This window comes from Chlorocebus sabaeus, chromosome 9 (genome assembly GCF_047675955.1).
Source record: "Chlorocebus sabaeus isolate Y175 chromosome 9, mChlSab1.0.hap1, whole genome shotgun sequence".
Classification (NCBI taxonomy): domain Eukaryota; kingdom Metazoa; phylum Chordata; class Mammalia; order Primates; family Cercopithecidae; genus Chlorocebus; species Chlorocebus sabaeus.
The window spans coordinates 134,246,796-134,318,538 of record NC_132912.1 but is presented as its reverse complement, the minus strand read 5'-3'; positions in this window follow the sequence as shown (position 1 = coordinate 134,318,538).

The following is a 71,743-nucleotide window of genomic DNA, read 5'->3' as shown; positions in this document are numbered from 1 at the left end:
AACCCCCTGGCTCCAGGCAGGCGGTGACGAGGAGCCGCTGCAGAAGGGGTCAGCTCTGACCTCCTGGGCTGAAACGGTAGTTAGCAGGACCAGCTATGGAGTTGGCACAGCTCGGTGCAATACGAAAATGTGAGGCCCCTTTGTTTCCGGACCAAACCAAAGGTCGGGCTGCTATTTCTCGCAGCCCAATAACAAGATGCAGATGAACTGAGGAGGAAAAGAATGTTTATTTCTGCAACCGGTTATAGGGAGAAGGCCTGGAAATTATCGCCAGACCGACTCAAAATTATAAAGTTTTCCAGAGCTTATATCCCTTCTACGCTATATGTCTACATGTAAGTGTACATGCGTCTAAAGACAGAAGTGATTAACTTCTAATCTGTAACTGGGGTCTGAGTCCTGAAGACCTTCTTCTGGACTCAGTAAGTTTACTTCATCTAGATGGCTCCAGGTGCTGGGGTGATCTCCCTGGTCTTGTCTCCTGTGAAATCACAGAGGTTTGGGGATTTCCTTCAGCTCCCCATAAACTTATTTGTGGAGGTCTAAGGAGTTTCTTCAGACCCACAGTACAACTTATTGAATCCTAAATAGGTCCTGTTACAAATTTCTTTGTTATTTTGTCATGCTTTAAAGCCCAGGAAAGGCCTAGGCACAACTCTTGGTGGGCTTTTGTTACATCCCAGCCTTTGTCTAAGGGCACTGGCTTTTAATATTTGACTTAGCCACTCAGTCAGTTCTCACACAGGTGTTAGTGAGACCTGGCCTGCCACACCTTATGAAACACATACACACACAGAGAAAACAAAATAAAAAACAAAAACAAAACAAACAAAACCAAAAAAACCATTGAGACTTTGCAGACAGCAATGACGGAAGCTAAGACCAGGCCTTGCCTTCCTAGTGCCAGGCCCCTTGCATGGATCCAGCCCTGGGGGCTAATGACAACGTCCCTCCTGGAGTTCTGGTGAGATTCCTATGCTGGTGTACGAATTCTTCTCCGTCCCCTGAGAAAGAGGCAGTATGATTACCTATGTGGTGATTAACTTCAAACATACTTATGCATAAAAATTGCAATGTCTGTGTATGTTAACCGTAATCTACGTCTTAGGAGCTGCTTGAAATATTCTATCATGGATCCACACTGTGCAGGTGGTTACTTAGCACTTTCAATGTCATTATCGAAATCTATACCAGAGGGTTTAATTCTAGTGTAGACACCAGATGTTAGAAATTGTTTTTCACTGGTGAACTGAGGATTATTCAATATAAGCAGATGATTAGAAAGATTGTTCAGGCCCGGCCAGTCCCTGGATGCAGCTGGAGTTCCAAGAGCCCAGCACCCTGATACCTTCAGTGCGTTCCTTGGGGCCTAGAACCCGTGAGTCCTGCCCACCTCTGCCCTGCGCTGCAGGCAAGATTCTGAGACTTGACTCGTGCGTGTTTGGTGCTTGCAGCCAGAGCATCACTGCAGCAACCTCAGAGTCAAGTTTTCAGGCAAAGTGCTTTTCAGAATTCCTGAGGGCTGACAGCAGGGCTACCCCTGGCCACAAGAACAGGATTTGGTGCATACTTGAAAACATTTAGTAAAATCTGGTCTAAGACTTATTTCATTGTGCCATTCCCCTTGTTACTGATAAGAAGGGGACTACAGCTCTCACCTATCTCAACCACTGGGAGCTTCAGATGAAGAGCCTGACTAGCCAAACTGGCCTGGTGTGTGGATTGAGCATTGAATTTAAAAAAGTATCGAAAGTTCTGTAGGGGTCAGGGAAAGGTGCTGTGCTGATAATCCACTTGTATCTAGCATTTGTATTGTATTATATAATTGTAAAAGTATTTCATCTATTTGGTGTTCATGTAAAACAAATTAGCATGCATGCTTGTAAGAAGTTGACACTGACTACAGAACTATTTTGCATTAAGTAAAATACGATTCACAAATCTCAATGTGTGAGCAAGTTAAGGAGAATTGAGAAGCAGTTTTTTGAATTTTGCTTTGACTTCGAAACACTCAATTTTCAATTTGCATCTGAAGCTATGGGAGAGATGACACCAGGTCAGTGGGTTCTGAGGCATCCTTGGCTGCATCTTTGGCGGGGAGGAAGGAGCACTTCCCAAGGCCAGTGGCCCAGTGTGGCCACTCGTGGGGCCTCCTCACTGCTCTGTCTGGTCCACAACACAGCTGCTCTAACATCCTCGAGCCCGTAAGTATCACATCGTCACCTGAGGTCACGGAGGTTCATGAATAATCTTTTAAAAAGCCCAAAATTATAAACGCAAATGTAAAATAAATTCGTGCCAAAGATTTTCATTTTACTCATTGGTTAACAAGGAACCAGTAATATAAAAACCAGTTTCAACAAGACCCCGAGAAAGATACTGTATATGCAATCAGGAATGTGGAAATGAATTTGCTGCTAGATACAAAACTGTATTTTGTAGAACAACAATGTAATGCCTGCAAACACCTTTCTGTAAGGCAGGAATCAACGGTATCTCTATGGTCTACATTTCAGGTGCATCTCCATGCAAGAATCCCTTGTGGCACCATCATCAGCCTTCTCCAAGCAAATGTCTATTTTTACTGAGGTGCAAAACAGCCCAAAGACAACCTGGAAATGTTCAACACCCTTTCCGACCACACCAAAGCTTTTCCTGATGTGAGTTGTGTGTAAAAACTGTTGGTTATGGTCATAAGCTATGTATAAAGCCAAGAAAAAGACCAGAAATGAAACAGAAGACAGACAGACAAACAGTAGAGAGACAGATAGCCCCGGAGCCAGACTGAAAAAATCAAGGAAACACAGAGAGACCTGGAAAACGACCCCCAGGACCGGTCCCCTTTGCCTGGTCACTCCTCCTCGGAGGAAGCAGAGAGTTCTCTGTGGAGCCCCGTTCCACATCACGTTTTCTCCTTGGGCTTCTAAGATGAGAAATCTTTCATGGGTCTTGATTGTTTTCGGCAAAGGTCAGCAAACTTTTTCTTCAAATTCCTGAGAATAAATACCGGAGGCTTTGCAGGCCACTTGGTCTCTGCTGTGGCAGCTCCACTCCGCCTGCAGCCTGAAAGCTGCTCTGTCAGTGGAAAACCCGTCGACTGTGGCCCTGCTCTCGGGAAAGCTGACTCACACCCCTGAAATTTAACTTCCACGTGTCATGAAATAGTTTTCTTTTGATTTTTTCCCACTATCTAACGTGTAAAAACCATTCCTAGCTGTGAGTCATGAAAACAGGGGGCAGGTGGGGCCCAGGTAAGCTGCAGACTCCCCGAACAGACGTTCAAGCTCTTGTCCACTGCAGTGAGCGGGAGAAACCCACCAAAGTGGGCTTCTGGGGTGACTCCTCTGTGGCTCCCCCACATGTGCTCCCACCTCCACCCCAGCCCCACTGCTCCCCACGGCCTCTGAGGGTGCCAGCCCAAAGTGCCCTACCCTGAGGCCCCATAACCCTGAGCTTCGAGAGCCCGCTGACCAGCACCCGGGCACTCGTATCCTGTGTTCTGAGCTCCTGTCTGTCACCTGGACCTGGAGTGTCAGGTAGGGGAGTGCGGCCGCAGATGCTCCATGTTCCCCGCTCAGTGCCTGAGCTCCTACCTGCTTCCTTTGCTTCTTGGTATGGAGGGCGGGGCCTCCTGCAGGTCCCCCAGGCCCGTAGATGTGGTGATTCCAGCTCCGATGGTCCCTGCTATGGGATTTGCACCATTGGTGGAAACCAGGGAGGCCTCGCTGCCCAGGGTCAGCTCCCTAGCAAGCAGGGCACGTGTGACCACAGCCCCGCTGTCTGCAACTGAAAACCCAGGGCCCCGTGGGGCTGGGTTGGTTCCAGAGGTCAGAAGTGGAGGCTCTGGGAGGATTCTCCTGCTCTGTGCGACTCCTTTGTCTTTTCTGTCATGTTGGGGTCACGCTGTGTGTCTGAACAGCTTGGGGCACCCAGGGTAAGTGAATGTGGGGAGAGAAGGGCATGGTCGGGGAGGGCCGGAGGGAGAGCAGCCTCCTGGAGGGGGACAGGCTGACATCAAAGGCAGTAGGGGCTCACCCCAGCCCCTGGAATCCTGCATAGGGCAGCCAGTCTGGAGCCAGGAGGCCAGAGGTCGGGGGGGGAGAGGGCGGAAAGGTGCTCCACGGGCAGCCCTGGTCCCTAGGCCCCAGCGGGGGATTGAGGAAGGTCAGAGGCTGTGCGTGTGGCAATGGCTAGGGAGTGGACAGAAACCCTGGAATTTCCTGAGGATTGTAGAATCATTTCATAAACCTTAACATACTGGATGATGCTGTGTTTCCTGTTTCCTGTACTTTACTGAATACGTATTTGGAAAGAAATTGATGGGCCTGCAGTGCCTTGCTCCTGAACTGTTTCTGCTTCACTGACAGATGGAGAAGCTTTGTAGAAGGAGAGCAGGCAGGCCTCGGGAAGAGGCTGCAGCCGGGTCCCGGGGGGTTAGCCCACCTCAGCTTTCCATCCTGAGGCTCCGGGGACAGGGAGGAGGCCACGGCCGAGCAGGCTAGAGGGGGCGGCGGCAGCTGCGTCAGGATGGCGCAGGTTGGTTGGGACTCTTGGCTACAGGTGCTAGAAACCAAACTAGCTAAAGCAAAAGAAGCCATTTATTATAAGGACACTTTATTTATTATAAGAGAGGCCTCAAGAATGTAGGATAGAAATGAAGCTGACCTCAAGACCGTGGGATCCGCAACCTAGATGTTCCCTTTCCATCCTCTTGACCCTCTAATCCGGAACCGAGAGGTCCTCTCTCCTTCTTCTTGACCGGGCTCCTCTGTGGCTGCACGGCAGGGGCTGAGTGCTGCAGCCGGGCACAGAGCCAGCCTCGGGGCCCCAGACTTCCTGGACACAGGCTCTGACCCACCAGCTGTCTGCTTCTGGCCCAGTGTGCTGAGGGGACGCTGCACTGACAGGCAGATTCTGCCACCACCTTGGTGGTCCCTACCGTAGGAGGGTCGGTGTCCCTTGTGCGTGCCCCTGCCCAGGAGGGGCACTTGCTGCGCGATTGCAGGGCTGCTCCCTCCCCAGTGAAGCGGGATGAGCGATCCTCTGGGGTCTCTGCTCAATTTCTTTCCACACAAGGTCAAACCACAGCTTCGACAGGGATTTCTTTGGTAGCACCAGAATTCCTCACTGGACAGAGTCACCCTGCACAGGCACCCAGCGGGCAGGTGGGGCAGCCTAGGTGCAGGCCGTGGGAGGCACGCCGTCTGCAGGGAGGCCCCCCAGCAATGACCCAGCTGGCTGCAAGGCAGCCACCATGTGCAGGTGACTCTCAGCACGCGGTTGCCCTCCTCTCCCACCCTGCGTTGTGCCTCAGCTCCAGGCTAGGGGACCTTTGGGAGGTCTATATCTATATCTATATATCTGTATATCTCTATATCTATATCTATATCTATATCTATATCTATATTTTTGAGACAGAGTCTCGCTCTGCTGCCCAGGCTGGAGTGCAGTGGCGCAATCTCGGCTCACTGCAAACTCTGCCTCCCAGGTTCACGCCATTCTCCTGCCTCAGCCTCCCGAGTAACTGGGACTACAGATACCCGCCACCATGCCCGGCTAATTTTTTGTATTTTTTTTTTTTAGTACAGACAGAGTTTCACCACGTTAGCAAGGATGGTCTCGATCTCCTGACCTTACGATCTGCCCGCCTTGGTTTCCCAAAGTGCTGGGATTACAGGCACCAGCCACCGCGCCTGGCAGGTATTTATATATTTTTTGAGGAGATGATGACCAGACTGAATAAGTCAAAGAAAGTCGTGTGCGCTTCTTACAGAATCTGGTGTGTGTGTGTTAGAGGGATGGGAGAGAGAGGAGCTGAGGGGAAAAGGCCGGATGTCCACTTTCAAGGAGGGTGGCCGGAGCTCTGAGTTACAAAGTGGCTCCCCAGTATAATGCCATTATGTACCCAGGCCCTTGGAGTCCCATCCCGGCTTCCCCAGGGCCCTGTGAGCGGCAGTGCCAGGCCGTGAATGCGAGACCAGGCCCACAGCCAGGCCAGGTGCCACTCTGGAACCCAGGGCCCTGCTGGAAAGGCTGGTGAGCGGCCCATCCTCAGGAGTGGATGCCCAGCTGTGGGGAGGTGGTAGCAGGTGCTGAAGTGGTGGTCCCTCTGCCTCAGGAAGCCACTTCCTCTCGGCAGGGACATTCTCCTCCAACACGCAGGCAGGGTTTGTGTGCGCCGAGCAGGCTGCTCTGATTGCTCCGATAAGGAGGGGATATAGAGCACAAGCCCAACGCGAAGGCCGCCTGATGTGCCCCCATGCCGGCCCCTCCCCAGCGGGCGCCCACCTCCTCCCCGGGCCTGGCACAGACGAGCTGGTCTTCGGCCCCCAAATACCCCTCTGCCCTCTCCTGAGGGCACCCCTCCAAGTCCCTGAGCCCGGTGGACTTGCATCTGGGTGGGCAGAGTCTAACAGGAGTGACAGGGGCTGGTGCACTACGGCCCATTCGCGATGCTGACGCGGAGCCGGGGGCACGTTCACCTACAGGCAGGGCTGTGTTACCCACGGCTGCTCCCGGAGGAGGAAGCCCAGGGGACTTGTGACACTCTGAGTGCTTTCCCTGTGGGTCGATGGCCAGGCCACCCGGAGCCAGAGGCCCTTCCTCCTTGGTGGCTGTCTCTGTTTCCTTCTCTTGCTCTCCCTGGGTCCAGGTGATGGCCCGTGGAGCTGTGGGACACTCTTGTGCTAACACTGCTCTGCATACTGCTCTGCATGCCCTCCGAAGCCTGGAGGTGTAGATGATACCCCTCCCCCAAAACTCACTGAGGCTGGGAGGGGGAAGGGGAGGCACAGAGCCCCGCCCGCCCTTGCCTTGGTGACACAAAAGGGGTGCTGGGCTCCCGGTGAAGCCTTGGCCCTGGGTCCGGGTGAAGGTCGGCTCTGACCCAGTCTCCCCCCTGCCTCAGCGGCCGCCCGGGCCAGCTCCCTCACAGCTGACCTGCCGCCCGATTGAGGGGGTCAGCGTCCTGTATTCCCGTGGCAGGTTCCACCCACGGGTGTCAGACAGGTCCCTTCCTGATCCTGCATAAGCCCCGTCCCACGGAGCGGCCTCCTGCTCTGCGGGTGCCGTGTCAGCCTGTGCCTCCCTGTCCTTTGGCGAGGACGCGACGGGCTCTGCTTGAAGCAGGTGGAGTGACTTGGCCGGGCCGCCTGCCCTTGGGAGCTCCGCGGAGCTGTGGCTGTGTTGGCGGAGAAGGGGCCAGCCTGGAATGCGGGGTGTGTGTCCAGTGTGTGTGTGCACATATGTGTTAGGTATGTTTGTGTCCCTGTGTGTCTGTGTTGTGTGTGCCTCTCGTGTGTTACATGTGTTGTGTGCATGTGTTGTATGTTATGTGTGTCTTGTGTTATATGTTGCGTGTGTGTGTCTCTGTGTTGTGTGTACCTGTTGTGTGTGTTATATGTGTGTGCCTGTTGTGTGTGTGTTATATGGGTGTGTGTTGTGTGCATGTGTTGTGTGTTATGTGTGTGTTTCTGTGTTGTATGTTGCACACGTGTGTGTGTGTGTGTGCATGTTTGTGTAGCTCTTTATGCTGCCTGCATCTGGGAGGCACCAGCTGAGCCTGGCATCGCCCGCATGAGGAGCAGTGTTTTCTTCTGCAGAGACTCAGGTCCTCTGCATGTCTCGTGACGGCAGAGGCTGTGCCACTGGCCCTGTGGCTCATGACGGCGGTGGCTGTGCCGCTGATTGGCCCCCATGGCTGCCGTGCTGGACCCTGTGCTAAGTATCACCCACCATGTTGCCCACTGTTTTTGCCCTGGGTTACCCAGTGCCAGCTGCAGCACTCCCTGAGTACCTGGCATGTCTGCACCAGGCCTTCTGCGGAGCTGGGGTCAGCAGTGGGCCAGGCAGCCACAGCCCTGTCCTCCACATCAGCCTCCAGTGGGGAGGCAGGAGCTGGTAAGGCCCGTGTGGTCTCTGGCCCAGCAGGGAAGTGCCGGTGCTCCAGGCAGGCTCGCAGGGAGGCCTCTGAGGGAGCAGCCTCTCTCTGAGCTAAGGTGGGAGGGGTGCAGTGCGGAGCTGGAAGCCGGGGAAGGGGAGCGTGTTTCAGAAATGACAGGCAGTTGAAGGGGCTAAAGCTGTAGGCCAGGGCCTGTGTGCACGGAGGCCTGGGAAGGAAAGGTCAGGTGCTTGCCCATGTGGCCCCATCAGAGCCCCGCCCTACCGTCCCACTGGACTCCACATCTGGACATCTGCTGTAGCCCAGATCCTGGCTTTGTCCAGAGAACCCACAGGGCACCTGGTTCAGCATCCCCACCCTGGGGCCTGACTGTGGGGCTCCAATCCCCGCTCAGCACCTGTCCCACTGTGTGAGCTGGAGAAAGCGAATCCACCATCCAAGGCCATGAGCTTGTCATCCTCATCCCGGCTTCACAGACTAGCAAACGGAGGCACAGAGTCCACCATAGGCGCCCCATTAGATGTCAGTTGCCTTCATGGTTTAGACTTTCCTGAGTTGAGTTTATCATTTCTTAGCAAGTTATTAGCCGCCCCGTCTGTACATGGCTGAGCCGCTCCTCACTGGTGGCTCTGACTGCCACGTCGGCCTTCATTTCACCCCATGGTGGTCTTGTGTGTGGCGGGGTCAGGAGGCGCGTCCCCTGGCTGGCCACTCACACACTTTCCCAGCGGGATCTTCCCTCCCTCTCCAGCCTGTGGATTGCATTTCTCTTTGATGGGACCTTCAGCCTCAGCTGGGGACCGTGTTGAACACTGGAGGGTGCCGCTGAGGGCGGTGGGTGTGGTGGCTGGGCCTGGAGGCCATCGGGGAAGATACCCTGAAAGCCCCTGGCAGCCAGCTCCTCCTGTCCTGGTGGAGGAGGCAGTGCTGATGGGCGACGGTTGCCCATCCCTTAAGAAAGATGGGAAGGTTCCTCAGAAGCTTCATTAATATTAGAGAGCTGTAAAAGAGGATATCTTACCCTGCTCCATCCCTAGGAAGTGTGTGGGTATCAGGGGCCCTTTCTGTTCTGTGGGCTGTGCCCACTCATTGCAGTTCCAGGCCCTCAGTGACTTCGGTAACAGCAGTGGCTGGGGATGACCAGGCACCTGGTCAGCTTGGTCACAGCATGCAGGAGCAGGAGGAGCAGGAGGAGAAGCAGGAGGAGCAGGAGGAGGAGCAGGAGGAGCAGGAGCAGGAGGAGCGGGAGGAAGAGCAGGAGGACGAGCAGGAGGAGCAGGAGGAGGAGGAGCAGGAAGATGAGCAGGAGGAGGTACAAGAGGAGCAGGAGGAGGAGCAGGAGGAGGAGGAGCAGGAGGAGGTACAGGAGGAGGAGCAGCCCTGTCCCCTCCCAGAAGCTCTGTCTCCAGTCGTGGGCACATGGTCCCATCCCTCCCCAAGCCCTGTCCCCAGCATTGGGCACACGGCCCCTTCCCTTCCCCCAGATCTGTCTCCCACGGTGGGCACATGGCCCCATCCCCTCCCGGAAGTTCTGTCCCCAACAGCGAGCACGTGGCCCCTTCCCCTCCCCCCAGCTCTGTTCCTTGCAGTGGGCATGCGGCCCCTTCCCCTCCCTGCAGCGCTGTCCTCTACTTCTTCCTCACTGCTCTTTGAGGAGGGCCGGGAAAGAGCTGTGGCTCCCATGAGCTCCTCTGCCAGGGCTGCGTCCCAGTGGGGGTTCCAGGGACGGGTTCTTCACCCACGAGTGAACATCCCGGGCAACCTTGCTGCAGCCCCCGTGGGAAGTCAGGGCTGAGCGGGCCTGTGGGGTGAAGCCGGCAGCCCCTCTTTGGCCTCCGGGGTGGGGGGCGAAATACGAAGCTGAACATTCCTGAGGATCAGTTCTGGACACCTGCAGAAAGCCCTGGAATCCCAACCCATGGCCACACATCCTTCAGGAGCCGTCCCGCCGCACCGGGGGGCTGGAGAGACCCTGTGTCCACCGCTCCCCCTGCCACAGGGCACACAGACCCTGCCGCACCGGGTGGCTGGAGAATGAGACCCTGTGTCCGCAGCCTGAGGCTGCCCCCACCGCAGGGCACACAGACCCGTGATCTGGGCCAGCCCATCCTGTCGGAGTCACCTCCGTATGTATCCATATGTGTGTGTACTAGTTATGTGTGCTGTGTGTGTGTTATAAGTGTGTGTCTGTATGTGTTGTGTTGTCTGTGTATATGTTGTGTGTTGCGTGTGTGTGTGTGTGTTGTGTGTTGCGCGCGCGCGCGCGTGTGTGTGTGTGTGTAGGTCTTTACACTGCCTGCATCTTGAAGGCCCCTCTTGACTGCTGGCCTGCCTGGGCTGGGATCTGCTGATGTCGCTGACTCTTTTCTGGGCTGGGCCTTCTTTTCTGTCAGGGCTGTCAGTGGTAGCTTCTTCCAGGCAGTCCTCTGTGGTGCCCCGGCGGGGTCAGGAACCCCTCCTTCAAGCCTCCTGGTACCTCACCTCTGTCCACCGTGGCCCTGCAGAGGAGCCGCACCCTGCCCTGCCGGCGCTGCCGCCTCTGCCTGCCTCTCGCCCTGAGCGAGCACCCTCCGCCTTAGCACCTGCTCAGGGCGCGCGGATGAAAGACGAGCGATGGGCGAATACGTGCAGGAAACGCACTCCCGTCACCGCGGAGGCATCTTCCTGCAGGCTGGTGAAGCTGCTTCTCTGTCTTGCAATTTGTAAACTGCTGTTCACTGACATTTGTCTGTCCTTTAAGATCGATTTAAAAGTTTCATCTAAATTCACGTTCATACTTCATGCCTCAGAATAGGGACGTCTTTTTGTTTCTGACTGTTAGGAACCAAAATGGTATTGGGAAAGGCATGAGCTCTGGTCACGTTCCCTATGCTTAATTCTTACTGGTTTTAATGTGTCTCTCAAACATCTGGTCCCATGTCCTGGGTTTTAAGTTAAGGGAATAACAAAATCACTGCAGGCAGCCTCCTGTGCTCCCGTCCTCCCACACTCCCATCCTCCCGTGCTTCCGTGCTTCTGTCCTGCAGTGCTCCCATCCTCATGTGCTCCCATTCCCCCATGCTCCCATCCTCCCATGCTCCCTGTGTTCCTATCCTCCTGTCTTCCTGTGCTCCTATCCTCTCATGCTCCTGTCCTCCCATTTAGCATCCTCCCATGCCCCCTGTGTTCCTGTCCTCCCAGGCTCCTGTCTTCCCAAACTCCCGTCCTCCTGTGCTCCCATCCTCCTGTCCTCCCATGCTCCCATCCTCCCATGCTCCCATCATCCCATCCCCCTGTGCTCCTGTCCTCCTGGGCTCCTGTCCTCCCATGCTCCCACCCTCCCATGCTCCCGTCCTCACATGCCCCCTGTGCTCCCATCCCCCTGGGCTCCTGTCCTCCCATGCTCCCATCCTCCTGTGCCACCTGTGCTCCCGTCCTCCAGTACTCCCATCCCCCCGGGCTCCTGTCCTCCTGTGCTCCCATCCTCCCGTGCTCCCATCCTCCTGTGCTCCCATCCTCCTGTGCTCCCATCCTCCCATGCTCCTGTCCTCCCGTGCTCCCTGTGCTCCCATCCCCCTGGGCTTCTGTCCTCCTGTGCTCCCATCCTCCTGTGCTCCCATCCTCCTGTGCTCCCATCCTCCTATGCTCCCGTCCTCACGTGCCCCTGTGCTCCCATCCTCCTGGGCTCCTGTCTTCCTGTGTTCCCATCCTCCTGTGCTCCCATCCTCCCATGCTCCCATCCTCCCATGCTCCCATCCTCTTGCGCTCCCATCCTCCTGTGCTCCCATCCTCCTATGCTCCCGTGCTCCCTGTGCTCCCATCCCCCTGGGCTTCTGTCCTCTGTGCTCCCATCCTCCTGTGCGCCCATCCTCCTGTGCTCCCATCCTCCCATACTCCCATCCTCATGTGCCCCTGTGCTCCCATCCCCCTGGACTCCTGTCTTCCTGTGTTCCCATCCTCCTGTGCTCCCATCCTCCCATGCTTCCATCCTCCTGTGCTCCCATCCTCCCATGCTCCCATCCTCCTGTGCTCCCATCCTCCCATGCTCCCATCCTCCTGTGCTCCCATCCTCTCATGCTCCCATCCTCTTGTGCTCCCATCCTCCTGTGCTCCCATCCTCCTGTGCTCCCATCCTCCCATGTTCCTGTCCTCCCGTACTCCCTATGCTCCCATCCCCCTGGGCTTCTGTCCTCCTGTGCTCCCATCTTCCTGTGCACCTGTCCTCCTGTGCGCCCATCCTCTCATGCTCCCATCCTCCCGTGCTCCTGTCCTCACGTGCCCCTGTGCTCCCATCCCTCTGGGCTTCTGTCCTCCTGTGCTCCCATCTTCCTGTGCGCCTGTCCTCCTGTGCTCCCATTCTCCCATGCTCCCATCCTCTCGTGCTCCCATCCTGTGCTCCCATCCTCCTATGCTCTTGTCCTCCCATGCTCCCTGTGCTCCCATCCCCCTGGGCTTCTGTCCTCCAGTGTTCGCATCCTCCTGTGTGCCCGTCCTCCTGTGCTCCCATCCTCCTGTGCTCCCATCCTCCCATGCTCCCGTCCTCACATGCCCCTGTGCTCCCATCCCCCTGGGCTCCTGTCTTCCTGTGTTCCCATCCTCCTGTGCTCCCATCCTCCCATGTTCCCATCCTCCAGTGCTCCCATCCTTCTGTGCTCCCATCCTCCTGTGCTCCTGTCCTCTCATGCTCCCTGTGCTCCCATCCCCCTGGGCTTCTGTCCTCATGTGCTCCCATCCTCCTGTTCGCTCGTCCTCCCATGCTCCCATCCTTCTGTGCTCCCATCCTCCCATGCTCCCGTCCTCCTGTGCCCCCTGTGCTCCTGTCCTCCTGTTCCCCCTGTACTCCCATCCTCCCATGCTCCTGTCCTCCCGTGCCTCCCATCCTGCTATTACCCCAAAAATGGGTCTTCCAGGGAGACGGAAGGTGAAGTGTGTGTTGCGAGGCTTGATGAGTTAAATACAGATGTTTACTTCAAATTTTAATGAAAGGGTGGTGGTCTGAGGAGTGGTCTCCACAGGGAAAAGCATTCCTGCTCTGCATTTGGGCAGGCTGGTGCCGAGCCTGAGGTTTCCCACCTGTCTCTTTTCAGCGGGGGAGGCCGCTGGGACGGACCCCAGGCCTCCGCATGAGCTTGGCTATGACGGCGTCCTCTCTGGACCGTGCAGAGTCTGTGAGGCCGTGCAGAAGAGGGCCCAGCACAGATCTGGCACCGAAGGGGTGAGAACTGAGAAGCACCTATGTGGGTTGGCCCGGGGGTTCACCAGCTTATGACTCTAGCACCCGAGTGGGTGTGTCATGAGAGTTCACAGGCTCATGACTCCAGCATCTTTAAAATGTGACGATGGTAGCAGGAAATTGAGAGTAGCATAACCCTGTGTCCAGTTGCTTTGAGATAAAAGCACTGGTTTAAGGAATGTAGACACATTATTAAAAGAAAAAACAAAACCTGGCCTAGCTGGTGTCCAGAGCATTGTTCAAACGGAAGAAGAAAGAGAAAGTGGGCAGGGTGCAAGACGGAATGTGCAGGTGACTTTCCTTTCAGGCCGGGCAGGGCCGCCAGGGTCAGGCTGTGTCTGGCTGCTGAGCCAGTGTTCTGCCCAGGATGGCAGCAAGTTGGCCAGGGAGCCTCAGCCGCCCTGGCTCCTGTACGACCAGCCTCTTCTCAGGAACTGCAGCTGGAGAAGCAATGGGGGCCCCTGCATGTCGCATCTTCAGGGGGTTTTCCGTGGTGTCCTTTCCCTGGGTATTTCCCAAGCACTTCCTTGGTGGAAAGCAGACACGGGGTCCGCAGCCCTCGGTGTAGGAGCTTTTGGACAAGGTCTCCGGGCAGCAGCAAGAGCCAAGCAAGCCCATGCTGGGCTCACTGTGCAGGGCTGTCCAGGAGATGCCAGCCTGTCTTACGTGCCCTCCACCAGGGACCTCCCGGCCTGGAGGGCTGCAGATTCCACCCTGCCCCATGGTGACTTTCAGAAAAGGGGAGCAGTGAGGTGGCCTTGACTGCACTGAGATGGGCCCTGAACCCTCCAGTGAGTGACCTCTGCCAGCATGGGCGGCCTGGGGCACCCACACTCCGGTGTCCCTTCCCCATGTGAGTCTGAGCAGGGGGTGTCTGACTGCAGGGACAGGAAGCAGCTGTGGCCCCTCTCTTTCCCTCCCTCTCTGTGTCTCCCACACCCATATGCGCTTTGGAGGAAGGCGGCCCCGTTGCTGACTTGGGAGGGCTGGTCCTGCATCCTTGTACAGCAGTGGCGAGCATCTCCCTGTGGGGCAGGGCTGTGGCTTTCCACGGTTCCCCTGGGGGTGGGTAGCAGGGGAAACCCAGTGCCTTCTTTATTTAGCTCTGTTTTTGGCTTGAGTTTCCATGGAAACCACGGGTAGCTGAAAGTTTCCGAGCTATTGTTATTTTTAAGAATATGGCTCCTCTTTCTTGCCCACATTCAGATAGCAGTTTCCATGGGAACAGAATAGGAACTGCCAGGATGAGAGGGAGCCCATTTTGGCCATGTCCCTGGCTGTCTGCAGAGAGGAGGCTGGGGAGGAAGGGAGTGCAAGGGCGGGACCGTGGTTGCGGAGCCCAGCACCCTCTGGCTCCTTCCTGGACACGGTTCTGCCACTTCGGCAGGAAGGGGCTCCAGGACGAGCCCCGATCACTGGTGATTCGCCTTCACTGTGGTGGCTTTCAGTCTTTGGGGAGGGACCATGATGCCAGAAAGGGGCGAGAAAAGTTTCAAAGAAGGTTTATCCCAAAGTGCACTGAGTGCTGGTCCCCAGACCCTCCCATAAGGACCTGCCAGGCCCAGAGGGGCCCCAGAGGTGCCACCACCCAGAGGCGGTGTCCTCACAGGGAAAGCCAGGTGCGGGGAGCACAGTGTTCCTCTGGGAGCAGCTATCATCAACCCAGCTTGGAGGAGACGTCCTGAGGCCCTGGGGGTTAAGCCGCCCATCCGGGTCTCAGTCTCACAGCTGCGAAGTATCCCTCGGCCTCCGGTCCCCAGTGCCCAGGATTACTGTGCCTGTGCGATGCTGCAGGTGGGAGGTCCTGGGGTCCAGGACCCGGGAGAGAGGCTTCCTCATGGGCGCCTGAGGCTTTTCCAGGCACTGGGGGTAGAGCCATGAGAGGCAGCCTGGCGAGCTCAGGGGTGGGGCCTCATGCTTCCCAGATCCCCACACCCGCACACTCCTGGGTGTTTGTGCATTTAGCTCTCGCATGCCCTCCCTGCTGACTTGAATCGTGCCCGGCAGCCACCCCCTGCCCCGCAAGATATGCCCACCTGGTACCTGGGAATGTGACCTTATTTGGAATAAAGGCCTTAGTAGATGTAAGTAAGTTAAGGATCTTGAGGGAATATTCTCAGGACAGACCATGTCTTTAGCCATAAAACAAAACTCAATATATTTTATTTATTTATTTATTTATTTATTTATTTATTTATTTGAGATGGAGTCTCACTATATCACCCAAGTTGGAGTGCAGTGGTACGGTTTTGACTCATTGCAACCTCCGCCTCACCAGCTCATGCGATTCTCCCGCCTCAGCCTCCCAAGTAGCTGGGATTACAGGTGTGCGTCACCATGCCTGGCTAATGTTTTTTGTATTTTAGTAGATGTGGGTTTCACCATGTTGCCCAGGGTGGTTTCTGCCTGCCTTGGCCTCCCAAAGTGCTGGTATTACAGGTGTGATCCACCGCGCCAGGCCTCAGTACATTTTAAAGACTGCTGTTATGCAAGGTATCTTCTGACCAACACAGGATAGAATTAGAAATCAGCAAAAGAAGGAAATTTGGGAAATTCACAAATACGTACAAATTAAACAGCACATTCCTCAATAACCAGGTGTCAAATGAGTCACAAGGGAATCAGAAAATGCTTTGAGATGAATGAAAATGAAAACAAAACATACAAAAGCTTATTGGATGCAGCTAAAACAGAGCTTTGAGGGAAGTTTGTAGTAGCAAACACTTATATTAAAAAAGAAAAAAGATCTCAAATCAATAACCTAATCTTTACCTCAAGAAACTAAAAGAAGGGAAAGCAAAATGAATCCAAAGCAGACAGGTTTGAGGAAATAATAATGATTAGAACGAAAAGAAATAAAATATAGAGTATAAAACAATAGAGGAAATCAACAAAACCAAAATTCGGTTATTTGAAAAGATCAATGAAACTGACAAGCCTTTAACTAGATGGGCAAAACATAAAGAAGGAGAAGGCTCAAATTAATAAAATCAGATGAAAGAGATAACATGAAAACCAATCTTATACCATGCTGGCTAAAAAATACAAAAAATTAGCCGGTGTAGTGGCAGGCGCCTGTAGTCCCAGCCACTTGGGAGGCTGAGACAGGAGAATGGCATGAACCCAGGAGGCGGAGCTTGCAGTGAGCCAAGATTGCGCCACTGCACTCCAGCACTTCAGCCTACATGACAGAGTGAGACTCTGTCTCAAAAATAAATGAATGAATAAATAAATAAATAAATAAATAAATAAATAAATAAAAAATATAAAAAAGAAAACCAACCTTATAGATATAAAAAGGATTATCCAGTAATCGCAGCACTTCGGGTGACCAAGGTGCGTGATCACCTGAAGTCAGGAGTTCAAGACCAGCCTGGCCAACGTGGTGAAACCCTGCTTTTACAAAAATACAATAATTAAACAGACATGGTGGCATACACCTGTAATCCCAGCTACTTGGGGGGCTGAAGCAGGAGAATCACTTGAACCAGGAGGCAGAGGTTGCAGTGAGCTGAGACTGTGCCACTGTACTCCAGCCGGCAAAATAGAGTGAGACTCTGTCTCAAAATAAAATAAAATAAAATAAAATAATAAGGATTATCAGAGCGTATTATGAACAATTGCATGTCACTACATTTCATAACTAGATGATATGGGAAAATTTCTAGGAAGACATAAACTATGAAAACTGATTCAAGAAGACATAGAAAATTGGCATAGGTTTATAACAAGTAAAGAGAGAGATTAATTTTTAAAACTCAACGATGCAGATGTGTAATACAGAGCATGTATAAAGATCCCGCAGCACATATCATACTCAACGGTATGGATGTGTGATAGAGAGCACGTATGAAGATCCCACAACATGGTACAGATGTGTGATAGAGAGCATGTATGAAGATCCCACAGCATGGTACGGATGCGTGATAGAGAGCATGTATGAAGAACCCACAGCATAGTACAGATGTGTGATAGAGAGCATGTATGAAGATCCCACAGCATGCATCATACTCGATGGTACAGATTTGTGATAGAGAACACATATGAAGATCCCACAGTACATGTCATACTCAACTGTACAGATGCGTGATAGAGAGCATGTATGAAGATCCCGTAGCACATGTCATAATGGTACAGATGCATGATAGAGAGCGTGTATGAAGATCCCACAGCATGCATCACACTCAATGGTACAGATGTGTGATTGAGAGCGTGTATGAAGATCCCACAGCATGCATCATACTCAATGGTACAGATGTGTGATAGAGAGCATGTATGAAGATCCCGTAGCACATGTCATAATGGTACAGATGCGTGATAGAGAGTGTGTATGAAGATCCCACAGCATGCATCACACTCAATGGTACAGATGTGTGATTGAGAGCGTGTATGAAGATCCCACAGCATGCATCATACTCAATGGTACAGATGTGTGATTGAGAGCGTGTATGAAGATCCCAAAGCATGCATCACACTCAATGGTACAGATGTGTGATTGAGAGCATGTATGAAGATCCCACAGCATGCATCACACTCAATGGTACAGATGTGTGATTGAGAGCATGTATGAAGATCCCACAGCATGCATCACACTCAATGGTACAGATGTGTGATTGAGAGCATGTATGAAGATCCCACAGCATGCATCACACTCAATGGTACAGATGTGTGATTGAGAGCATGTATGAAGATCCCACAGCATGCATCACACTCAATGGTACAGATGTGTGATTGAGAGCATGTATGAAGATCCCACAGCATGCATCACACTCAATGGTACAGATGTGTGATTGAGAGCATGTATGAAGATCCCACAGCATGCATCACACTCAATGGTACAGATGTGTGATTGAGAGCATGTATGAAGATCCCACAGCATGCATCACACTCAATGGTACAGATGCATGATAGAGAGCATGTATGAAGATCCCACAGCATGCATCACACTCAATGGTACAGATGTGTGATTGAGAGCGTGTATGAAGACCCCAGAGCATGTGTCACACTTGATGGTACAGATGCATGATGGAGAGCACGTATGAAGATCTCACAGCACACGTCATAATGGTACAGATGCATGATAGAGAGGATGTATGATGATCTGGCCGCATGCATCACACTTGATGGTACAGATGCGTGATAGCATGTATGAAGATCCTGTAGCACGTGTCATACTCGGAGGGGGAGACTGAGTATTGGGGGAGACCCCCAAGGTCCGGAGTGAGACGTGGGTGGCACTGCGAATATAAAATGTCCAGTACAGGCCAATCCCTAGGCAAAGCAGATCAGCGGTTGCCGCGTGGGGACTGAAGAAGGAAATGGGAAGTGACTGTCGCCGCGTGGGGACTGAGGAAGGGAACAGAGAGTGACTGTCCCCGCATGGGGGCTGAGGAAGGGAACGGGGAGTGACTGAGGAGGGTATTTTGTATCTTTTGGGGGTGATGAAGATGTTCTAAAATTAGGCAGTGGTGATTTCACAACTCCATGATTATACTCAAAACCACTGAACTGTACACGTTTAAAAAGTGAATTTTATGGTATGTGAATTATGTCTCAATAAAGCTGAAAAAATAAAAACAAAAAAAGGTCAGATGCTGATGCAAGAAATCAAGGAGGTGTTTACCTGGTGGGGTGGGAGTGGGGCAGGAGAGTGGGCTTTTGGAGGTGGGCAGGGGCATGGGTTTTGTGCGGGTGCCTGGTTAGGTTCTGTCTCTTGGTGTAGGCGCTGGTTACATGATGGTTTGGTTCGTGAAATCCAGTGAGCTGCTACTTATGACAAATCCACATTCTATTCCAGTAGAAAGTTTTAAAAGGAAGTAACAGTAAACGAGCATGGCCAGGCTCACACGGCAGCGTGGGGTGGGAGTCACGGCTGCAGAGGGACACTGTGGCCCAGAAGGTGAGGTGGGAGCTGGATCGTTTCCCATCTGGGTGTAGAGCTCACAGTGAGCTTGCGCGTTGAGGGTGGTCTAGGATGGCAGGGGAGGTACCTCCAGCCAGGTTAACTTGTGCATTTGCCTCAAGACTTGCTCAAGGTCACCTTCTCCTTCCAGCTGCATTCTGGGGGTCCCAGAGCAGCCCAGGCCCCTTCCTCAGCCCTAGGGTGCCTCACGCTCACATATTGCATGTGCGCCTGGCCTCCTGCCTGCCCGCTCTCATGCCTGTGAGCTCCTCCGTGGAGGGGCAGGGTCTTGCTCAGTGCTGTGTTCTCAGCACTTAGCAGGTGCACAGATGTTTGCTGATTGACTGCATGAACACATGCTGCTGTGCATGATGGGTAATGAAGCCGCAGCTGTGCATGATGGGTAATGAAGTCACAGCCCCCACACTCAGACCCTCCTCCCAGTCCCGAAGGATGGTGTCCATCCTGTGGGGCTGGTGGGCAGTGATCTTGTCCCCCGCCACCCTCTACGTTCAGTATGGAGCCCAGGCAACTTTCAGGAGGAAGACAAATGCCAGGTGTTGCTCCCTGTTTGCCCCTTTGCCCCTCTCCCTAGGGCAGCCGGCCGGCCTCCCTGGTCCTCGGCCAGCACAGGGCTTATGTGCAGCTCCCAGAAGCAGGCCTGGGCCCTCTGTACCCCAGCCTGGACTTTCCCCAGGCTCTGCATCCCGCCTCCTCTCAACCTCTCTGCCTCTGCACCTGCAATTTGTAGATGGGTGAGATGTCCTCCAGGTCCTTCCCACATGTGCCATGGTGGGGTCACTGGGTGTCTCCTCTCACTTAGCAAAGATGGGCACCTCTCTGCAGCCTCCCCACTATGGGGTATGGGGAACCCCACTAGGAATTCCATGCCCTGACACTCAGAGAGTCCCCTGGGACACTCACAGATCATCCCACACCCATCATTCTTACAGGTGTGGGTGGGTGAGAGGGGCGTTCAGAGGAAGCTCATGGGGCTGGGGCCCTGTTTAGGCCAAGAGCGCCAGCACTGGCCTGGCTGCTGGTTCAACCCTCCAGAGGCTGACCTTAGGAGGTTGACCTTGGGCAAAAGACTTCACCTTCCCACGATTTTTTTAATGCGGTGAGGCTGTGGCGAGGATTATTGTCAAACTCTAAGAACAGAGTCTGGCCTGTAGTAAAGGCTCCAGAAATATAAATGGAGGTGACTTCTGTCATCCCTCCTTTGGCCACCGGTCTCTGACAGACCAGCCTCACACCAGGAGGACAGTCGGGGTCAGCAGGCTGCGGTGGGCAGTGTGGGAACTTCACTCTTCCAGGGATCCGTGCCCGGGCTCACCCATTCCCTACAGAGACTAAATCCCGGACCTTTCATTGCTTTCAAACAGTGTTCCACGTTTTTGATACAAAAACCCTGAAGTGCTGAAAGCATGAGGCGGGTGGGGAGGGAGGTGCGTGCCCCCCGCCCACTGGCACTGACATGTCCCCATTTTGGGTGCTCAGCTTGATCTGAACTTCAGGGATCTGGCTTCCTTCCCGCTTAGCATTTAAATACATAAGTGTCAACTGAATTTTTCAAAAGTAATGGAGCTTCTTTGATTTCTGCTTATAGGCTGGAGAAATGCAATTTCTGCTTCTAGGCTGGCTCCCCTGGCCCCCGAGCCTCAGGAGGGCAGGTGATGCCCCGGTCCCCTGCTTAGGTGTGGTCTCGTCCTTGTCCTCTGACCTTTGCCCTGTGCCCAGCCTCCTTGGCCAAGGCTTCTGCTGTCTTGTGACCCTCATGGGTCCCCAATAGCCCACCGTCCCGCACGTCTTCCCCAGATGACCAGGGGCTGCCCCAAGCCCCAGGGGCCAACCCTGAGCCTAGCTCCCTGCTAGGCCCTGAACACCCCATCTGAGGACAAGGAGGTGCCACCCGTGGGGAGCAGCCCCCACCCCGAGCACCCAGAGAGCTGGACTTGAGCAGAAAATCCAGGCGGCTGCCAGGCATGACACGGGTGGGGGCAGCTGTGTTTATTCCTCGGGAGCCCTCTCAGGCCAGGGAAGTGGGGCCTGCAGGCCAGGGCTCCAGAAAAGGATCTGCTGTGATCATTGAAGAAGAAATCTGAGGCTGTGGGACCCCTGGAAGCAGGTGGCCCATGAGACAGGACTTCAGTTCTCTCAGAGTCAGGGAAGGGAGAGCCTAGGATGGCACCAGCCTCCCACCCTCAGGTCAGACGGGGTGTTGGGCACAGGGAGGGGAGGGAGTGCGAGGACAAGTCCAGCTCTCTGGGTGCTCGGGGTGGGGGCTGCTCCCCACGGGTGGCACCTCCTTGTCCTTGCACTCCCTCCCCTCCCTGTGCCCAACACCCACCTTAGGGTGAGGCAGGCCGGACAGCCAGCCTTTGTGGAAGTCTGCAAAGCAGCAAATAGGCACTTTTGCTTTTCTCTTTCACATTTTCACTGATTTGGCAGGAAAAATGATGTTTTGTTTTAGGAACGATGATCACCCGATGAGCTTTTCACCGAGCAGCCACAGGATCGAGCTCCGAGGGCCGCGTCCTCTTCCTCCTGGTCAGAGCCTCATGCCCCCCAGGCAGCCATTGCTTCCCGCGATTGCTTTATTTTTCTTTTACTTTTTCAAAGTCTTCCTGGCTTTCTACCTGCTTATTCGATATTATTTTATAACCATGCTGTCCTATCAAACAAAAACTTGCATGGATTTTTATTCGAATAGGGTGAACCTAGATGTAATTTTGGAATTAAGTTTTATGATTTTCTTTTCCTTAAAAACATAATGCATTATTTTCCAGTTGTTGCTGTAACAAATTACCACAAATAGCCCACATTATTTCAAAGTTCAGGAGGGAGGAGGTTGGGGCAGGGCTGGCTTCTCGTGAGGCTCTGGGGGAGAGTCCACCTCCGGCCTTTCCAGCTCCTCTCGGCAGCCTGCGTCCTCGGGCTCCTCAAAGCCGGCAGTGCTGCCTCTTTGAATCTCTCTCATCTTGGCCTTGGTCGCTGTGTTCTGACCCTGACCCTCTGGCCTCCCTCCTCTAGGGCCCCTTGTGATGATACTGAGTCCACCAGCTAAGTCTCAAGATCCCTCTCACTCATCACACTTGTGAGCCGCTTTTCCGACGACAGGCGGCCTGCACAGGGACCCTGAGTTTGATGATGCAGACACAGTCGGAGCTGACGTCATTCAGCTGACACCGCATGGCACACCTGCTGTTATTTTTCTTTATATGTCCCCATACAGTCGTGTACTTTCTGCAAGTAACTCTTTCCATTGTATGGCAACAATCCTGCCAAACATGGAGGTTTTCTGCCTCTATAATGAAAGGTATTAGGATTTTTTTTCCCTCTACTGATTATTGCTACCATATAGAAAAACTACTGATTTATTTACATGATCATGTTTTCAACAACTTTACACAGAAGTCTTCTATGAATTCTCATAGATTTTCCTCTTATTTTCTGGAATTTTCTTGGTATTCAGTAATTGCATCAACAAACCATGATAGTTAGAGCATCCATGCCACAATTAGAATCCAGCATCTAGAGCCTCCCATGCCATAATCAGAGTCCAGCGTCTTGAGATTCCATGCCATAATCAGAGTCCAGCGTCTTGAGATTCCATGCCATAATCAGAGTCCAGCGTCTTGAGATTCCATGCCATAATCAGAGTCCAGTGTCTTGAGATTCCATGCCATAATCAGAGTCCAGCGTCTTGAGATTCCATGCCATAATTAGAGTCTACAATCTAGAGCCTCCCATCTAGAGCCATAATTAGAGTCCACAATCTAGAGCCTCCAATCTAGAGCCATAATTAGAGTCCACAATCTAGAGCCTCCAATCTAGAGCCTCCATTAGAGTCCACAATCTAGAGCCTCCCATGCCATAATCAGAGTCCAGCATCTTGAGATTCCATGCCATAATCAGAGTCCAGCATCTTGAGATTCCATGCCATAATTAGAGTCCAGCGTCTTGAGAGTCCATGCCATAATTAGAGTCTACAATCTAGAGCCTCCAATCTAGAGCCTCCATTAGAGTCCACAATCTAGAGCCTCCCATGCCATAATTAAAGTCCAGCATCTTGAGATTCCATGCCATAATCAGAGTCCAGCGTCTTGAGATTCCATGCCATAATTAGAGTCCAGCGTCTTGAGATTCCATGCCATAATTAGAGTCTACAATCTAGAGCCTCCAATCTAGAGCCATAATTAGAGTCCACAATCTAGAGCCTCCAATCTAGAGCCTCCATTAGAGTCCACAATCTAGAGCCTCCCATGCCATAATCAGAGTCTAGCGTCTTGAGATTCCATGCCATGATTAGAGTCTACAATCTAGAGCCTCCCATCTAGAGCCGTAATTAGAGTCCAGCATCTCCACTGCTTTCTGCCTTCCTAGAGGTTCTACAGAGTCCATGCACAACGGTGGAAGAGCGGTTCTGTTTGAGATTTTAATTGCCACACTTTAAAATTTCCTTTAAAGAGTTTCTTCCATATGAATTGTGCCTGAATGGGTGGAGGTAGGTGACAGGCGGCAGTTCTCTGAGGACTGGGGTCGGGGAGGGTCTGAGACACTTCTCTGAGCTCCCACAATCCCTAGCTCCCTCCTGGTTTCCATCTTTGTTGGGGGACTGGCATCTCTGAGTCGTGGGGGTGCAGGCACCCTGTTCTCTCGTGTTCTCAGAACTTTTCTCCCTGGACCCCTCCGTCCCTTGGCCTACGTCCTGTGCCCAACAGAGGCTGCCCGTAGTCCAGGAAGACAGAGGGGCACCGTCTTCCTTCACAGAAGTATTTCCTTCAGAGTAGAGCCAGGCAGTGTGATTGTCATAACTGAGTCTCCAGGCTATGGAACATAAAATATTTATATCTATATCAGGGAAGACAGATTAATCCAATAATGAAAACAGTCTGGAGACCGCACCAGCTCTTCTATTTATGAGGGCTTCCTTTTGGGGAGCACCAGTGTGGGATCAGGGGCTCGCCTCTGCAGCCTCTTTGCAGGGAGCTGTCCTCGGTCTTCCTCCCTGTCACCCTTGAAATGCTGCGGGTAGACAGCCCAGGCCATCCGACAGGTGTTCGGGGGACGAGTGCTCTGGGTGGGCAGCCCCTCAGGACTGACAGCCTGGTGTGGGCCCCTCCAGAGGTCACTCCCAGCCACCTTTTCTGCTCCTCCTGCCTCACTGTGAGCCCTCTGCTGGCATTGCCGTGGATGGGAGGCTGAGCTGGTGCTTCTTTGCCTCTATCCTAGAGAGCCAGGGCCAGGGAAAGTATGCATGGGCAGCTCAAATCCTACTGGGGAGCTTCTCAAGGAAGGAGACTTCACATCAAACTCACCACAGAAAGCAACTTGCAGAAAATGTCAGCGGCAACTTCTCTCCTTCCACATGGCTCCCTTCCTGGCTCCTTCTCGGGGCATCTGGCTGACCACTCATCTGCCCCTTCTTCTACCAGTGCTTTGGGAAAAACTGTAAGTGGGAATGTTTGGATTTGGCCCCCACCCAATATGAACCTCTCACCGTCTTCTGTTTTCCCTCCAGCATGGTCCCAACCCCCCACATGCCTGTAATTTCCTTAGAAACTGGGAACAGAAACAAGCTATTTTCTTTTTTCTTTTTTTTTTTTTTCCAGACGGAGTCTCACTCTGTCGCCCAGGCTGGAGTGCAGTGGCATGATCTCGGCTCACTGCAAGCTCTTCCTTCCAGGTTCACACCATTCTCCTGCCTCAGTCTCCCAAGTAGCTGGGACTACAGGCACCCGCCACCATGCCCGGCTAATTTTTTTTGTATTTTTAGTAGAGATAGGGTTTCACCATGTTAGCCACAATGGTTTCCGTCTCCTGACCTCGTGATACACCAGCCTCAGCCTCCCAGAGTGCTGGGATTACAGGCCTGAGCCCCCTGTGCCCGGCCGAAGCAAGCTATTTTCTAAAGATGTGTTGGTTCTCTTAGCAAATCAGCCCTGGGACTCCTGATCAAATAGCTGTGTGTATCTGTATCTGAGCATGTTCGTCTCTGCATTTCTGTCTGCAGTGGTCATCTCAGTACCCATCATCCATGGTGTGTAACCAATCACTCCAACACGTAGGTTTAACACTGAGGTAAAGCAGCAGGCAGGTTTTTTCTTACAATCATGTGGTCAGCAACTTGGGCTGGGCTCAGTTGGGTGGTTCTTCTGCTGGTCTCATCTGGGGTCACTTTCTGACTGCATTCATCTGGCAGCTTGACGGGCAGTTGGTGCTGGACATGGGCTGTGTGGCCTCTTCCATCTGGAGCTGTGGTCCACAGGAAGCAGAGTGGATCTTTCAGACTCTTGAGATCTTGTCTTGTGTGTGTATGCCTGAGTGTGAGTGCATGTGTGTGCATGTGAATGTGTGCATGTGCCTGGGTGTGAGTGCATGTGTGTGCAGGTGTGTGTGTGCCTGACTGTCAGTGCATGTGTGCATGTGCCTGGGTGTGAGTGCATGTGTGTGCATGTGCATGTTTGCATGTATCTGGGTGTGAGTGTATGTATATTCATGTGTGTGTGTGCCTGTCTGTGGTGCATGTATGTGCATGCGTGCATTTCTGTGTGCCTGAATGTCAGTGCATGTGTGTGCATGTGCATGTGTGCATTTGCCTGGGTGTGAGTGCAAGTATGTTCATGTGTGTGTGTGCCTGGGTGTGAATGCATGTGTGTGCATGTGTGCATGTGTGTGTGGGTGTGTGTGCAAGGGCATGTGTGAGTGTGTGTGGTTGTGTGTGCATGTGTGTGCATGCCTGGCTGTGAGTGCATGTGTGTGCATGTGTGCCTGGGTGTGAGTGCATGTGTGCATACATGGGTGTGAGTGTATGTGTGTGCATGTGTGCATGTGTGTGCATCTGGGTGTAAGTGCATGTGTGCATGTGTGTGTATGCATGGGTGTGAGTGCATGTGTGTGCATGCCTGGGTGTCAGTGCATGTATGTGCATGTGTGCCTGGGTGTGAGTGCATGTGTGCATTCATGGGTGTGAGTGCATGTGTGTGCATATGTGCGTGTGTGTGCACCTGGGTGTAAGTGCATGTGTGCATGTGTGTGCATGCATGGGTGTGAGTCCATGTGTGCATGTGTGTATGCCTGGGTGTGAGTGCATGTGTGCATATGTGTGTGTGTGTGCCTGGGTGTGAGTGCATGTGTGCATGTGTGTGTGCCTGGGTGTGAGTGCATGTGTGCGTGTGTGTATGCCTGGGTGTGAGTGTGTGCATGCGTGTGTGTGTGCGCCTGGGTGTGAGTGCATGTGTGTGTGTGTGCCTGGGTGTGAGTGCATGTGTGCATGTGTGTGCATGCATGGGTGTGAGTGCATGTGTGCGTGTGTGTATGCCTGAGTGTGAGTGCATGTGTACGTGTGTGTGTGTGCCTGGATGTGAGTCCATGTGTGCATGTGTGTGTGCCTGGGTGTGAATGCATGTGTGCATGTGTGTGTATGCCTGGGTGTGAGTGCACGTGTGCATGTGTGTGCATGCATGTGGACACGTGCCTGTGCATCTATCTCATCAGGCATGGGGAGAATCATGGAATTAGTTTGTAAAGAGTTTCAGGAGAGCCCCGGTCTCATGGATGCTGTCCTGGTTGGCATGAGCATCATGACCCCCTCCAAATGTCCCCAGGACAGGCTCTGCTGGAGTCTTGGCCTGGGTGAGGGGCTCTTCTCTCTGAGGACAGCATGGGCGGCACCTCAGGCCCACTCACAGGAATGGGAAAACGTGGGCTGGATGAGTTTTGCCCCAGTTCCGGGGCTTGGCACCTGGTTTACTAAGCAAATCAATGAGCAGTCCTGCTCCTTGGATGATCCTTTTCATCTTTTATTCCCAGATTTCCCAGGTGTCTGATGTGTGCCGGTTCCCAGGCTGAGGATGAATACGAGTGGGCCCGCTTAGTCTGAAAACTCAGTTGCTGTTTTAAAAGGGACTTCAGAAACTTTAGACCTTCTGGGCCACACACGTGGGTCATGTGATCCTTTCCACCCACTCCATTTAAGAAGCCCCAAACCCTCTAAGGAGCAGGCTGTGTCGGTTCTCCTAAGGGGCTCCCAGGCACCCTGCTGTCCTCGTCGGCGGAACAGCCCGGCCCGGTGGATGGTGTCCCGCTTTCCAGAGGAGAAAGCAGGGGGTTGGGGAGTCTGCTCTAAGTTACACAGACCTGCTGCAAGATTTAGGATTAGAACTCGGTGTCTGGAACAGCCGCTGACCTCAGAAGTTAGGTTCCAACACAATTTCCACAAACTCCGTGTCTCTGAAACCCCACATGGGTAATGCTTCCAAGGGGTTTGCAGCATCCAGCCAGAGTCGTTGATTGTGCTGATTGGGAAAAAGGGTCAAAATAAATGTGTGCTACCATCATGCTCCCGCGTGTCATCGATCAATGGCTTAGATTTTTGGGGAGTAGAATGTGCTGTCTACACTGGTGCTGCTGCCAGTTGGGGAGCTCAGGCACTGGGTGGCCCTCAGGGGAGCAGCCCTTGTTTTCTTGTGGGGTCCACTGTGAGATCTGCTGTACCTAGGCCCTTCCTGTCAGTGCCTGCTGACCTCAGCCACCCTGTCCCAGTCCCTCCTGATGGTCCCTTCCCTGCAAACTTGCCAGCTCCTCCTCTCAATCTCACTGTCCACATCTTAGGGCAATGACGTCAAAGTGATCTCCAGGGCTCAGGAACACGCCAGTGAATTTCTGCAGGCTTCCGGAAACTGGGCCACATGGGTGCAGTCAGGGTTGGGGGCACAGCTTTCTATGGAAGTTAAAGCCTTTGCATTTTCATGCTGATGCAAATGTAAACACACACACACACCTGCACACATGCACCACACACGTGTGTACGTACCCACCACATACATACATGTGCACACACTCCCAGCACGTAGGAACTGCCTTGCAGGCGAGCTTGGTGCCTGCTGAGCTTGGTCTTTTCTCAGGACTGTAAGCCTTTGCCCATGACACGGCACACACCAGACACATCCAGCTGCTCGTCCAGGCAGGGCCCTGCCTCGCGCTGCCGAAGGTGCTCCCAGGAGGAGGGTGCAGTGATGCCAAAGGGGGAAGTGATGGGACTGAGTCCCGGAATGGTGATTTGGTGTCAGCAAAACCATATCATCTGCCACATTGAATTTATATTTTTAATTTGAATTTTGTTGCTGTTATAGTTTTGTGTTTAATTTATTAATGTGTTTTGTTGTTAAAGTCGTATAAAAGCAAAAAGTAAGAGGAGTTTATGTCTAGTTGAATGCTTGTACATATTGAAACAAGATTATAACAAAACAATTCTCAGTCCGTGCTGGCAGTGAGAAGCTGTGTTTCCACGCTCTTCTATTACCTGTATTTTAAGGTGCCTTTCAAGGGCCCAGGCCTTAAGCCACAGTTGGCAAATGCCCCAGGCCCAACCTAGCCCCTGGCTGTTCTGTCAGTCAGGTTTTCCTGGGATTCAGCCACGTCATCCCAGTGTTTCCTGCACCGGCTTTCATGCTACGGTGATGGGCGAGCTCCTGCAACTCAGGCCGTGGGGCCCACAAAACCTGCAATTGTTTCTGGCTCTTAGAAAGGCATCTGGGAACCCCAACCTTAAACAACAGGGTTTCTAAAGCTGGCTGGACCTCAGAATCAACCAGGGGAATTCAACACAAAACAAAAATATAAGGCCAGGCCCCAGGTCCCACTCTGGATGCCACTTTGAAATCAGCAGGTAACTGTGAGTGCCGAGTCCTCTGCATGCTCCCAGGTGATCCCAGGACTGTCACGACTGCCCTGGTCCCTCAGAAGACCTGGAGGCGACGCCCCAGCCTGTGACAGGCCCAGAAGAGAGCATCAGCCACTACCCAGACCAAGGATGGGGCCACCCAGACCCCCGTCACTGCACCATGAGCACAGGCTGGAAGCCCACCTCTGACCCCACATCTGGTGGTCTTTCTGCCTCTGGGATAATGAGCCCGTCTTAAGAGGCTAAGTTTCCCTCTGTGTGGTTTGTCTGAATTCCATATTCATTGCTTTACTCCCCTAACACATTTATATAATCGGCCACTCCCCAAATCACAAGGAAATTTATTTAAAACATTTTCTCCAATTTAAATGGCAATTAAATTAGACCTTGTAGAGACACCTGGGAATGAACATAAATATTTTATTTGCTTTTTCTTACATAGAAAAACGATGCATCCCAAGAATGCAAACGATGTTTATTTCACAGAGCGAGTAGGATTGTCTGTGGATAGCAGGTGCATCTACTTACCTTGTGGCTGGAAACAAGGTGGTGGCCAGGCACCTGGCATGGTCTGCTCTACAGAGTGGCCTCTCTGGACACTCTCATGCCTGCATTCAGACAGCCCAGGAAGCAGGCAGGGCAGCTCTCTGGGGCCATCGCAGGCTGTTCCACTGACGTCAATCAGCCTGAGAGCTGGAGGATGCTGACAGCGGCAGAAGGAGGCGGGAAAGAGGCCTGGGCAGTGGGATGGGAGCAAGGAGAGCTCAGGAGAGGCCCCCAGGAGGGATCGCTGCAGCTCAGGAGAGCAATGGCCTGGGCTCTTCCTATGGAAACTGGAGCCACCATCCAGACGAACGTGTTTGCTGTCAGAGCAGAATCCTATGCACTCCCTCAAATAAACATTTTTTTTTTCATTCTTGGAATGCTTCATTTTTCTATGTAAGAGCAGAATTATTTATTGTGGCCATCGAAGGAGAGGGCATTTCTGTGAGAAGTACCAGTAACTGGATACGGTGTGGTTATTCCTCACTTGATAACAAGAGGTGCCCACAGAGGGCAGCTGCTGAAAGCCAGGCCGGGCTCGAGGTGAGCGAGAAGAGGGTGCGCACAGATCACGGCGGGGGAATGCACCAGCCTCCAGCCAGGGGCTTCCTCGGAACCAGGGGCTGTGATGAGCCCACAGGGGACAGGCTTTTGCCCCAGGATGATTCAATGTGGGCTGCTAACAGGCTGCACACTTGGCTCACGGGACACATGACCTGTTTGTGGACAAGCAGCACATCAGCTTTCTTTGGATTAAGGCAAATGCATTCACATTGGAGCCCCACTCTGACAAAGGCCCCTCTGGGAAGGATCCCCGGAAGGGGTCCGGCAGCCCCAGCTGTGGGGTCTGGTGAGCATCCTGTCCAAGTAGGAGAGAGGTAGTTGCTGTCTGGAAAGAGATATATCTATTTTAAATTTCAGCTTCTGTTTCAGATTCCGGGGGGACATGTGCAGGTTTGCTACATTACTATATTGTGTGATGCTGAAGTTTGGGGTACAAGGGATCCTATCGCCCAGGTAGTGAGCACAGTACCCAACAGGCAGCTTTGCAGCCCTCTCCTCCCCTTTCGGATTCCCTAGTGTCTGCTGTTCCCTTTTTTATGTTCGTGAGTACCCAGTGTTTAGCTCCTACTTATAAATGAGAACATCTGGTATTTGGCTTTCAGTTCCTGAGTTAAATTGCTTAGGATGGTGGCCTCCAGTTGCAAAGGACATGCTTTTATTCTTTTTTTATGGCTGTGCAGTACTCCATGGTGTATACGTGCCACGTTTTCTTTATCCAGTCCACCGTGGATGGGCACTGAGGTGGGTTTCCTGTCTTTGCAACTGGAAATAGTGCTTCCATGAACATACAGGTGCAGGTGTCTTTTTGGGCAAAAGATTTATTTTCCTTTGGGCACATACCCAGTAGTAGAATTGCTGGGTCGAATGGTCATTTTTAAAGCTCTTTGAGGAATCTCTAAACTGCTTTCCAAGGTGGCTGAACTAATTTACATTCCCAGCAACAGTGTATAAGCATTCCCTTGAAAAGAGGTGTTTGTTTGGAAAGGAGTTTGTTTTGAAAGAAACAAGCAATAAAACTGCCCGTGGATGTGTCTGGTGAACCACGTGGGGGGTCTTCTTGGCATTTTCCTTGGAGCAAGAGAGCTGAGCCACCGTTCTAACCAAAAGACCATCGCACAGGTGTCAGGCTCGGCTGGGAAGGCCGTGCTGTGTCCACCATCAGCATCTTTGAAAATGGTGGCTCCACATCACTGGCTGCAGAATGGACCTTCTGCCCAGTGAGTGCTGGGCGTGGCACCCCTCAGTGGCCTCTGACTGCCTCTTGGAGGACTTTGTAGAACACTTGGCCTGGGGCGTGTGATGGAAGGACAGGTTTGTAAGCCCACTCTGTCCTTCAGGTGGCTCTGGGGAGGCTGGACTGGGGCGTGTGACAGAAGGACAGCTTTGTCCACAGCCCGTTCTGTCCTTTGGGTGGCTCTAGAAAGGCTGGACCTGAGAGTGAGGTTGGTATTGGCACCTGAGGCGATGGCTGTATTCTTGTGCGGCGGTGACCGGGCACTTGGAGATGCTCTGCTGTCTTCCAGAATGAGCCTATCTGCTTTCTAGGATATGGACAATCAAAATGAAGCTTATTAATCAGTTCTATATCAATTCTGAACATTAAGGGGGAAAATGAAACAGTCCAGCTTCAGCTCTATGAGAGAACTGCTTTAAAAACGTAAGACCAGAAGTTTCTGAGGACAGAATTCTAGAGGAGTTGGCTGCAGGCATGAGCACCTTCTCAGGAGCCACCGGTGCTGAATCGTGGCTGTGGAACCCACAGGGGCACCCGCAACAAAGGAGGAATATGTTCTTGGTGACAAGAAGCCATAGCCCAGAAGATGGTGGGTGGAGAAAGCCCGCCCAGCCCTTCCCCAGCAGGGGCGAGAACGGTCCCCAGTGGAGGGGGCCTAGAAGGAGAGGGCACCCACAAGGACTCAGCAGGGAGGTGCGGCTCGATGGGGTGGCAGGTGTGAGACAGGAGAAGTGGGAGCCCCACAGGAGCCCGAGATCATAGTGTCAGGTCAAGCAACCACAGACCGAAGCCACCCAGGCTGTCTGTGGCTCTCAGGGAAGATGGGTCCTGAAGGACGGCTGGAGCCCAGCCACAGACAGGACGCTGGAGGGCAGTGTGGGCCGCAACAGTGTGGGTGGAGCAGATGCTGCTTCTCCCAGTAGGAACACGGGAAATGCAATGGGAAACTTCAGGAAAAATGGACAAAGGACTTAGAAATTCATGGCTAAGGGACCACCTACGAGGTGACATGGCTTTGCGTTCTAGGCTGGGTGGAAGAAAAGAGAAGCCAGTGGGCTGGGTGCCAGGACCATGTGCCTTCTGTGCTGCAGGGAGAGCCTGAGCCCAGATGTGTCCGTGGAGAGGAAGGCATTGTCCCCGGCCCCCTGGCTGCACACAGATTAAGTGTTTACATGACAGACACTATGGTCTCAAGGTCCAGTGTCAGAGGTCACACCACGGGGACTTCTCAGGCATGGGCACGCGGTGGCAGCTCCGTACGCATTTGCTGAATGAAGACCATGCTGCTGTTTCAAGCGAAGGCGGGGCTGGCGGAGGCGGACGGGAGAGGAGTGGGTAGGCAGAGGGCAGGCTGCCAGCGCTTCCCCCCAATGCAGCCAGGAGCCAAGAGATTCCACATTTGATGCAATTAGAGAGAGGAAGGGAGAGAGAGAGACAGAGACAGAGAGAGAGAGAGAGAGAGAGAGAGAGACAGAGAGAGAGAGAGAGAGAGAGACAGAGAGAGAGACAGAGAAAGAGAGAAACTTCAGGATATTATTTAAAGATTCTGAGGCAGTCAGTGAAATAACTAAACTAAAACTATCAAAAACTGGGAAGAAAGGGAGAGGGGCGGGCCCTAATGTGAGTGATCTACAGCCTCACTTTTCTTACCTAGAGAGAGACAACATCTCCGGTGGATGAAGAAAAAGAAGGAACAAGTGTGTTGTTAGAATTCAGGAAAGAATCCTGAGAATCCGGCTCCGCGCAAGACCTGCAGGAGGCGGCTGCCTCTGGGTGTGCGGCTGGAGCCGGGAACCACCGCCCCTGTCTCACCAGCTCTCTGCTGTTTATTTTATGTTTTCTGTCAAACCGAAGTGCCACTTCGATGAGAAATTGGGAGGAACAGAAGCCCAGACCCCGGGCACACATTCCTTTCCTGGGCCCGATTCCCACTAGGTGGCCGCCTTGGCCGGTGCCCTGCTGTGGCCCTTGGGTCCCCATCCGTGTTCACCGCTGAGCACCTGCCCTCCAGGGCTCTGCAGCTACCTCCATCTCCATGTGCCCTGCACTGGGCTTCTCCTCTGGGCTCCCTTCACGTGTGTCTCCCAGCCCTGCGCTGGGCTCTTGCCTCCTGTCTGTCCTCACTCCTAGGCTGCCTCCGTCTCTGCCTGGATGGCTGCAGCCTCCATCTCCAACTCTGGCCTCTCTCCCGCATGCCTGATGCAATTTCCTATTTTTCAAAGTAAGGGCTGGACTGGGCTAACCATGGCATCCCCGGCCGAGTTTGCCACCTGCCCCATCAGGCCTCAGTATGGCCCAGTCACATGCCCGTGGCTCTACATCCATCAGTTTCACTTCATAAATGGCACTGGGACCCGACGCCCCTTCTAGCCCAGGCCTCTGCATCCTACTGCCACGGGGGACGACGACCTTCTCTGGGCCCCAGTCCTGATCCAGGTGCCCACATGCTCCCGGTTTCTCACCTCCTGATGCTCCAGCATCATGCCCCGTGCAGCACTCCAGGCTGGCTCCCCAGCCGTGGACTGAGTCCAGCTCAGGGGCCTTCCCGGCCTTTTGCCAACCAGCCCCTGCTTCCCCCCTGAGAAACACAGAGCCTGGCCTGAGTTAGCATCCAGTGGGTCTCGCCGGGTGCTTTGCATGCACCGCACTCCTTAGCAGTCACTCCCTACCCCTCCAAACCTGAGCCTGGGAGCATCAGCGTCCCACTGTGCGCACTGGACCGGAGCCTCAAAAGTGGGCCCGTTGTCCAGGGCCCCAGCAAGTCCTAGGCAGATCTGTGTCTGGCTGTTAGGCTGTGGCTTTCACTGAGACCAGGTAGGGGCCCTGCCTTCTCAGGTCAGTGGGCTCCTGAGTGTTCTGTTCACTGGAGCTTGTGACTGACCGTGGGGGGCTGACACTGGGGAGGGGGTCCCGCTGTGGGTTTCCAGCAAGCACCAGCCTTGCACTATGTGCTTACTGGGACTGTTTCCCTTAGCCCTGGCCGCACGCTCAGGGCTGTCCTAGCGGAGCCAGAGGACACATGTGCAGGCGGCCCTAGGTGCAGAGGGGCCTGGGCCATATCTGTCTGCTCAGAGCTGCTCGGAGCCACGGTTCGTGCAGCCGCTCCAGGAAGGTGCCCACAGACTCCGCCTGGCATGGTTAGATGGAACTATTTTTCTTCTGGGAATCAGTAAATTTTCACTAATTTCCCCAAACGTTACCAGAGTCTGTTTCCTTAAAGTACAAACATATACAGTATGTTCATCATTTAAAATATCATTTCCTTAATGGTTGAAAATGTTCTCTAGCTGTTTCTTTCGAACTGTGAACAATTAGAGAGCAGCGCATTTCATTTTAGAAATGAGTACTGTCAGTGATCATCATAAGCATCAGATGGCGGGTAATTAAATTAGGGTAATATACCCGTTTCCTTCTAATCACCGGCAGCCCACAGTGGCTGTCGGAGCTGTGATGTGCCATGTCAGACCCGCCAGCAGGGCCCACAGTAATGAGGCGGGCTCCAGCTCACGCCCGGCAGATCACAGTCCCAGGACACACTTAGAACTCACATCCATCTGGAACGGCGGGGTGCTGAGTGGCCCTGGCTGAGTTGTGAAGAGATTTGCTGAGGTTTGGGGCATTCATGTCCTGTCCACGAAGAGGGAACCACGTGCTCACCTGTGTGTGCAGAGCTGTGCCTGTGTCTGTATGAGGGTATGTGTGTGCACTGTGAGTCTGCGTGACTGTGTATGCAGATGTGTGTGTGAGGCTGCATGTGAGGCTGTGTCTGTGTGTTGTGAGTGCGTGTGTTTGTGTCTTTGTGTGTGAATGTGTGTGTGTCTGTGTATCTGTGTGTGTGTGAGCCTGTGTGTACGTGTGTGTGTGTGTGCGCGCTTGTGCATAGATGCCTTGCCCCAGCTCTCAGGCTAGGGCTCTGGGCTGGGCCCCCATGACAGGTGTCACACAGGTGTGCCATGTGCCTCTGCCCCGGTGGAGAATCCCAGAGCAGGAACCCACCGGGACAGGGTTGCCACGAGACTCTGGCTTGCTTGTCTCTGGAAGCATTTGAGAAAAGGGGCAAAATGGCCTCTGTCCTGCCCTGGAGTTGGGAATTTTCTTCCATAAAGCAGATTCTCTCGCCTGCTGTGAGCCGGAGCTCTCTGTTCTGGGGTGCATTGGCTCAGGGTCTGCTGCCTTCAGGGGAGGAAAGTGAGGCTGCATGCCAGGTCCCAGGTGTCAGGGACAGCAGACGGGCTGGGATGGTCCAGGGGCTCTCACCAGCTTTTCTGCTCAGCCCTTTGTGCCGGGGGGCTCAACCTGCCTCATATCATTCCAGAGCCAGCCCTGCCGCTGGGGCCAAGCCCTCAGATCCCAGGTGGGGGTCACCACCAGGTGGGCAAACCCCCAGGGATCCATCTCCTGGGGCCCCCTTCTAGGATCCCCCATCCCCACAACCTTGAAACCGTCAAGATGCTGGCTGTTCACCAACTGTGTGCAACATCTTGACCTGCAGCCGTGAGGCACCTGCCATCGGGTGGGTGAAAACGAAGGCACCTCATTTGTTGGCTGCAGCTGCTCTTGTGACCAAGAGATCAGAGAAGAATATACAACACCGCGTGGGCCAGAGCTGCAAACCACTGGCCACTAATTAAAAAGTGATTTGTGGACATGAGAATAATTTCTGGGCTCCGAGCAACTAAAGAATCCAGAGTGAAGCGTCTGGCCTAGGGTCTCCTCACTCCCAGGCCCACTTCCTGCCTTCTGTCCTGCTCTGCACCAGGGAGAGGGGCTCAAGGCCCAGTGGGCTTCCTTGGGCTCTGCTGATGGGGACCTCCGGCAGAGGTGGGAAGGCAGGAGGAGAGGGGAGCTTTTCTGCTTCTCTCTGGGCGGCCTTAATGTGATTTGTCCGTGTTTCACTGTGGAGGGACGGAGCTCCTGCCTGGTGGCCCCACGGAGAGCCCCCCACTTCCTTTGAGGGCTCCCCTGGCTGGGAGGAGGCTGCTGCACTGTCCCTGCCTCCGTGATCACTCAAGATCCCTTATGACACTCATCTAGTTGCCCCTCTGGTGAGCCGTCTGTGTCTAGCCAAATCGAGTAGAAGCTTTGCCTTCTCATGGTACATTTGGCAGAGCTTTCCGGGTTTCCCGTGTGCCAGGCCTGGTCTGGATGTGAAAGGTGCAGAGAGGGAGCCACCCTCACCTGCGGCCCATCAGCACCGAGGCTCCTGGCGGTCACTGTGCCATGCAGGAGTGTGTGGTCTCCAGGGGGTTTGTTTCTTATGTTCCTCACATGGGTCTTGGGAGGTGTTATCGCCCTGGTTTACTCTCAGAGGAGGGGCTCTGGACGGTTCAGTGACCCCTTCCCCCGACTCTGGCACATTTTCCTGCACACGGTAGGTGCTTCATGATGATCTAGGCATGACTGGGGCTCCCTTAGGTGCAGAAGCCATGGGCAGTGGGGAAGGCCCTGAACTCCTCTCAGTGGACAGATCTGGCCGACCTTCACGCCTCTGGCACCCTGGCCTGCTGAGCTCTGAAAAGGAAGGGTCTCAGCAGGAGTGGGGAGGTAGGGGGTGGGGAAGAGGGCCCTGGGAGTCAGCAGGTGCAGGGGGTGGAGCTCATGGTCCCACCTGCCTCTCCTGAGCCCCTGGCTGAGGCCTGGCCTCTGGCCTCCTCTCTGCACCTGTGGCTGCTGTGGAAGAACCCCAGGTGCTAGGGGCAGGGGCAGAGACTTTGCCCTCACTTAGGACTCGTCTGTGAGCCTCAGGTGGGGCTTCTGGCCATAATGATATCAAACTAGAAGTCCTTAATGGAACAACAACAGAAAAATCTCGAAACATGTGGAAATTAACACACCAGTGAATAATCCAAAGGTCAAAGAGGAACCCTCAAAGAAAACTAAAAAGAAAAGTAGCAGAATGAAAACAAAAACAAAATACATGAGATGCGATTAAGTGCTGAGAGTGAAATGTATGACACTTAATGCTTACGGCAGAAGCAAAGAAAGATCTCTAATTAATAACCTCAGGTGCTGCCTCAGGAAACGTGAAAAAAGAGAGCAAAAAACCCAAAGGAAGCAGGAGGAAGAAATAATAAAGAGCAGAAACCAATGATATTAAAAATGAGAAAATAACAGAGTCAATGAAACAAAAATCTAGTTGTTAAAAATCAAGAAAATTGATAAATTTCTAGCAAGACTGATAAAAATAACAAGAAAGAGGACACAACCCACCAATGCCAGGAATGAAACAGGGGTGATCACTAGAGATTTCAAGTAATTAAAATACAGTAAGGGAGCATTACAAAAATCTTGTGCTCATAGATTTGACAACTTAAAAGAAATGGACAAGATCCTTGAAAACCACAGGCTACCAAAACTCAACCAAGATGACATAGATGATCCCAGTAGCCTTTTGATAGCCATTCAGAAAATTGAGTTTGTAACTAAAATACTACCTCCAAATAAATCTCTAGGCCCTGATGGTTTCACTGGAGACTTCTACCAGATCTTCTAAAAATAATCAATACTGGCCGGGTGCGGTGGCTCACGCCTGTAATCCCAGCACTTTGGGAGGCTGAGGCAGGTGGATCATGAGGTCAGGAAATCGAGACCATCCTGACTAACACCGTGAAACCCTGTCTGTACTAAAAATATAAAAAATTAGCCAGGAGTGGTGGCGGGCACCTGTAGTCCCAGCTAGTCGGGAGGCTGAGGCAGGAGAATGGCATGAACCTAGGAGGTGGAGCTTGCAGTGAGCCGAGATTGCGCCACTGCACTCCAGCCTATGTGACAGAGCCAGACTCTGTCAAAAAAAAAAAAAAAAAAAAAGAATCAATACCAATTTTACAATTCCTTCCAGAAAATGGAGGAGGAGGGAAAATTTCTCCCCTCATTTTGTGAGGCCAATACTACCTTGATACCCAACCAAAGAGAGTACCAAAAAAACGACTATAGATCAATATCTCTTATTATGTTAGATACAAAAATCATTATTAAAATGTTAGCAGGGCAGATGGGCAGATTCCACAATGTGGAATGGGATTCCACGTCATGACTGAGTGGGATTTATTCCAGGTGTGCAAGTCTGGTTCAACTTTTTTTTTTTTTTTCCTGAGATAGAGTCTCGCTCTGTCACCCAGGCTGGAATGCAGTGGCGTGATCTCGGCTCACTGCAAGCTCCACCTCCCGGGTTCATGCCATTCTCCTGCCTCAGCCTCCCGAGTAGCTGGGACTACAGGCACCTGCCACCACGCCTGGCTAATTTTTTGTGTTTTTAGTAGAGACGAGGTGTCACTGTGTTAGCCAGGATGGTCTTGATCTCCTGACCTCGTGATCCGCCCGCCTCGGCCTCCCAAAGTGCCGGGATTACAGGCATGAGCCACCGCGCCCGGCCTGGTTCAACATTTTAAGTCAATCGAGGTAATCCACCATATTAATGAGCCACAGGAAAAAGATAAATTATCATATCGATTAACTCAGAAAAGTCATTCAATAAAATTTATGCCTGTTCATGATAAAAACTCTCAGCAAGTTAGGGACAGGGAGAAATTATCTCAATTTGATTAAAAAGCACCTAAAAAAATCCCTGTAGCTGGCTGTGGAGAAATAGGAATGCTTTTATACCATTGGCAGGAATGTAAATTAGTTTAGCCATTGTGGAAGACAGTGTGGTGATTCCTCAAAGATCTAGAACCAGAAATACTATTCGACCCAGCAATCCCATTACTGAGCATATACCCAAGCAATATAAATCATTCTATTATAAAGATACATGTACGTTTATGTTCATTGCAGTACTATTCACAATAGCAAAGACATGGAATCAACCCAAATGCCCATGAGTGATAGACTGGAGAAAAAAAATGTACATACATACCATGGAATACTATACAGCCATAAAAAGGAACAAGGTCATGTCTTTAGCAGGGAGGACGTGGATGGAGCTGGAAGCCATTAGCTTCAGCAAACTAACACAGGAACAGAAAACCAAGTACCACATGTTCTCACTCATAAGTGGGAGCTGAACAATAAGAACACATGGACACAGGGAGGGGAACAACACACACTGGGGCCTGTCAGGGGGTTGGGGGAGGAAGAGGATCAGGATAAACAGCTAATGCATGGTGGGCTTAATACCTAGGTGATGGGTTGATAGGTGCAGCAAACCACCATGGCACACGTTCACCTATGTGACAATCCACTACATCCTGCATATGGATCCCGGAACTTAAAATAAAATTAAAAAACAAAAACAAAAAGAACAAAACAAACCACAACAGAAATTCCCTACAGCTAATATCATAAACATTGGTGAAACCCTAACATTTTCCTATGAAGATCGGTAGCAAGGCAAGGATGTCCACTCTCACCGGTTGTATTCAACATACTACTGGAAGTTCTAAACAGTTCAATAAGGCAAAAAATGACATTAAATAAAAGGGATATGTATTGGAAATGAAGAAACAAAAATGTCTTTTTATAATCTATAACACAATTATAGAAAAGTTCAAGGAATCTACAGAGTCTCTTATAATTAAAAAGTTAGTTTATAAAGATATTTGGATGCAAGATGAGCACTAAAAGATCATATTTCTATAAACTAGTACTGAACATATAGAAAACAAAATTAAAAGCACAATATCTTTACAATAACTCCAGACAAAATCAAATAGTTAGGTGTATATTTAAAACAGGAACTGAAGTGGTATGCTGATAATTACAAAATATTGATGAAAAAAATAAGGAGATCGAATCAGTAGTAAAAGTCTCCCATTAAAGAAATCCTTTGGACCTGATGGCTTCACTGTTGAATTCTACTAAACATTTAAAGAAGAATTAATATAAATTCATTTGAAACTCTTCCAAGAAATTGAAAAAGAGAAAATACTTCTAAATTCATTTCACAAGACCAATATTATCCTGATACCACAGCCAGATAAGAACACTAAAAGAAGAAAAAAAATTACAAGCCAATATTCCTGATCAACATAAATACAAAATCCCTAACAAAATACTAGCAAACAAAATTCAATAGCACATTAAAAGGATCCATCTCCATTTTCAAGTGGGATTTATCCTAAAATGCAAGGATGGTTCAATATACACAAATGTATAAATATGATATGCTACATTACAGAATGAAGGATAAAAGCCATAAAATCATCTCGATAAAGGCATAAAAAGCATTTGACAAAATCAACATTCTTTAATCATAACTCTCTACAAATTAGGCATAGAAGAAATGTACTTCAATGCAATAAAGACCGTATATGACACACTCATAGCTAACATCATACTCAATGGTTAAAAAATTGAAAGCTTATCTTCTAAGATCAGGAACAAGACAAGTATGCCCATGCTCATCACTTCTATTCAACACAGGATTGGAGGCTGGCCCACTGTGGTGGCTCATGCCTGTAATTCCAGCACTTTGGGAGGCCAAGTGGGCAGATTACTTGAGCCTAGGAGTTCAAGACCAGCATCGGCAACACAGTGAAACTCAATCTCTACAAAAATTCAAAAACTAGTTAGGCATGGTGGCGTGTGCTAGTCCCAGCTACTCCAGAGGCTGAGGTGGGAGGATCGCTTGAGCCCAGGTGGTGGAGGTTGCAGTGACCTGAGATCATACCACTGCATTTTGGCTTGGGCAACAGAACTAGACCCTGTCTCAGAAACAAAACAAAACAAATACTCCCACCACCCCAACCTCCACAAAAATCAGAGTACTGGAGGTCTAGTCAGAGCCATCAGGCAAGAGAAAGAAATAAATTGCATCTCAATTGGAAAGGAAAACTCAAATCATCTCTGTTTGCAGATGACATGATCTTTTGTACACAAAACTCCACCAAAGAGCTAGCACTATTTTTAGACTTTTATTTTATGGTCAGGAATATATGCGCAGGTTTGTTATATAGGTATATTGCATGTCATGGGGGTTTTGTATACAGATTATTTCCTCACCCAGGTAATACACATACTATTAGACAGGTAATATTTTGATCCTCATGCTCTTCCCACTCTCCACCATCAAGAAGGCCCCAGTGCCTGCTGTTCCTTCTTTATGTCCACGTGTAGTCAGTGTTTATCTCCCACTTACAAGTGAGAATGTGAGGTATTTGGTTTTCTGTTCCAGTGTTAAGTTAGTCTGCTTAGGATAGTGGCCTCTAGCTCCATTCATGTGGCTGCAAAGGACATGATCTCATTCTCTTTTATGGCTGCATTGTATTCCACAGTGTATAAGTACCATATATTTTTTATCCAGTCTATCGTTGATGGGCAATTAGGTTGATTCCATGTTTTTCCTATTTTCACTAGTGCTGCAATAAACATATGTATGCATGTGCCTTTATGGTAGAATGATTTACATTTCTTCGGGCATGTACCCAGTAATGGCATTGCTGGGCTGAATGGTATTTCTAAGTTCTTTGAGGAATTGTCAAACTGCGGTACACAGTGGCTGAACTAATTTACATTCCTACCAGGAGTGTATAAGTATTCCCTTTTTTCTGCAGCCTCACCAGCATCTGCTGTTTTTTGACTTTTTATTAATAGCCATTCTGACTGGTGTGAGATGATATCTCATTGTGGTTTTGATTTGCGTTTCTCTACTGATTCATGATGTTGAGCTTTTATTTATTTATTTATTTATTTTTTAATTATACTTAAAGTTATAGGGTATATGTGCATAATGTGCAGGTTTGTTACATATGTATACTTGTGCCATGTTGATGTGCTGCACCCATCAACTCGTCAGCACCCATCAACTCGTCATTTACATCAGGTATAACTCCCAATGCAATCCCTCCCCCCTCCCCCCTCCCCGTGATAGGCCCCAGTGTGTGATGTTCCCCTTCCCGAGTCCAAGTGATCTCATTGTTCAATTCCCACCTATGAGTGAGAACATGCGGTGTTTGGTTTTCTGTTCTTGCTGAGAATGATGGTTTCCAGCTGCATCCATGTCCCTACAAAGGACACAAATTCATCCTTTTTTATGGTTGCATAGTATACCATGGTGTATATGTGCCACATTTTCTTAATCCAGTCTGTCACTGATGGACATTTGGGTTGATTCCAAGTCTTTGCTATTGTGAATAGTGCTGCAATAAACATACATGTGCATGTGTCTTTATAGCAGCATGATTTATAATCCTTTGGGTATATACCCGGTAATGGGATGACTGGGTCATATGGTACTTCTAGTTCTAGATCCTTGAGGAATCGCCATACTGTTTTCCATAATGGTTGAACTAGTTTACAATCCCACCAACAGTGTAAAAGTGTTCCTATTTCTCCACATCCTCTCCAGCACCTGTTGTTTCCTGACTTTTTAATGATTGCCATTCTAACTGGTGTGAGATGGTATCTCATTGTGGTTTTGATTTGCATTTCTCTGATGGCCAGTGATGATGAGCATTTTTTCATGTGTCTGTTGGCTGTATGAATGTCCTCTTTTGAGGAATGTCTGTTCATATCCTTTGCCCACTTTTTGATGGAGTTGTTTGTTTTTTTCTTGTAAATTTGTTTGAGTTCTTTGTAGGTTCTGGATATTAGCCCTTTGTCTGATGAGTAGATTGCAAAAATTTTCTCCCATTCTGTAGGTTGCCTGTTCACTCTGATGGTATTTTCTTTTGCTGTGCAGAAGCTCTTTAGTTTAATTAGATCCCATTTGTCAATTTTGGCTTTTGTTGCTGTTGCTTTTGGTGTTTTAGACATGAAGTCCTTGCCAATGCCTATGTCCTGAATGGTATTACTTAGGTTTTCTTCTAGGGTTTTTATGGTATTAAGTCTAACATTTAAGTCTCTAATCCATCTTGAATTAATTTTCGTATAAGGAGTAAGGAAAGGATCCAGTTTCAGCTTTCTACTTATGGCTAGCCAATTTTCCCAGCACCATTTATTAAATAGGGAATCCTTTCCCCATTTCTTGTTTTTCTCAGGTTTATCAAAGATCAGATGGCTGTAGATGTGTGGTATTATTTCTGAGGACTCTGTTCTGTTCCATTGGTCTATATCTCTGTTTTGGTACCAGTACCATGCTGTTTTGGTTACTGTAGCCTTGTAGTATAGTTTGAAGTCAGGTAGCGTGATGCCTCCAGCTTTGTTCTTTTGACTTAGGATTGTCTTGGAGATGCGGGCTCTTTTTTGGTTCCATATGAACTTTAAAGCAGTTTTTTCCAGTTCTGTGAAGAAACTCATTGGTAGCTTGATGGGGATGGCATTGAATCTATAAATTACCTTGGGCAGTATGGCCATTTTCACGATATTGATTCTTCCTATCCATGAGCATGGTATGTTCTTCCATTTGTTTATGTCCTCTTTTATTTCACTGAGCAGTAGTTTGTAGTTCTCCTTGAAGAGGTCCTTTACATCCCTTGTAAGTTGGATTCCTAGGTATTTTATTCTCTTTGAAGCAATTGTGAATGGAAGTTCATTCATGATTTGGCTCTCTGTTTTCTGTTACTGGTGTATAAGAATGCTTGTGATTTTTGCACATTAATTTTGTACCCTGAGACTTTTCTGAAGTTTCTTATCAGCTTAAGGAGATTTTGGGTTGAGACAATGGGGTTTTCTAAATATACAATCATGTCATCTGCAAACAGGGACAATTTGACTTCTTCTTTTCCTAACTGAATACCCTTTATTTCTTTCTCTTGCCTGATTGCCATAGCCAGAACTTCCAACACTATGTTGAATAGGAATGGTGAGAGAGGGCATCCCTGTCTTGTGCCAGTTTTCAAAAGGAATTTTTCCAGTTTTTGCCCATTCAGTATGATATTGGCTGTGGGTTTGTCATAAATAGCTCTTATGATTTTGAGATACGTTCTATCAATACTGAATTTATTGAGAGATTTTAGCATGAAGGGCTGTTGAATTTTGTCAAAGGCCTTTTCTGCATCTATTGAGATAATCATGTGGTTTTTTTTTTTTTTTTTTTTTTTTTTTTTGAGACGGAGTCTCGCTCTGTCGCCCAGGCTGGAGTGCAGTGGCCGGATCTCAGCTCACTGCAAGCTCCGCTTCCCGGGTTTACTCCATTCTCCTGCCTCAGCCTCCTGAGTAGCTGGGACTACAGGCGCCCGCCACCTCGCCCGGCTAGTTTTTTGTATTTTTTAGTAGAGATGGGGTTTCACCAGGTTAGCCAGGATGGTCTCGATCTCCTGACCTCGTGATCCGCCTGTCTCGGCCTCCCAAAGTGCTGGGATTACAGGCTTGAGCCACCGCGCCCGGCCCATGTGGTTTTTGTCTTTGGTTCTGTTTATATGCTGGATTACATTTATTGATTTGCATATGTTGAAACAGCCTTGCATCCTAGGGGTGAAGCCAAATTGATCATGGTGGATAAGCTTTTTGATGTGCTGCTGGATCTGGTTTGCCAGTATTTTATTGAGGATTTTTGCATCGATGTTCATCAGGGATATTGGTCTAAAATTCTCTTTTTTTGTTGTGTCTCTGCTAGGCTTTGGTATCAGGATGATGTTGGCCTCATAAAATGAGTTAGGGAGGATTCCCTCTTTTTCTATTGATTGGAATAGTTTCAGAAGGAATGGTATCAGCTCCTCCTTGTACCTCTGGTAGAAATCAGCTGTGAATCCATCTGGTCCTGGACTTTTTTTAGTTGGTAGGCTGTTAACTATTGCCTCAATTTCAGAGCCTGCTATTGGTCTATTCAGGGATTCAGCTTCTTCCTGGTTTAGTCTTGGGAGAGTGTAAGTGTCCAGGAAATTATCCATTTCTTCTAGATTTTCTAGTTTATTTGCATAGAGGTGTTTATAGTATTCTCTGATGGTAGTTTGTATTTCTGTTTCTTTTTCTTTTCCACATGCTTGTTGGCTGTGTATATGTCTTCTTTTGAGAAGTGTTCATGTCCTTTGCCCACTTTTTAATGGGGTTGTTTGGTTTTTGCTTGTTAATTTAAGTTGCTTGTGGATTCAGGACGTTAGACCTTTGTTGGATGCATAGTTTGCAAATACTTTCTCCAATCTTGTGAGTCAACTGCTTATTCTGTTGATGGTTTCTTTTGCTGTGCGGAAGCTCTCTAGTTTAATTAGGTCTCATTGTCAATTTTTGGTTTTGTGCAATTGCTTTTGGCATCTTCATCATGAAATTGTTGCCAGGGCCTATGTCCAGAATGGTATTTCCTAGGTTTTCTTCTAGGGATTTTATAGCTTTAGGTTTTAAATTTAAGTTTTTAATCCACGTTGAGTTGATTTTTGTATATGGTAAAAGGAAGGAGTCCCATTTTAATCTTCTGTATGTGGCTAACCAGTTATCCCAGCACCATTTATTGAATAGGGAGTCCTTTCTCCATTGGTTGATTTTGTCAAGTTTGTTGAAGATCAGATGGTTGTAGGTGTGCAGCTTTATTTCTGGGCTGTCTATGTTGTTTCATTTGTCTATGTATCTTTTTTTTTTTTTTTATCAGTACGATACTGTTTTGGTGACTGTAACCTTGTAGTATAGCTTGAAGCTGGGCAATCTGATGCCTTCAGCTTTGTTCTTTGTGCTTAGGATAGCTCTGGATATTCAGGCTCTTTTCTTTTTCCATATGAATTTTAGAATAGTATTTTTCTAATTCTGTGAAAAATGTCATTGGTAGTTTGATAGGAATAGCATTGAGTCTGTAAATTGTTTTGGGCAGTATGGTCATTTCAACAATACTGATTCTTCCTATTCATGAGCGTGGAATATTTTTTCATTTGCTTGTGTCACCTCTGATTTATTTCAGCAGTAGGCTAATAAAGAAGAAAAGAGAGAAGATCCAAATAAATACAATCAGAAATGACAAAGGGAACATTACTACCAACCCTGCACAAACACAAAGAGACCTCAGAGACTATTACAAACAGCTCTATGCACACAGACTACAAAACCTACCAGAAATGGGTAAATTCCTAGAAAGAGAGAACTGCCCAAGATTGAACCAGAAAGAAACTGAGATCCTGAACAGACCAATAATGAGTCCTGAAATTGAATCAGTAATAAAATGCCTACCAACCTGGAAAAGCTCCGGACCAAATGGATTCACAGCCAAATTTTACCAGACTCATAAAGAAGAGCTGGTACCATTTCTACTGAAACTATTCTAAAAAATTGAGGAGGAGAGACTCCTCAATTCATTCTCTGAAGGCGGCGTCATTTTCATACCAAACAAACAAACAAAAAGAAAAGAAAGCAAGCAAAAAGAAAAGAAAACTCGGCAGAAGCAAGCAAACAAACAAACAAAAAGAAAAGAAAACTTCAGGCCAATACCCTTCATGAATATAGATGCAAAAATCCTCCACAAAATACTAGCAAACTGAATCCAGCAGCACACCAAAAAGCTAATCCACCATGATCAAATAGGCTTTTGTCTTGGGATGCAAGATTGATTCAACATTCAGAGATCAATAAATGTGATTGATCACATAAACAGAACTAAAAACAAAAACCACATGATCATCTCAATAGATGTAGAAAAGGCTTTTGATAAAATTCAACACCGCTTTATGTTAAAAACTCTCAAGAAACTAGGCATTGAAGGGACATATGTCAAAATAATAAGAGCGTTCTATGAGAAACCCACAGCCAACATCATACTGAATAGGCAAAAGCTGGAAGCATTCCTTTTGAAAACTGGAATAAGACAAGGATGCCCACACTTGCTACTCCTATTCAGCATAATGTTGGAAGTCCTAGCCTATCAGGCAAGAGAAAAAAATAAAAGACATTCAAATAGAAAGAGAGAAAGTCAAATTATTCCTGTTTGTGGATGATATGATTTTATACCTAGAAAGCCCCATTGTCTCTGCCCCAAACCTCCTATATTTGAAAAACAACTTCAGCAAAGTTTCGGGATACAAAATCAGTGTACAAAAATCTGTAGCATTTCTATCCTCCAACAACATTCAAACTGAGAGCCGAGGTAAGAATTCAATGCCATTCACAATAACCACACACACAAATACAACTCTTAGGAATGCAAATGACCACGGAGAACTAATATGTTAATTCAGGAAAGTTGCAGGACATGAAATCAACGCACAAATATCAGTAGCATTTCTATATACTAATAGCAAACTTTCCAAAGAAGGAATCAAGAAAACAATCCCATTTCAGTAGCTACAAAAAGAAAAAAATCTTAATTTATTTAACCAAGAATGTGCAAGACCTGTAAAGTGAAAACTATAAGTCACTTATGGAAGAAGTTGAGGAAAATAAGTAAATGGAAAGACATCCCATGTTCATAGACTGTAATAATTAATATTGTTTAAATGCCTATACCATCCAAAGAGATCTATACATGCAATACAATCCATCTCAAGACTCCAATGACATTTTTCACACAGATAGAAAAAATACAGTCCTAAAATTTATATGGAACCACAAGAAACCTCTCATAGCCAAAGCAATTAGAGCAAAAAGAACAAGCTGGAGGCATCCATGCTTTGATCTCAAAACACATCATACAGCTATAGTGATCAAAACACCATGGCACTGGCATAAACGTTAGACACACAGAGTAATGAAACAATTTATTTCTGACAAAGTTGCCAAGGACACACAATGTGGAAAGAACAGTCTCTTCAGTAAATGGTGCTGGGAAAACTGGATATCCACACGTAGAAGAAAGAAATTAGATTCTATCTCACACAATATACAAAAAATCATCTCAAATTGGATTAAAAACTTGAACGTAAGTCATGAAACCGTAACCTACTAGAAGAAAATGTAGAAGAAAATCCCTATGACATTGGTCTGTGTAATGATTTTTTGGAACGAACCCAAATGCACTGGCAACAAAAGCAAAAGTGGACAAATGGCATTACACCAAACTAAAAAGCTCTGCACAGCCAAGGAAATAAGCAACAGAGTGAAGAGACAACCTGTGGAATAGGAAAAAAATATTTACAAACCATTATTCTCACAAGGGTCTAATATCCAAAATACATAAGGAACTCAAACAACTCAATAATGAGAAAACAAGTAACCCCGTTAAAAAAATGGGCAAAGAATCTGAATGGACATTTCTTAATATGAATGGCCAATAGGTATTTGAAAGAAAATGCTCAACATCACTAATAGTTACAGAAATGCAAATTTAAACCACAATGAGAGGTCAACTCACATCTGTTAGAATGACTACTATGGAAAAGACAAAAGATAACTAATATTGGGGAGGATGTGGAGGAAAGGGAACATTTACACAATGTTGGTTGGAATGTAAACTAGTATAGCCATGATGGAAATCAGTATGGAGGTTCCTCAAAAACTTAAAATAGAAACTCCCAGATGATTCAGGATGTGCTGGGATATGTGTCCAGGGGAAATGAAATCGCGGTGTGGAAGAGATACCTGCACCCCAGTGTTCATTGCCGTGGCTGTTCCCAGTAGCCAGGATATGGAATCAATCTAAGAGTTCATCCATGGCTAAATAAAGAAAGAAAATGTGCTGTATCTACACAGTAGAATTCTATTTAGCCTTAAAAAGGGAGATACCCTATTATTTGCCACAACATAGGTGAGCTTGGAAGATATAATGTTAAGTGAAATAAGCCAGGCACAGAAAGACAAATGCCCGGTGAGCTCATTTATATCTGGAATCATTTATTATTATTATTTTTTTATTATTATTATTTTTTTTTTGAGACGGAGTCTCGCTGTGTCACCCAGGCTGGAGTGCAGTGGCGCAATCTCGGCTCACTGCAAGCTCCGCCTCCCGGGTTCACGCCATTCTCCTGCCTCAGCCTCCCGAGTAGCCGGGACTACAGGCGCCCGCCACTGCGCCCGGCTAATTTTTTTCTATTTTTTAGTAGAGACGGGGTTTCACCATGGTCTCGATCTCCTGACCTTGTGATCCGCCCGCCTCGGCCTCCCAAAGTGCTGGGATTACAGGCGTGAGCCACCGCGCCCGGCCAATCAAAAAAATTTAAACTCATAGGAGCAGAGAGTAGAATGGAGGTTACCAGGGGCTGGGGACAGGGAGGAGGTGGGAGGCAAAGCTCAAGATCTATTATACAACATGGTGATGATGGGGAATAACAGTGTATTGTTAAAAAATAAGTAGGCCAGGCATGGTGGCTCACGCCTGTAGTCCCAGCACTTTGAGAGACTGAGGTGGGCAGATCACTTGAGCCCAGGAGTTCGAGATCAGCCTGGGCAACATAGGGAGGCTCTGTCTCTATCAGAAAATAAAAAATAAAAAAAGAAAGACCAATAAATGGAGAGACAAATCATGCTCATGAGTTAATAGAATTCCTCTCAAAATCCAAGAAAGGTTTTGTTGTTGTTGTTGTTATTTTAGTTTTGTTTTGTAAACACAAACAACCTTATTCTGAAATGTATATGGAAAGGCTCAGACTGTTAAATAGCTAAAACAATTTTGAAAATAATAAGGCTAGAGGAATCAGACTAACTGATTTGGAGACTTTTTAACGGAGCTTTAATATCGAAACAGCATGCTAGGTGATGGAATAGATACATAGGGCAACAGAACACAGAACTCACAGACGGACCCACAAAAATAGGTCCCACTGATTTTTGACAAAGGTGCAAAAGCGATGCAACAGAGGGCGGGTAGACTTCTCAACAAATGGTGCTGGGCACTGGGCACCCCCAGACAAAAATGTGAGCCTCAGTCTCAGTGTCTCACACCTTATAGGAAAAGTAACTCAAACTGGACCACAGATTAAACGTAACGCATTAAACAATAAAAACTCTTAGAAAGAAATAAGAGAAAATCTTCAGAATCTAGGGCTAGGCAGCTTCTAGATTTGACACCAAAAGCACAATTTATATAAAAGGAGAAATTGATCAATTGAAACTAATCGAAATTCAACATCATTGCTCTGTGGAAGTCCCTGTGGAAAGGAAGAGAGACAAGCTACAAACTGTGAAAAAGGCTTGTGAACTACATGTCTGACAGGAGACTAGAGTATCTAGAATATGTAAGGATCTAGAATATACAAAGTATCTCGAATATCTAAAGCTCAAACTTAAACAGCAAAAAGCCAAACGATCCTGTTCAGAGAAGGGCAGAAGACATTTCACCAAAGAGAAAATATAGATGGCAAATGAGCACATGAAAACGTGTATAATATCATTAGCTAGTAAGGAAAGCCAAACTAAAACCATACAGATCTCAGAGCACACCTGTGAGAGTGGCTGAAGTTAAAACACAGAGACAACATCAAGTGCTGGAGAGGAGGCAGGGCAACGGGTCCCTCATTCATTGCCAATGGGAATGTCAAATGGCACAGCCTCTTGGGAACACAGGCTGGTGCTTTCCTGTCAAACTATACGTGCAGCTTCCATGGGACCCAGTCCTTGCGCTCCTGGGCATTTCCCCCCAAGAAATGGAAGCTTACGGTCACTCAAAACCTGTGTGTGAAGGCTTACAGAGACTTTGTAACAGATAAAAACTGGAGTCTGCCCAGATGTCCTCCAAAGGGGGCACGGTTAAATAAACCTTGTGTATCCGCACCGTGGGTCACTACTCAGAAGTAAGAAGGCGTGAATGTGGGTGTTCGCAATAACCTGCATGGGGTCCAGAGAATTCTACTCAGTGTAAAAGGCTAGTGTGTGGCTGGGCGCGGTGGCTCACGCCTGTAATCCCAGCACTTTGGGAGGCCGAGGGGGGCGGATTACCTGAGGTCAGGAGTTCAAGACCAGCCTGGTCAACATGACGAAACCCCGTTTCTACAAAGATACAAAAAAATTAGCCAGGTATGGTGCGGCGTGTCTGTAATCCCAGCTACTCGGGAGGCTGAGGCAGGAGAATCACTGGAATCTGGGAGGCAGAGGTTGCAGTGAGCCAAGATTGCATCATTGCACTTCAGTCTGGGTAACAGAGCAAGACTCCATCTCAAACAACAACAACAACAAAAATAACTCAGGGTGTGTACTGTGTAATAGTACACACACAGTATGTACCATATAATCCCACTTTATAACATTCTGAAATGACAAAACTTTAGAAACAGAAGACAGATTCGGCCTCTGGATTAGTGGTAGCCCTGGTTTAGGATGGGCTGAGGCAGAGGAGGAGGCTCAGGAAGGAGGAGTGGGAGGAGAGTGGGATGGGCAGCAGGTGCCGTTATGAAAGGTCAGGATGAGGGATCCTTGTGGGACTGGAGCCGTTCAGGATCCTGACTGTGAGATGGACGATTGACGTCAACTACCCTCAAATTTATTTGCAGATTTGATACAATTCCGATCAAAATCCAAGAAAGGTTTTTTTTTTTTTTTTTTTTTTTTGGTAAACGTAAACAAGCTTACTCTAAAACTCATATAGAAATGCTCAGGCTGTTGAATAGCTAAAACGATTTTAATTTATAAAATTATGTAAATCTGAACACAACACACGTGCATAATGAGTATGAGCAAGGCTATGTAGGTTTGGTTGAATTATCAATGCCATTATCCTGGTGATGTTACCCTGCTGTTTTGCAGAACGTTGCCATTGTGGGATGCTGGGGTAGGTGACGAGGAATCTCTCTGGCATTTCTCAGAACTGCATGTGACACTCCCATGACAGCAACGTGCTCACCTCAGCGGATGTTGTGGAAGCAACGTGGTGCTGGCCCCAGTGTGGAACTCTGGGACTCAGACTCCTGAGTTCCAGCTCTAGGGCACTCCAGTTGCCCTCCCCTGAGACATGGGGCTGATCTCAGCACCCTCCTGCTAGGATGGCAGCACAGGTCCTCCCGAACCATTGCTTGTGGGGCACGGAGAACAGCAGGATGCACACTGGGCTTGCAGGTGCGGAGGGCCAGGGACGCTGTGCCCTGCCAGCTGGCTGTGGAGTGAGGGGCGATGGCTCCTGGGGGACACATGAGGCTCATGTCCTCACTCCAGGGGATGGACAGGCAGCTTTGTGCCTCCCTCCTGGCTTCTCTGCCTGGCGTGTGGCGCAGTCATTCTGAGCCCAGATGCTTGTGTCCCTCCCGGACACCCTCCTAACTGTCCTCACTGGAACATCCTAGAATTTTCCATGCCCCCTCACAGCAGCTCAGGTCGATTTTCTCACATGTCCAGAGCTGGGGGGAAGGTCCAGTGTCCTCTGGTTTGAGTCCTCCCGTGGGCCTCTCCCCGACCCACACCCACTTCCACATTCTGAGTATTCCCAGCAGAGTGTACACAGAGAACCCAGAAAAGGGGCTTTGATGACCTTACCTAGACATTTAATGCAAACAGGAAATTTTGGATTAAATGAGGTTCCCAGCTTCATTGGGTAAGCACAGCTTGTCACTGATTGAAGAGCAGCAGCTGGGGCACTGGCTTGTGTGTGTGTGTCGGGGCAGGAGCTGTCTCTCTGTGTGTGTCTGTGTCTCTGTGTGTGTGTGTCTGGCAGGTGTGTGTCTCTGTGTATGTGTCCCTGTCTCTGCATGTGTGCTCTGTGTGTGTGTCTCTCTGTGTGTATATGTGTCTGTGTGGCAGGAATGTGTCTCTGTGTGTGGTGTGTGTGTGTCTGTGTCTCTGTGTGTCTGTATGTGCGTATCTATATCTCTTTGTATTTCTGCATGTGTGCTGTGTGTGTGTGTCTTTGTGTCTCTGTGTGTGTGTGTCTGTGTGGTGGGTGTGTCTCTATGTGTGATGTGTGTGTGTGTCTGTGTGGCGGGTGTGTGTGTCTCTGTGTGTCTCTCTCTGTTTTTGTATGTGTGCTCTGTGTATATGTCTGTGTCTCTGTGCATATGTGTCTGTGTGGCAGGTGTGTGTCCCTGTGTGTGCTGTGTGTGTGTCTCTGGGTCTTTCTGTGTTTCTGCATGTGTGCTGCTTGTGTGTGTCTTTGTGTCTCTCAGTGTGTGTCTGTGTGTGTGTGTATGTCTGTGGTGTCTGTGTGCATTGCTGGGTTCCAAGCTGATGAAGTGAGTCTAGAAAATCTGTCTGAGTCTAGGATGGACACAGATTACCCAGACAGGGTTGTGCTCGATGAGAAGCAAATTCCTGAAAACAAATGAAGGGGCAAAGAGTTTTCAAAAGCAACAGTTGAGCACAAAGTAAAGGAAGATTCTTTTAATGCTAGTCTGTTGTCATGCGTCATAAACAGCCCTAGCAATTGCATCTGGGGAGAAGATGCCAGAATACGGCTAGCTTAATAGATGGGAGAGTTGGGAGTAGCTGGGAGAAGCGCCCATTTGCCTTTCCCAAGTGTTACACTTTTAGAAAAAGTGCAGTGGTTTTATTTCTGGAATTGGCAGCATGAGCGTGGAAGGCGGGGTGCACTTTAATGCTATGTGCTGCATACCAGGTATATTTTCCCCAGTAATAAGTTTCAATTTGACAGCTCACTTATCTGTGATTATTAACTATGATTTTGACCCATATGAACAGTGACAAATTGTCTCCAGGGTATATTTGTATTCACTACCTTATGGGCTAAATTCTAGACACATTTTTCAGTAATATTTGGTCCAAGCCTGTCTAATCACATGGACTGAGACTCCTGGGATAATAGGAGGGTGTCCCACTCTAATCACTGACGTGTCACAGGGTAGCTCCATGCCATGTACGCCATTGTGTTTGGAAATGGAAGGAAAGCACGTTTCTGAGACGTTTCCTCCCAGCTCCCAGTGCAAGCCAGCTAACCATGTCATTACAGCAGCTGTGCGCATTTCGAGCTGCTTGCCAAGTGCCTTTGGAAACCAAGCTTTGAGATGCCTTTGTGGCTCTCGTTTGCATGTTTTTTGGCTGTGATATGGAGGCATTTGGTTCTGCATCCACACTGCTGTCTATAGCAGCTCCTGCTCACCACCTTGCATGGGAAGCTGCCAACATGCAGACGGGGTCCCCGTGGGAAGCACCCTCTTGCTTGGCCGGCATGTTGAGGCTGGACGCTTCGCAGGAGGTGCAGCCGAGGCCTCTCCCTTTGGGGCGCTTGCCTGGCAGGCTGCACAGGTGAGGCGTTCTCTTGACCTTGACCTGCTCCCAGGCACACCTACCTTCTCTGACATGCCCCTCCCAGGCACGCCTCTTTTCTCTGGCACAGCCCTGGGGCTCTTTCTCCTCCTGCACCTGCTTCCCTCTCTGAGGCTTTCTGCAGACTTTCTCTGCACTCTGCAGTTTCTCTGACCTTATCTGCCCCATCCTGTGCCTTTATCATGGAGTTGCCTACCCTGGTGCATGGCCCACCCTCGGTCACTATAGGGAAAAGCCATGGGCTGTCGAAAGCTTCCCTCCAGATTCCACCTAAGGCGTCACATCTCCAGGCTCCATTCCACTCTCACCCAGAGCCCAAGTTCCAGCTCCACCTTCCACTCTTGGCTCTGAATTTTTACCCCTGGAACCTGAGGAAGAATTCATCTTCCCAGGGTGATGTCAGCTCTATCCTTGGGTGCTCAGATATTCACCCTCTGTCCACTGATCCCCCTGGCTGTGCTTGGGGGCACTGAGGCCAAACCCTTGGATCAACTCATGGAGCTGATGCTCAACAAGGCCCCATGTACCAGTTGTAAGGTCTCGAGGCCTGTGCAGTCAGACTTCCCTGGAGATGAGTGTCCTGCTGTACACTTCATTGTTCTCTTTCCAACAAGGCAGGTGATGTCAGAACCATCAGTATTCACAGTTTTAATTTCAAAGCAAAAGTGGATCCTATGGGCACAGGAGACTTCTTCTGTCAGTGCTTTGGGAAAAACCGTTAAGTGGGCATGTTTGGATTTGGCCCCCACCCCATATGAAGCTCTCACCGTCTCTTGTTTTCCCTCCAGCATGGTCCCAATCCCCCACATGCCTCTAATTTCCTTAGAAACTGGGAACAGAAACAAGCTATTTTCGAAAGATGTGTTGGTTCTCTTAGCAAATCGGCCCTGAGACTCCTGATCAAACAGCTGGGTGTGTCTACATCTGAGCATGTTCGTCTCTGCATTCCTGTCTGCAGTGGTCATCTCAGTACCTGTCATCCATGGTGCGTAACCAATCACTCCAACACGTAGGTTTAACACTGAGGTAAAGCAGCAGGCAGGTTTTTTCTTACAATCATGTGGTCACCAACTTGGGCTGGGCTCAGTTGGGTGGTTCTTCTGCTGGTTTCATCTGGGGTCACTTTCTGACTATAGTCTTCTGGCGGCTTGACTGGCAGCTGGTGCTGGACATGGGCTGTGTGATCTTTTCCATCTGGAGCTGTGGTCCATGGGAAGCAGAGTGGATCTTTCAGACTCCTGAGACCTCGGCTCAGAGGTTGCCAGGCTTTGCTTCTGCAGCTTTCTGTTGGTCAAAGCATGTTGCAAGGCTGGTTCAGATCCCGAAGGCAGGAAGGGGTCACTGGGGCGGGGATGAGACGATTCACTATGGCCATCCTTGTGCTTTGCAGACAGGTGGAGGGAGATGGGCCAGAGCCAGCCTTGCTCTATTTCTGCTTCAGTGAGGAAGGTGAGGAACTCAGGCCATGGTTCTAGGGGAGCATGCATGGGGCATTCAGGAAGGAGAGGAGATTTAAAAAATGCTCCCTCAAGGAGGGAGAGAACGAGAGAGAGAGAGAGAGAGAGAGACGGACATGAAGGAGTGAGAGACGGATGTGAAGGAGTGCCAGAAGCATGTGCATCAAGTCGCCACTGTGTTCTCTTCCACTAACCAGACTGGCAAAGATGAAGAAGTGTGGGAACAGTAGGTACTGACAAGGATACGGCACCTCACACTCTCAGCTCTGCTTGTGATCCTGTGGCCAGGGGCCTCCTGTGTGGAAGGAAATGATGATGACAACTTAGAATGTGAAACTCCCTTGACATAGGAGCCTAGTGCTGGGATTGGCCTTGGGATGAACCACACAGGAGTGCAGCATCTTATGTGTGGGGCAGTGTTTCAATAGAGGGAGGCAGGGGAGAGCTACCTGTCCACAGATGGGCTAGGTGAATTAAATATGCTTTAGCCATGCCATAGAATTCTGTGCAGATATTAAAATGAATATCTATTAGTACTGATAAATACTGGTGAGATCACCAATATTAAAAATATTAAGATGAAATTATTAAGTGAAAAAGTATATAATATGCTCTAAAATGGTATGGGCACAAGTAGGCTTGGCTTACTGTCAATGTTGCTGACAGGTGCCAGGGGCTGTGGCTGTCTCTGGAGACAAAAGCAGGGGACTGGGGTGGAGGGAGACCTGCTTTTTGTGATATCTGCTTTTGTGTTGTTTAAATTATTTTAAAGTAATGTACACACATGCTAAATGCAACAAGACGGTGGGGCAGGGGATGAGTTTGCTTTTGCTGAACTTTGCATTGACTAATAAAGGCACCCTTAGACAAATACATTGTCACCCATTTCGAAGACATGGCTAAGTCAAAGAACGTGACACAGCAGAAAAGAGGAAACAAACCTTCTCCCCAAAGAAGGCTCCTGATTCAGAAGATTCAGAAATTCCAAAGAACCTCCGTGCTCTGTTCTCAGGAATGCACAGGTGGGCGCTAGCCAAGACCACCAGGACCAAGTGATATGTCCCAGGAACTGGAGATCCACTTCCTAAAAGAGAAGAGTAGTCTGTGGGGGAACTCAGGCCTTGCGGGGTTGCCCATCCCAGCAGGGACAGAGTGGGGACAGAACACAGAACAAACCCACCCCTGAGGCCTGAGAGCACAGCACCCAGGAGGGTGTGTAGTGGATGGAACGGAGGTGCCATGTGCTCAGGATTGTTAGGGGTTGTGCCACAGGCTCCTTGCCCTGTCTGCTGGCGGCTACGTGTGTGCATCCTCTGTAAATATTTTAGAGAGAAATCCACAGTCTGGGAATTGAAAAGAAATAACCTGGCATCATAGAAGAAAGAACCTCCTTCTGGAAATTAGACCTTGTCAAAGAGCAGAGGCACCTGGGTCATGGTTTCCAAATGCCTTTTCTCACCCAAGGAACCAGGGCCGGCTCCAGGCCTACGCTGTGAGAAGCCTGCAAAGTGTGCCTGGAACAGCCAGTTGTGCCAGAGCAAGTCTCAAAGTATCATCACAGGCTGCTCGGTGCAGGTGCCTTTGGGACAGAGAAGATGGAAGATGAGCCACAACCCAGTGACAAGGCATGACACCCCTGGTGGGAGAGCCGGCCCCGTGGGGGTGCCCTGGGCAGGATGCAGCACCCGCGACAGCTTTCTCTCAACACGGGAAGCAACCAGGCATTTCCAAAGGAGCTACCTCCAGCAAAGCAACTGGGCTGGACCCTTGGAAACAGCAATAGGTAAATAACAACAACGCAAAGTTGGGGAAGCCGCTCCATGCTAAAGAAGACGGAAGACACTATGACGGAATGCAGCAGGCAACTATTTGCTGGGTCATCTGCATTAAAAGAAACCTGCCAAGGACATTACAGGATAATTGAGGATATTTAAATAAGGAATGCACATTCGAATCTTCAATAATTGTGCTGATTGTTATGCAGGCTCTTGTTTTTAGGAGATAGAGGAGAAGCTGGAGTGTGTGGGCGTGGGGGACCCTGAGGTCTGCAAGCAGCTGTCATGTTCCAACACCACATCCCGCTTCGTGTGTGCGTGCACAGCCCCACACCTCCTCACGTACAGGTGCACACAGAGCTCGGATTGTCATTAGAAGTGTTGTTTGGTGGTCGGACTTGAAGCCCCGAACCCTGTGTCATCCTAGCCAGAAGGAGTGTGTCTGAGTGACCTAAGGTCGCTGCTATGGCAGCCTTCCCAGGCCTGGATGAGTAGGAACCGCTCTTTAGGTGACTGAGCTTTCTCTGTCCTCGGCACTTTATGAACATCGCTTGTGTACTGCCTAGGACAGCCCTTCCCCTGAGCTCCGCGGTGGCACCCTTTGCCTAACGGAGCTGCAGAGCCCAGGGCAGTGATCTTGTTGGAACCTAGGTTTAGATTCCTTCCTGGGATAGGGGGTCGTCTCGAGAGACCACTCAACACGGGAGTCACAGCAGAGAGATTTATTACTAGCGCGCTAGGGTCCTCTGCACAAAGGTGGCAAAGGACCCCGATTGCTTGTTACAGGTAGTTTATATAGGCAAACACCACCGGTTCAAACAAGGCGCGAAATTCAAACAAAGCTTGAGGCGCGAGATTCAAACAAGGCTTAAGGTTCAAAATGATTGGAGCCAGCTATGGTGCGAGCAGGGTGTGTCTTTTCCGATTGGTTGGGGTGGGCTCGTATGAGGGGTTTTTCCTGGAATTGTTTTTCTGTTTGCGTTCCGGGGATATTGGGTGTTTACTAAGGGGCCATCTGGTGTTGGGTGGGTCTGAGTGGCCATCTGGTGTTGGGTGGGTCTGAGTGGGTTGTTTTTCTAAGTTTCAAAATGGCCTAACTTAAGTTTCTAATTTTTATTAAGTTTCTAATTTTTATTCCTTTCAATCTCTCGAGGTTGCCTGAGCATAGGTGGGTGGCTGTGTATGAACTCAGTCCATGTGATCCTCCAGAACTGCCAGTTCTGCCTCCTGGGGGATGTCATCTCCAGAGGGGCCGACAGCCAGACACCGATGTACTGAGGCAGGGAAACTGCAGCACTCAGAAGTGCCCACAGCTGGGTGGGTGCAGCCACAGACCCTGCACACGGTGCAGTCCTGGAGCAGCACTGACTCAGGCGCAGAGTCCGGCACATCCCTGCCCCCGCACATCCCTGCCCCCGCGCCCGCTGCCCCTGCCCTTGGCTGGGAGGTGGTGGTTCCCAGCCCTGGCTGGGGAGGGCGGCTCATCTCCATGCTCTGCAGGTTCTCCTTGCATTTCGTCCTCCTATTTCCTAAGTGGATTGATTTAGTTCCAAGGACATGGTTGAATTCCATGCAGGCCTGTGTGACTGGACGAGAGAACCTGCCCTTTTAATCATAAAATCAGGGGGCTCTCAGCCCACTCATCGCTTCACTGAACCCAAAATGACCACAGTGAAAAATGCTTATGACTCGTGGTGGGAATAATTCATAAAAGTTTAAAAAACTTCCTCATGGTGTTCTTTAAGCTTCCAATTTTCTGTGACAAGGAACAAAAAATGACCTCCTTCATGCAGCCGTGACTCCTCGTCACACGCTGAGTCTCAGCAGGGTTGGCTGAAAGATGAGGGAAAACAGCTGCACGGGGCAGGCAAAACCCCAGCTCCTGGCAATTTCCTCCTCAGTTTCATTACCTGAAGCAGCAAGGACAGTTTTGTTAGGAGAAAGTCCTGGATTCAGAGGCTGCAAACTCTTGTGTTCCTGGAGAAACCCACTAAGATGAATGAATGGTGGGGAAAATTAAGAACAACAGCGCTATCCAAGGGCCAGTGCCACCGGGCTGTGCTCAGGGCGATGCAGTGTGGGACGCAGGTCCCTTTGGGGACAGTCAGGTGTGGGGGGGCAGGGAAGGCCTGCACAGGGGCTGCAGGTGGGCATCTGAGGGCCACGGGGCAGTGAACACCCACTGGAGGGGCTGGGAGGACCTGCCGTGCACCTGTGGGTCACCTCTCTCCCACGCCACCAGGCCTGCATGGAAGTCAGGTGAGGCCTGGAGAACACAGCTTGTCTCCCTTAGAGACGTGGCTTTTTCCACATGGTCCTTCCAGCTCACACTGCTGCAGGGATCTGAGATCCCACTGGGCTCCACCGGGCTCACAGTAGCCCGATACAGTCTCACCAGCTCTCCTCGCTGGTGTCCTGACGGGAAGGGTCATCTCCAGGGTCTGTGGTCCACGACTGGGGGCCCCAAAGACGTCCCCCTCCTCCTCCCCAGAACCTGTGAACATGGGAATTAAGCTCATAGATGGGATTGAGGGGCTAATCAGGTGACCTTATGGTAGTGAGATTGTCCTGCATCATCCAAGGGTCCTTCGCGACGGAAGAGGGGCTTGGAGAGGAGATTAGAGAGACGGTGGCATGAGAAAGACTCATCCTCGTGATGCTGCCTCTGAAGATGGAGGAAGAGGGGGTGAGCCCAGGAGGGCAGCGGCCTCTAGAAGGTGGAGAAGGCAAGGAAGGTTCTCCCCTGGAGCCTCCAGGAGGAGCCAACCCTGATGCATGTTGAGTTAGTCCAGGTCGACTTTGGAGTTGCACCTGCAGAATTCTGGGAAGTCCACACTTGTTCCTCCAGAAACTAAGTCATAGTTGTTTGTACGGAAGCAACGGGAGGCTCATCCAGGGCCCTGAGCAAAAAGTGCTGGTGTGAGAGGGTGGCTCTGCGCTCTTTATGTAGAAAATCCCTGAATTTGGTCCCAACAACAACAAAACACATGCTTCTTCTTGTGTCCACTCTTCCTGACAAATTTCTCCTTTCTCTGTGTTCTTTTTGCTGGGCTGCAGGAGATAAAACCCTTGGTTTGCAATGGCTCTGGCCTCAATGGGGGATGCATGAGGCTGGCTCCTGGAAGGTGTCGGGCCAGTGATCTTCAAAGCGGGATCTGTGAAGCTTTCTAGGCGTCTGCACTCTTCAGTATTCGCACCTGTACTTTACCACTTCTACACGCTGAGCAGAGGTCTATGCATCCAGCAGACCCTTGAACGGGACGCCCATGTGCAAGGATGAGACCCTCTGGGGCAGGAGAAGGGCAGGACACACGGCAGCTGGAGGCAGCAGCAAGGATGCAGGCCAAGCCCCAGGGGAAGGTGTTCTTGGGGAGCACCCTGGACTGGGAGGGGCAGAGCTCCAGAAGGCACTGGGCTTGAGGGCAAGGAGGGGGTACCGCCAGAGGCAGGGTTTGCCCAGGACCTCTCCTCATGGGCAGGGCTGCCTGGGTGCAAACAGAATGTGTGTGGTTTCTCCCATGATGTTGCCCAGCTTCCTGAGTCCCCAAGACCGTGCGTCGGGCAGCTTCTGTGGGTGGCCCGCCAGGATGGTACTGTAAGGCCATCCTCAGAGACCCCTTCCTTCCAAACATAGTGGGGTACAAGACACAGCTAATCAGACAAATGAAAAGTAAATGCTGCCATCATGTTAGAGAAAATTAGCATTGCTGGGGCCAGGAAATAAAGCTGACACCCAAGGCAATGTGTGGATCGAAGCCCCTGGGAGCAGGCAGAGGTGGCCTGGGGCTCTGATCCAGGGAGTCAAAGGGGGTGTGTGCCCCACCAAGGTGGCGAGGGAGCAGCTCCAAGTGTACACCAGGGGCAGGGTGGTGCAGTAGGCAGAACCCAGGCAAGCTGTGAGTGCCATGTTCAGAGGCACTTTCTCAGAATCTGTGCCTGGGAGGTGGACAGAGGCACCAGGGCTGTGAAACCAGGAGGGGGCTGAATCACCAGTGGGCTTGTTGATCAACCTTGTGACGCCCTCCGTGTCTCTGTGAGTCGCAGGTCCTGAGACTGAGCATGAAGCTTGCTTCTGGGCCCAGGACCCTGTTTGAGCTGCAGAGGGAGCATGGGAAGAGAGAGAAGGGAGGAAAATCACGGCCTGATCAAAATCACAGGGAGCCTAAACCAACACAGTAAACACGGGAGGAGAATGAACCACACACAACAGTGAACAACCATGTTTCAAACACAGACATGCAAACCGTGAAACACAGCAGCACTTGTCCAGGACACAAGAGTGCAGATGCTGACGTGTTTCCTGACCAGGGAGATGAATAGATGGCTTCATGTCACAGAGTCTGTTTCTTCTACTCATCCATTAAAAGGGAAAGAAAAGTGAATATCACTCAACGGGTACAAAAATGCCTTTGAAGAAATCATTACTCATTTATTCTAAAAAATGTGAACAGATGAGGGATAAAAGGCAATTTCCTTAACCTGACAAATATGGAAAACGTATTTGAGGTTGAAATTCCAAAAGCACTCCCATCAAAGTCAGGAGTGAAGGGAGAATGTGTTCCGTCTCCTCTAACCTGGCCACGTCCTGGTGGCCACAGCTGCTGGCGAGAGCCATGAGCGACAGGCGATCCGCCAGCTGGGGAGTCAGAAACCCGGTGACGGTTATTTGAAGACAACAGGATTGAAAATGGGAACAGATCTGCACACAATTCACACTCAAGAGATTGGCTGACAAAGTTGCTGGGCACAAGAGCAACGTTAAAAACACAACAGAGCAGGGCGCAGTGGCTCACACCTGCAATCTCAGCACTTTGGGAGGCCGAGGCAGGTGAATCACCTGATGTCAGGAGTTCGAGACCAGCCTGACCAGTGTGGTGAAACCCCATCTCCACTAAAAAATACAAAAATTACCTGGGCATGGTGGTGCACCCCGTAATTCCAGCTACTTGGGAGGCTGAAGCACGAGGATCACTTGAACCCAGGAGGCGAAGGTTGCAGTGAGTTGAGATCATACCACTGCACTCCAGCCTGGGTGACACAGCGAGACTCCATCTCAAAAACAAAAAACAGAACAAAACAAAACAAAACAAAACAAAAAACCCCCGATAGATTCCTTTCCACCCATAAGAACCAACTGAAGCAAGCAATAGAAGAAAAGGTACCGTCCCCAATGGCAGCACAAGCTGCAAAGCTCTCACGAACAGATCTAGTAAAAGATGAGCAATGTCCCTTATAAAAGAAAATGATGAGGAAACCCATAAATTATAACATTGTGGAAAGACATAAGGAACCCGCACATACATGGAGAGGTCTATCATGCTGATTGACACAGTGTAAAGATGGCAGCTCTTCTCGGATGAATTTATAAAATCAATGCGATTCCTATCAGAATCCCAAATGATGTTTAATGACACTGACGGTGGATTCTAAAGTTCACCGGATGATAAAAAGCCCAGCCCAGCCCAGGCACACCTGAAGAAGAGTGGCGGTGGGAGCTGCCGTGCGGAGGGTCAGGGTTATTCCAGGTTCCTGATGAGCCCAGGTGTGTGTCCACAGCCCTGCAGACCCACAGTCCAAAGGGGAGGAGGCAGAGGGCGCAGGCCGACCCTGCCACACAGGGGCTATGATGGGGCTGCCGGGAGGGGGGGGAACCCTCCGCATACGCACGTAGGAATACAGATAGAAACAGAACCCAGTCCCAAGAGAACACAACCCAGAAATGCTTTAAAGGCTGAACTGTGAAAAGCCAAACTTGAAAACTTCTGGAAGAAAACAACGGTTAACATTAGGTTATGGAAGGGCTTTTTAAATTGGGCAAAAACGGCAGAAATGGAAAAGGAAAGCAATGAAGAAAGTGATAATAGTAAAATGGACACACATTTCTTCAAGGCTTCCTTCATGCCAGGCACTGTCGAAATCACTTTATAAACATATGGGTTGAATCTTCTCAATAGCGCCACGTGGTCGAGGTGGCAGTGGGACCCCTGTGCAGAGGTGGAAACTGAGGGACGGTGACTTGGCTGAGGAGCAGCTGATCAGGAGGAGAGCCTGGTTCCCAGCCCGTGTGGCGGTGGACACTCCACTCTGACCATGGTGATAGGAATTTGATTATAGTGAATAAAACCAGCAATCAAGCCACCTTCTGCATAACAAAGGATGTTGTGACATCTAGGAGAATGTATTTGTGATGCAATGTACACAACTGAAAATAAATTAGTGTCTAGCATATGATAAAAAGTCAACCCACAGCAAGACTAGAAATCCTGCGAGGGAGAGGTCACGTGACTACTGGCACACGCAGGCTGTTCAGCCTCTCTGGACGCCCAGAAATGCTGCGGAAAACCACCACGGGAAACCATCTCCTACCCACACGACTGGCAGAAATTATGGTCTGACAACAAGAAAAGGTGAAGACTTATTTTATTTTTAAACAGTTTTAGTTGTAACGGATATACGGAAATTGTGTGTATTTAATGTGATGGGTTTAAACATGTGTAAACACCTGTGACGCTGTCTCCATCCCTACAATCCAGGTAATAAACACACTCACCTGTGAAGCCTTCCCCATCCCTACAATTCAGGTAATAAACACACTCACCTGTGAAGCCGTCTCCGCCCCTACAATCCAGGTAATAAACACCCTCACCTGTGAAGCCGTCTCCGCCCCTACAATCCAGATAATAAACACCCTCACCTGTGAAACCTTCCCCGTCCCTACAATCCAGGCAATAAACACCCTCACCTGTGAAGCCGTCTCCGTCCCTACGATCCAGGTAATAAAACCCTCACCTGTGAAGCCGTCCCCGTCCCTACAATCCAGGTAATAAACACCCTCACCTGTGAAGCCGTCCCCGTCCCTACGATCCAGGTAATAAACACACTCGTTGCCTTCCATAGGTTCTTCTTGCTCTCTTCTCCCTTTTTTGTGGTGAAAACAAGTTTTGAGATCTACTGTCCGTGAGCTTTTCTGTGTACACCGCAGCATTGTTAACGATGGGTACGATGTTGCGCGCAGATCTCTAGAAGGTAAGATGATGTACAGCCGCTATGGAAGAGAGGACCGCGGATCCTCAAAAAATGAAACATCGAAACAACCTATGACCCCCAGCCCCACTGCTGGGTATATACCTTACAGAGTGAAAATCAGGATTTTTTTTTTCTGTATTCTGGTGCTTCGCTTTGAGAGGAGGTGAGGTCATGTAGTCAAACACTGAGGGCCAAAGCTGTGTCCAGCTGGTGCCTCCATTAGGGGTCGTGGGTGTTTGGACCACAGGGTCCCTGGGTCATCAGCTCAGACTGTTGCCACTGACAAAGGGACGGCTTTCCTCAGAGAGCCTCATGTCGTCTCTCTGAAGCGTGGCGTCCGCCCGGCCTGGGGTCCTGCCTTGTCTTCTGCAGTGTATCGCTCCCAGGGGCCTTTTGTCTCTGGCTCCCGGGGGCCTTTTGTCACCAGCACCTCTGCAGGTCCTCGCAGCCTGCACACCCTGAGGCCCACACGTCACAGGTCGACCTGCATCTGTCTGTCTCCACAGAACACAAGTGCTGCCGAGATAGCTGCGTGTTCCCCGTCCGCATGAGCAGAGGGACGCCTTCCGCCTGGCAGGGGCCTCCCTGGACCTCTGTGCAGCGCTTCCCTTTCCTGGACAAGCAGAGGGTGCAGCAAGTCACCTGCAGGGTTCTGGGCCATCGGCGGGGGGGACCCAGAGTGTCATGGCTGCCTTCTTGTGGCTGATCTCAGGGTCTGGCTGTGGAATAAGGAGAGATGAGAGGGAGGAGAAGCCGTGCTTTGCAGCTGAGGGAGGAGGACTCCCTGCCCTGAGCCTCAGCCCCAGTTCCAGCACAGCCTTCCAGAGAGCTCAGATGGCTAAAGGGCAGCTCCGCAGCCAAGCAGATCCTGGAACATCCTAGTCCTCCTGGGGCCTCTCCCCCTCTACACCACTGCTCCCACCATCTTTCCAGCCCGACGCCCCCCGCAACGTTGGTGCAAGCCTGTCCCTGCCTCAGACCAGCACCCCTTAGAACCATGCAGGGCCAATACCATCTATACCTTCCCTTGTGATGAGACGCAGATTTTAATTTACTACCCAGTTCAGGGGCTGGGGGAGTTTGGAGCTTGGCCTTCTCCATTATGATAGCCATTGACCCATCGGCCAATGACTAGCAAAGGGCTTGTACCTGTCTACTGTAAGATGTCCATCCAGTTATTCATGTGGGGACTGAGGCATGGCTGTTGGGTCTGTCCAGGGACCTAGTGGACACCCTGTGATCCAGGCCTGAGCCAGAACTCCACGAGTCACCTGGCTTCGATGTGCCCTCTCTAATCTGGGGGCTGTGACAACTTTTCATGTCTCCGGGCATCCTTGGCAACTCAGACCCTCTGTCCCAAAGTCCTTGAATGTCTGGGGACCCGCCCTGGTGTCCAGGTGGCTGAGTGGCCACACAGCTCCCTCTGGGGAAGGGTTAGGGGACCCTCACATGGATCCTTGTTGCAGGTCCTTCCTCCTGGGCAAGGGGTTGTGGTTTCGGACTGAGGTCACTGATCCCTGGCTGTTTCAGCTCACCGCAGGACCGCCCTGAGGGGCTGGTGTCCAGAGCTCCCCAGAAGGCTGACCAAAACCCTGCTGGCCCTGCGCCGCCCTGGACTTCTTCTTTTGCCCTTCCCTCTGCCTCCTCCCCATAGATGTCGATCCTGATAAATACCCTGAGCTGTCCTGCATACAAAGTCCAGCTCCACATCTGCTTCTAGGGGTGCCACCTCTGACACTCGCTTACAGAGACCCAGGAAGGGGCTCATCTCAGGCTGGCATCCTCCAGAGCCAAAGACTTGGGGACCAGTGTTTCTCAAGGAGGTGCTCAGGGGAGCCAGGAACGGGAGGAAAGCAGTCCTGGCTGGAGCGGGGAGCCCAGACTCTGCCTGATCTGACTGGGGGCTCCGGGGCCTCCATCGCTCTTCAGAAGTCTACCTTGCCCTAGGCCTGGGTGTGGGACTGTTGGTCCCAGGCTGACCCAGTACCACAGGGGGAAGCAGTGGCCCCAGTGCTCAAGGGTGGCCTCCAAAGGCCCGGTGGGGCCTGCAGGCTGAGTCTGCAGAGGCTGATGGATGGGTGGACAGTGTTAGAGGAAGATCGTACCGGAAGTAGGCACCAGCCAGTGCAGTATAGGAGCACACATTGTCATTGCAGAGTTCGGGACTATTTCTGTTCCTGTCACCTCACACGTTTGCCTTGACTTGAGTCAAGAGGAGGACCAGAAGTCCTGTGAAAAGGTAGAAATGAGATTTCTCAAAACAAATGAATCAGTCCTCTGCGGGGAAGGCTTGATGAAATCTTTACATCTGAAAAACAGCTGGTGCAGGCCACAAAGCTGCTGCCGCCCTGGTAAGGCCTCTGGGAGACCGCACGACCGCAGTTCAGACCAAAGCTGATGATTCAGCCCAGTGACCTGCTGCTGGTGGGTTTGGGTCAGGATCACCTGTGTGGTCATGTGTGGATAAAAATGGAGAAACGTAATCGCTCTGCTTCTGTCTCGTGGTTCTTTGCTTTCTTTGGGAAACATCCCAAACTCAGTCTCCACAGAACCCGCCACAGGGACTGTGTGGGAAGTGTGTGGTGTAGCTGAGGAAGGGGACAGGGAACCCAGTTCAGGATTCGGCCGAGTGTTTCTTCCCCAAGCTCCTGGCTCTGCCTTTACCACTTAGAAGTGCATCAGGACTGTAACGAGTTCATCTTGGGAGAAGTTTGACCACCAGGTAATATTTCCTGTGGGCAGGGCTCCTGGGTCCATTTTGATGGATCTGTGGTCAGAGTTGACCCGGCAGCTTTGAGAAGGTGAGACACGTCTGTGCATGAACAAGAAGAAGGACTGATGTTGATGTGTTGGTGCCGTTCCCATCAGCTGTTCTATTCCATTAACCACCCAGTAGACCCATGGCCCTGTGTTAGGTCCAGCCAGCTGGCACGGTCACCTACTTCTGACTTTTTCCAAGACTGCAGCCAAAGGATGATATCTCTGAAAGCAAAAATATGGCTCGCTGAAAATGTCCATCTTCAGTGAGTGAGATCTGATGTCTTCCTAGGAAGATTTTTGAAAGCTAGATGGAACCTTCTCCAAACAGGCAGAAACAGTCCAACCTCCAGGTAATCTGCTGAGTGATGCTGTCATTTCGGAGCACAGGAGAGCTTGCGGGCACTGCGTCAGTGACATGTTGTCCCCAGCACAAGAATGCCATCACTCAGAACGGCACTGGAAAAACTGCAGCTGCAGGGAGGTCCTGCGGGAGGGAGCAGGTGCCAGGGCAGCCCTCCTGCACTGGGGCTTTCTGTGAAGCAGGAAAGGGCTGTGTTTACGACGTGGTGGAGGCAGAGCTGCTGTGGGCAGGTGAGGCCTCCACCCAGCAAGTCAGGAAGATCATGGATGGAAAGGGCCGTCCCAAGGGCCCCCAATCCCAGCGCACAGCTCGAAAGCCAGGCTGCACCAGTGCCCTTGGAGATGCTGCAGCTTGTTCCTGGGTCAGCAGCCCTGCCCAGGAAATGGGTGTGTGCACAGCTCACCCCCAAAAACCAGGGCTCTGTGGGAGGACTCTGGGGGCTGAGGGCTCCACCTCCTAAGGGCAGTGGTGAGACACATACCTGTTCATGTTGGCTGACATCGAGTGTGTTACCTCTCAGCACTAGTGTGTCTCACGGGCGATATCCGTTTCGTGCATTCTTAAAGATGAGTTGGTTGGCAGCAGTGTTGAAGTTTCCCAAGGTTTTAGATTGGAGAGAAAGCAGTTATGACCAGCGAGAACTAATGCTAGTAACAGTCTCCACGGAGTGCTGTGGCAGCAGGTGCTGTGGTGAGAGGTGACCCAGTAGTGAAGGAAGAGGGAGCCTCCTGGGGAACCGTGTGGTTCAGAGATGCCCGTGTAGAAAAGGACGAGAAGAGGGCCCCCTGGGCTACACAGCTGGGGCTCCCTGGCGACCCTGGAGTGGAAGGGCAGGACCCAGCCTGCGGTGGATGGAGGCGTCAGGAGTTGGTGAAAAGTGAAAATGAGAACCTGGGCCAATTTCCAGGCTCTGTTGCTTGGGGAGGAGAGAAGCTTGAGAGCTCCAGGTTCGTGGAGGATGCCTTCAGTACGGGAGAAGCCCCAGCAAGTTTGCTTGTGAATGGAAAAGAGCCATGAGCTACGGGGTAATGAGAACACAGAATCAGCACAGAGTTTTGGGCTCGTGAGGTCCTTGGAGCCAAGGAGAGGGGCTCGGGACGGGACGGGAGGTCAGCCTTGGCCAGGGAGCAGACTGCCCTCCCGAGGAGCAGGGACAGAGGTGGCCCAGGCGTGTGGAAGTGCAGGTCATGAGGAGGTGAGGAAAGTAATGCCAAAGGAGCTGTTATCCGGAGGCCGCTATTCTCCATTTGTAATTTTGGGGTAATTTTTGCAGAGGAGGAGGAGTGGGTCATGCAGGGGCTGGAGAAAGCGGTGTGACTGCAAGCAGCCCCAGCAGGTGCAGGAGACACACTGGCAGGGTGTGGCCCAGTGGGGGTTGCAGAGGGGCAGCTGCAGGGGCAGCAACCTGGGGGGAACAGTTCTCTCCACCTGAGCTGGGTCCCGGGAGCAGGGGCGGGGGGCGTCTGCAGGGCGGGGGCACCACGGAGATAGTGGAACGTGCCCCAGTGGTGAGCTGGGGGTCTCAGTGTGCTAGGAAGGAGGAGGGGGACGGAGCGGCCGTGGACACTGGAAGCTGGAGGGAGGGGCACAGAGGCTGCAGTGTGGCAGCGAGTGAAGAAGAGGGGCTCACGGACAGCGGGTGGTGCCGGCTTACCACATCTGAGGGTGCCCTTCCTGGCGTCCCAGGCAGTAGACAGCACTGCTCGGACCCACTGCACATCAGCGTCACCCAGGAGGTTTGGAAAATCCCATGCTGGGGCCTGTTCTGAACCAATTAAATTAAATTAGAGCCTCGGGGGCCCAGGCATCAGCATCATTAAAGCTCCCCAGGTAATTTCAGTGGGTGCCCACACCCCTGGTCCACTGCCCGGTAAGAATGCTGGGCCTCAGGGGAGCGGGAGTGAGGACATCTGAGACGAGGAGTCAAGCAACTGAGAGGCCAGGGCAGGGGTTCTCAAATTCTGGCATCAGAATCACCTGTAGGGCAAATGTGGGGCTCCACCCCCAGGGCACCCTCAGTGGGGCCTGGGACCCTGCATTTCTAGGAAGGCTCTGGGTGAGGCAGGTTCTGCTGCTCTGGGGACTCCACATGGAGAACCGTCCCTGGCCTGGCCTGGGGTGTTTCTTCTCTTGTCCACATGGACATTTGAGTAGACACGAGGGGACAGACCTGGATCGTGGCACCCCAGTCCCCAGTGAGTGAGGCAATATGATGAGGTCAGCATTGGCAGCAGAGAGTGGGGCCCAGACACGGCCGGGTTGCAGGCACTGATGGGGGTCACAGGGAGAGGAAAGCAGACCCCGCCTATGGCCTCCGGGCCCTCATGGTCGGCTGTCCTAGTCCTGCTGTCCCTGCTGGCTGGCCCTCATCTGGCAGGATTCGCCCATGAATCTGCAGCCAACTTACAACTTAAGCCCTTTGTGATAAACGCCTCTAAAAATCTCTTTTACTCTCCTTGGAAGTGAGCTGAATATATCAGAAGAATATCAGAAAGATGGGGTCATGGGGGCACGCAGAAGGCTTGTGTCGTTTGCATCTACAATGCACTAAATGCCTGCCCCACCATGTCCGTCAGCTGCTTATGAAATCGGCTGAAAATCAGTGTTCTACCGTTACAGGAAAAATAAACCAACTCGTGTGTGTGTGAGTGTGTGTGAGTGTGTGAGTGTGTGTGTGAATGTGTGTGTGATTGTGTGAGAGTGTGAATGTGTGAGAGCGTGTGAGTGTGAGTGTGAGAGAGTGTGTGTGCAAGTGTGGGTGAGAGTGACAGTGTGTGAGTGTGTGTGTGAGAGCGTGTGTGAGAGTGAGTGTGTGTGAGTGTGTGAGTGTGAGTGTGTGTGTGTGAGTGAGAGTGTGTGAGCATGAGTGTGTGTGAGTGTGTGTGATTGGAAGACGGCATTGCATTTTTAGTGGAAAGTAAATCATCAAAGGTGGTGATGGCTTTAGAACACAGCAAGGGGACCCTGTCATTGTGCTTACGCTCACAGAGCAGAGCAGGCCCACGCCTCTGATGTGGCTGTGAGCAGATCCACCCCCACATGACAGTTCTGGGCCTGGGACCTGCTGGGCCTGGGACGGCTACTGCTGCAAGAACAAATCAAGGAGTAATCGCCACTTGGTGACCCAGAGAGGTGTCCAACACTCCGCACACAATGGTGGAGTCAAAGGCCAAACTCACTCCCCTCAATAAGAAGCAACTGCAGGAGCATTTGAACGTGAACTGGCCGAAACCTCCACGTGTGGGCTGCACACCAGGGTCCAGTTCCTGCAGGTGATTTCCAGAGGTGGTCCTGAGCTGAGAGCCAGGGTCAGGAGCCAGCAGGAAGGAAAGGGGCCAAGACGGACGCGCACGTGACTGGGAAGGCAACGTGTGTGACCACGCAGGGACCCAGGATGGCGGCATGTGAGACTGTGCGGGGCTGAGCTGGGGCTGGGAGCTCGTGGCCACTCAGTGCGGCTGGGTGTGGAGTCAGGGGCTCGCTGGGAGGCAACAGGACAGCGAAGAACTTTGCCCAAGGGAGCAGTGGGCTCAGACTCCCACTGCAGGTTGGCCGCACTGGCTACAGCCGAGAAGGAGATGGACGGTGCTCGTGCTGAGGCAGGGGCTGTTGGGGAGTCCAGCGGTGGGGTGAGTGGCAGAGGGGTGAGGAAATCGCCAGGTTTTAGGCATCTTCCAGCAGGAGTCTGTGGGGCCTAGTGCCTTTTTAGATAGGTTGCTAATGGGGACATCAGGAATGACCTGGGTTTTCTAATTGGCCAGCTGAGTGAGGGCATCGTCACTGAAGGAAGGGTGGACAGCACAAAACAAATGTGTAGAGGGGACGCCAGGTGTGCTGGGGCCGTGCTGGTCCGGAGGCCATCTGAGCACAGATGTCCACCAGGCTGTCGGACCTAGGGCTTAGCGCTCAGGAAAGTGGCAGCCGCTGGAGAGGCTCAGGGGCCTTCTGTGGATGGGTGTTGAAGCCATAGGCGCCTGGGAGCCTCTGTGGGCTCCTGGTGGTGCTGGGGAGCCACACTGATGGGTAGCAGGCAGACCTTGGAGGTGGGAACGCCCTGTGAATAGGCGCTCTGTCTGGGAGGTGGGAATGCCCTGTGAATAGGCGCTCTGTCTGGGAGGTGGGAATGCCCTGTGAATAGGCACTCTGTCTGGGAGGTGGGAACGGCCCTGTGAATAGGCGCTCTGTCTGGGAGGTGGGAACGCCCTGTGAATAGGCGCTCTGTCTGGGAGGTGGGAATGCCCTGTGAATAGGCGCTCTGTCTGGGAGGTGGCGGCAGTGGGCAGAGCCCTGCTGGAGAATGAGGGTGAGGGTCAGTGGGCCCTGCCGGGGCGGAGAGCACCACGCTGAGAACTGTGGGGGCCACGGGGACATGCGTAAAAGCCCAATGTGCATGGGTGAGGCAGAACTCAAGCTGGGGTCGTGGGGTGGACAGGGACGCTGAAATGGGGCAGG